The sequence below is a fragment of the Schistocerca serialis genome, chromosome 6 (genome assembly GCF_023864345.2).
Source record: "Schistocerca serialis cubense isolate TAMUIC-IGC-003099 chromosome 6, iqSchSeri2.2, whole genome shotgun sequence".
Lineage (NCBI taxonomy): Eukaryota > Metazoa > Arthropoda > Insecta > Orthoptera > Acrididae > Schistocerca > Schistocerca serialis.
This window is the reverse complement of record NC_064643.1, coordinates 639751567-639823655: the sequence shown is the minus strand read 5'-3', so window position 1 is coordinate 639823655 and position 72089 is coordinate 639751567.

The following is a 72089-nucleotide window of genomic DNA, read 5'->3' as shown; positions in this document are numbered from 1 at the left end:
CCAAATGTTACACTGAAAACGAACCCTGTCTTTTCCTATTGGTGTTATCCCACTATGTGTTTGTGTACCCTTGAGTATTTGTTTTCTTCCTGTCTCTGTGTAGTTTCATAGAATTTTCTCTTCTTTTAATATTAAGCTACATTCACTATGATGAGGAATACTGTTATCCTCAAATATAATTGGCATTAATAATATGTTATTTACTTTGTAAAGATGTTAGACATTATTCATTCTGTTTAAATGCTCATGTGTGAAGTTGATGTTTCAATAATTATTCTGATCTTCTATGTATGTACTCATGTCATAATTCCTGTAACACTGGCGTATATGTCTATTTCTATTCTTTTGTAAAGCCCCTATTACTACAAATGTTATCTATATTGTTATGTTTTTAATGATGTATTGTGTACCTTTGTTATTGTATTCTCATGTTATAAAATTGTAATTGTTACCAGTTCTTCAAATTAAGTAACATTTCACTGCACACGTTTCTGTTGGTCATAGTATGTGGACAATATGTGAGAAGTAGGGACTGTTAGTGTTTGCACGTGTGTTAATAACTCAGCAAGGGACTGGATAACAGCATTGCTGGTTCTAAGGACAATTTCAAAAACTTTGTGAGTGAACAAGTAGTGGTTTATGGACTTGCTATATTATCCGCAAGACTCTTCAATGGTGATTGTGCACCTGCACAGTCACAACAGATGGCTGCTGGCCATCTCTTCAAGGACTACAGTGGGTCTACATCTTTGATGATCCATCAATACCATTATTTCTACAAGGACTGCAGTGGGTCTGCACCTCTGGTGGCCCACCAATACCGTAATCTCTACCAGGACTACAGTGGGTCTGCTCTGTGATGACTTACCTACCAATACTCTTCAAAACTTCGAATGACTCTGCTGTGGGTTTGCTCCATTGTGGCCCATTACCTGTCAGCATGTCAAGAGCCAGCACTGTCTTTCCGTTGGAAGGACAACACTACTTCTTCAAGACTGCATGGAAATCCACTACTTCTGTGTGCAATTTCTTTTACTAATGAGACTTTGTGAAAAAAAACCTGTGATTACCGTAATGAATGATCAGGACTGTCTTTATGGACTGTGAGAAATTTTTAGCTTTTGACCAACATTGTATCAATAAGTGTGTGCATTTGATTTCTTTGTTATTGTAATTATGAAAAATTTTAGCAAATCATTATTGGCCACTGCCCAAAAAAAAATTTGTAAAATTTTTGTGGGGAGCATGGGGGCTATGTAAGTAGGCTGTTTATGTTTTCTTATTGGCAACGTTACGTAGCGCTCAATATGAAAATCACTGGCTGTGCTGTGTGCAGTCTGTGGCTAGTTTGCATTGTTGTCTGCCATTGTAGTGTTGGGCAGCGGCAGCCGGCTGTGAACAGCGCGTAGCGTTGCGCAGTTGGAGGTGAGCCGCCAGCAGTGGTGGATGTGGGGAGAGAGATGGCGGAGTTTTGTAATTTTTCATGAACTGGTATATTTATATATGATGATATCAAGGTAAATACATTGTTTGTTCTCTATTAATATCTTTCATTTGCTAACTATCCCTATCAGTAGTTAGTGCCTTCAGTAGTTTGAATCTTTTATTTAGCTGGCAGTAGTGGCGCTCGCTGTATTGCAGTAGCTTGAGCAGCGAAGATTTTGTGAGGTAAGTGATTTGTGAAAGGTATAGTTTAATGCTAGTCAGGGCCATTCTTTTGTAGGGAATTTTGAAAGTCAGATTGCGTTGCGCTAACAAAATATTGTGTGTCAGTTTAAGGTCAGTCGTGTATAATTGTTCAAAGGGGACGTTTCAACCGGTACGAACGAGAAGCAGATGAAATAAGTAGGAGGCAAGGATATGCTCTCTTTTCTTTTTGCAGCGGCCTGATGAGTCGATTTCCATCATCCCTAGATTACACGCATAGAAAACGCAGTTACTGTTGCTGCCCTTGCTGTAGGCACTGCGCTGGCAGTCAACTGCACTGTGCAACGATGCTGTCACTCATTTCGCCAGCGCTGACTAGTTGATGACGTCTCCTTTCTCGGCTGGTCTTTCAAGAAGTGAATGACGTTTGGATTCTTCGAGCATTCCCTCGTTCTTGCTCAGGGTACAGTTGCTCTGGCCAGTATCCAGTCTAGTTCTGTAGGGGTTGTTCAAACTTAGATAACAGTATACATTGACTTGCCTTGAGTTAGCACCTTCTATCATTCGAGAACGGATTCAAGGCTGAGTTACTACTTCGCCGCCAGGTCCCTTTTTCCGGAGGAAGATGGAAGACGTTGCCTTGGACCCCAAACCCGACGTGGTCGATACTTGCCTTCGTTACTAGCCTTAACACTGATTCAGATCGCTACGTAATAAGAACTCACTTGTTCTTAATACATCATTGGATGCGTTTCGAGAGTAAGCCATCAGCAGTTTATCTGGAAACGAACTCGCTACGAAGTATTAATTGTGTTTTTAGTAGTATTAATAAAACTAGTTGCTTTCTTAGTAGAGAGAGAAACTCGAGATCACTATTGTCAATTCTTTAAATAGTTCAACTGTTGTAACTGAGCTTAGGTAACGTAGACGTTAATTTTTTCAGTAACTGTTAAAATTTTACCACGAGTGAGAAGTGTAGTCTTTGTCTTAGGTTTGTGAATAGTGGTTTACGGTGTGAGATTTGTTCGAAGTATTTTCATTGCAGGAAGTGCAGTGGGGAAGCCAGTGAGCATTCTAGCGAGATTCTCTCCGGAAATGCAGAATTTGTAACAGAAATATGTTGACACAGGAGCAGATGCGTAACGTATATGCCCTTCAGGTGCAGTTAAAAGACGCTAAAGAGGAACTAGATAGGTTGAGGAACGTGAAGGGCTCTGGGGAATGGGAACTGGCAGTTGGTGAGACGGCAGCTAGGAGGAGGAGGTATTCAGAAAGTTGTACTTTGCGTGTAACAAATAGATCTGATCAACTATCAAAGTTGAGTGGAACTTCTTCGGGCTGTAGATGTGGGACACATGGAGCAGTCCTCAGCGATTAGGAAGCCTAACTGAGTTGCAGATTGTAACAGAAAGAAGAAGGTTCTGCTGCTAGGTAGTTCGCATGGTAAGGGTGTGGGCCAGCAGTTGCAGGAAATGTAGGGGAGTGAGTACCAGGTCACCAGCATTGTGAAACCTAGTGCAGGGTTGGCTCAGGTGACTGTTGACATAAGGGAACTGTGTAGGAATTTTACGAAAGAGGGTGGAGCTGGGAATAGTACTGATAGGGGCAGGGAGTATGATGTTGATGGTGACCTGGTAAAGACAGCTGCTCAAACTGGTGGCATTAATGTGCACATCGTGCAACTGTTTCAGCGTCATGATGGGCCTCATCTTAGTGCTGCTGTTAGGCGTGTTAACATGGAGCTGGAGAAGGTACTGATGGCGGAGGGCATGGCTCACATTGCAGTGGTGCCACTTGAGTCTATCAATAGATTGGGTTTCACTAGGCATGGTCTGCACCTCAACAGGCATGGGAAGGAGAGGCTGGCAAAGCTTACAAGTGACACTCTGGGGGCGGTGTCGGATCAGTCTTGCAAAAATTTCTGTAGTAGCTGGCGTTAGAGCTGCATCGTTTTTAGACTGAAGTCAGCTGACAGTTATCCCTGCTTAAAAGAAGTCCGTATAACAAAGGAATCACATGCAGAGGAGGTCAGGTATCCAAGTAGTGAAGGGATTAGCATATTTCATCGAAATATAAGGTATTAGAGATAAAGTTAGTGAACTGCTTATGGACGTTGCCTCTGGCATTATTGGTATATCGGAGCACTCTTAAGTAATTTGACAATTCAGAGGCTTCCTTTACCAGGATACAGATTAGCTGCCTGTTTTTCAATGAGTTCCTTGCAGGGTGGGGGAGTGGCCATTTATATAATAACAATATTCCATTTGAGTCCATAGACGTATCACGGCACTGCACTGAACAGATATTTTAATGTTGTGCAGGGGCAGCTAAATTCGGCGAAACCTAACTTCTAATTTTTGATGTTTATAGGTCCCCTAGCTCTGGCTTCAGAAGATTTCTGCTCAAGCTAGAGGGAATTGTTGGTTCACTTTATAGGAATTACTGAAAATTAGTTATATGTGGTGACTTCAATATTAATTTTGTATGTGTCTATGCAAGAAAAAGGATGTTGGAAGATCTCCTAAATTCGTATGATTTGATGAACGATGTGTTTTTTTTCCCAACCAGGGTACAGGGAAACAATAGCACAGCCATAGACAAAGTTTTTATTCATTAGTAGATGGGCGTTCTGTTACTAAAAGGTGTAATACCACTTCCTCGGACGAAAAATGAAAAAAGAAAAAATAGCAACCAATACCCCAAAAATTTCCCCAGAACAAGTTCCAAATTCCACGAAAAGTGAACAAGTAACCAAAGTTCCATTTAACACTATTATTTGGATAATAACCAGTAATTAAAACAAGAACTTTATACTTTGTAATTTATCAACTTACAAAATAAAGATAGAATCTCAGTAAACTCAAACTCAAAATCATTGTAAATCGCAAAATCATTATAATTAAAATTAGCAAAGTAGAACCAACGATCTCAAAGAATACATCGTGTGAGTACTCTTTGAGAATCGTGAATAATGGCTAAGGAAAATTTGATCCATTGTCACTACGCTATGAGCGTTAGCCGAAGCTGGTCAGACTTGTTTCAATACTCGTATATGTAGGCGGTTAGATTGTTTTTCGAGGATTGATCATTGCGATCTACTATGACGCAGTGAAACGAAACATTGACTAACACTATAACATCGTTTAGAATTAAAATAGAGAACTACCTTATATTAGACTGAAATGAACTCTTTAATTAGATAACTCGAACTCAGCTCTAGTTAGGCACTAAGCAGTGATAGACAATTAACTTCATTCGTAATTGCAAATGGACTCTGGAACTTAGCAATAGTATTAAAGCAGATGATCTCTAAAATCCCCCCCCCCCCCCCCGCACACCACCACCACCTGGGAAAACTTCTTTCTCACGGCCTCGTTAGGAAGTGATTGTTATTGTGAAATAAACCACCCTTTCGTGCCAATTTAGGCATTTGTGATTTCAAATTACAAAATTGTTTAGAGACATAATGTGATCTTTTGCATGCTACGATAGATAATATTTGACTGAAAGGCTCGGCGCATATATAGAAACTCTTTGAGGTTAGGAAGCAATCGCAGTGTTACAACTTATTAGAGATTTGAAATTACAACCAAACTATGGGGAAGTTGGTGTCGGTGGAACTGAATTGGATTTATCATAAATATTTTAATAGCAGCTGTTAAACCATAGAATATGAACGAGTTAATTACGATGAGTAGCGTCATATTGGTCACAATTGGTGAAATAAATATCATGCACACGTCGAGAGTTCAGTTCAGCACTGTTCTTTGTAACGTCGTCTCTGCCTAATAAGAGTATCATCGTTCTACCGACTATCGCCGAGTTTTAGACAGGGCCGATCAATACTAATCTATCAACTGCCAACTAGAAAAACCGGTGACGTTACAAAGAATGAATTACCTTTCAGACCACGATCCATAAATTCTAACACTGAAGGGTTTTTGTACTCAATTATAATTGTATAATTAAAAACTATGTAGGAAAGCTAATCCAGTGGTAACAGAGAATTTTTAAACCTCGTTAAGAAACAATAGTGGCAGGATGTTTATAGTGCCGATAACATAGATGACAAATACAATTCTTTTCTCAACACATTTCTCAAGCTCTTCAAAAGTTGCTTTCCATTAGAAAGTTTGAAACAGGGTACTAGTAGTAAAGGCAGCCTGGGTGACTGACTGGTGGGATAAGGATATCACGTAGAACGAAGAAGGAATTATTTAAAAATTTTAGAAGCAGACACAATCAGGCTACAGTAACCCATTACGAACAGTATTGTAAAGTGCTTAAAAAGTTATTAGGAAAGCGAAAGTATACGGTACGCAAATAGAACAGCTAATTAACAAGATAAAATTAAAATCATATGGTCAATTGTGAAGGAAGTGTCCGGTCAGCAACACAAAAGCGACGATATGAAGTCAGTTCGTATTAAAACTAATTCTGTTACTGATGACTCAGATATATGCACAGAACTCAACAATCATTTTGTGAGCATTGGTGGTAAACGAAATAAAAACTTAAATTCTGCACGGAATCACACAACTCTCCAGGGAAATGCCTTTCCGAGGTCAATGTCTGAAATACTCCTCTGTGATACTGACAAGGGGTGACTGAGTCAATAATTAAATCACTGAAAAGTCAGGGCTCCCAGGATATGATGGAGTTCCTAGCCGACTATTAAAGTACTGTTCTGCACATGTTAGCCTTGTACTTTGCCATATTTGTAATTTTTCCTTTAAGAATGGTCAGTTTCCTGAACGTTTAAAATACTCAGTAGTAAAGCCGCTTTGTAAAAAGGGAGGAAGGGATAATATAGAAAAATTTTAGCCCTATTTCTATGCCAATGTTTGCTAAAGTTATTGAAAAGGCTGTGTACATAAAGTTAATTGATCACTTTGTCAAATGTACAGTTCATTTTTAGAAATGGTTTAACAACTGAAAATGCTACATTCTCTTTTCTCTGTTAGGTACTGGATGGATTAAAAAAAGATTTCGAACGCTAGGCATCTTTCTTTATTTAACTAAGGTATTTGATTGTGTTGATCACAAGATATTGCCCCAGAAATTAGACCATTATGGAATAAGGGGAGTAGGTCACATTGGTTCACCTCTGCTTTAACAACAGACAGCAAAAGGTCACTAACTACAATGTTGAGAATGGCTATGAGAGGGGCATGGTCAAATTGAGGATGCCACAGGGATCAGTGCTGGGGCCACTCCCATTCTTATTTTTATAAATGATATGCCCTCTAGTATTACATGTGATTCTAAAATATTTCTATTTGCTAATGACAGTAGTTTGCTAATAAAGGAAGTTGTGCACAACATTGCCACTGTTCCAAATAATGCAGTTTATGACATAGGTTCATGGCTCGCAAAAAAGAAACTAACGCTAAATCACAGTAAGACACAGTTTTTACAGTTTCTAACGCACAATTCAACAAAACCCGACGTTGTAATTTCATAGAATGGGCATATGATTAGTGAAACTGAACAGTTCAAATTTTTAGGTGTTCAGGTGGACAGAAAACTGTCGTGGAAAGCCCACGTTCAGGATCATGTTGAAAGACTTAATGCTGACGTTTTTACTATTGGAACGGTATCTGAAGTAAGTGATCGTTCGAACGAAAAGTAGTCTACTTCGCTTTTTTTCATTCGCTTATAACGTATGGTATTGTATTTTGAGGTAACTCTTCCCATTCTCAAAGAATATTTTTGGTTCAGAAACGGGCGGCTCGGGCAACAAGTGGTGCAAGTTCACGAACCTCTTGTCGACCCCTTTTCATTGGTCTGGGTATTCTGACATTGGCCTCTCAATATCTATTTTCTCTACTGTCATTTCTTGTTAATAATATCAGCTTAGTCCCAAGAATTAGCAGCTTTCACTTCGTTAATACTAGGCAGAAATCCAGTCTGCATTTGGATAGCACTTCCTTGACTCTTGCGCAGAAAGGTGTGGAGTATAACGTTGCATTCATTTCAGTAAGCTACCGCAAGAATTCAAAAATCTTAGCAGTAATCCACGCGCTTTCAAATCGAAACTGAAGAGTTTCCTCATGGGGAATTCGTCTTCTGTCGAGGAGTTCACTGATAATTTAAGCGGAATCTTGTGTCATATTGTTGGCTGCGTTTACATAAAATTATGGATTGTCTTTTTTGGGTTCATAAACATTTTATTTTATTTGTAATTAGTTATATGTTGTAATTTCATGTACTGACAAGTTCCTTGACTTTGGAGATTTGATCCTCAGTTTGATCCTACGAAACTAGACGTGTAAAATAAAAAATAAAAGTATCACGTCAAGTGGTAGCTCTGTCGACATCGATGTTCAGCAGAAAGCAAAGACTCTAGTCAACCTGTGATGTTCAAAAAGTTTGCACGATTTAATATAACAGTGCGGACTCTCACTCCTATAGGGCGACTGACAAGTAATTTGCACACTCATTATGAAAAAATTTAATTGAAAACAGTCCTTTCAGCAAAAATATTTTATTTTTATTTTAAAGGGTGACTGGTAAGACCAGACCAGTTAATACATGGTGACTGTCACCACAGATTAATTTGTCTGAAGTTTATTTCTCACAGACCGAAACGGTTCGCCATTTACAATCCAAATAAGTTCTTACAGCGGACAAGACTGTTATTTCATTAAAACTTTTAGTAGCGCTTTTAGACCACTATTATTTCCACGAAGAATGTTTTAAAACAATTTAAATGCTCCTAATCCTCTACATTCCAGTAAACTATTAATGCATTCTCTAACTCATCCTCGTGATACTATATCCTTTCATCTGCTCATGTAAAACTTCAATCAGTGCCAATTAATTAACCTAACAGGCATTCTCTCAGTGGTTTTACGGAGATATGAACCCGTGTTCGTCCTATGCGATTCAAGCACTTGTCTTACAGCGACACCTGGCTCGGTTGTAAAATGTCGGCAGATGCTTGAACAATACTTCCGATTATCCTTGAGATTGATACCAGTGGAACTGGAAATTAGTACACACAATGTTCACACCATGTCATCTGAAGATCTGATCTCAATTTTTTCCGCACAATTCGACTGACGAGCAGAAGGCAACGGGGGTGGAGGTTGCTGTAAGTATTAGTCATACGTATGAGTGAGCTCCATGTTTTTGACAAAACATCATCATAGCAGGTGAGAGGAGTAATGGGAAGGATAGGAGGGCAGGAAAAGGGAGATGAGGGGGACTGGTGAATAAAGAGTGTGTTGTGGGTGTGTGTACTATAATTCCACCAACACTTCGCAGAAACAATGGAAAACATCGAAAATTTAGTAATTATTGCACAAATATTCCCAGACGAATTGTACGTTACATGACAAACAACAGGTGAAAACAAAATCATTCTTGATGCAAATTACGAATTCTTGATATACAACGAAAATTAACGCCAGATGTACTGTGGATTAATTTAAAATGTATCAAAGATCTAATTTGCGAGTATACTATGTCATAATTCTTTATCATTATTAATTATTACGTAATGTCACTTTTTAGGGGAGGGTTGAAAATATAGGCAATGAACACTTATGAAAGACACTTTATGAGGCAATTAGGCTGGATCATCATGGGTTTAGGGTATTTGCGTGCAGTGCCAAAGTTCTTTATTACCTGTCAATTTCATTTCCTGTATTTTCATTTTGAATTACATCTGATACAGCTTTTGTTTCTATAAATTTCTAATATCTCTAGCATATTTAGTTTCATGCTTTTTGGCTTTGTATGCAGGATGACCAGTGTTTCATGAAGCTCTTATATTCTGTGTCGCGATTCTTGGTGGTGTCTGTTCATAGCTGACTTACTCCAATCCTTCATTCCGAACCCAAAAATGTATTTACAGTACCTAATATCAAAGATTATCCATCTATCTGATACATACGCTTTCAGAAGTACATTGTATTTTATAGGAGTACAATCTAGTTTTCTTGTATTTATTGTGTTTGTTTATAGCGAGTGATCGAGTTAGCTGTAACTTGTTTCCTGCTGAGGAACTCATATTTATTTCATGGTATGGATTTTTAGTAAAGATACAAGTCACAAAATAGGAGACGTGTAAAAAGAACTGAACATTCGGTCCACGAAATCAACACCAGATTAACTACAAAGGATCAGTTATGAGTAACATACAGTCACGGAAGTGATTTATAAACGATACTGGTTCAGCCTAGTGACCGATTACATCTGTGATCTTCTAGTCTGCATCTCTGGATACTGATATGAAAGGGGTCTTGAATTCGATACTCGATGACTACCTCAGAGTTTTTTCTTTCTTTATTTATTTTACTTTATTTATTTATTTATTTTAGACGGAATAAGCTAAGAAATTTCATGCAAGTGGCTATAATGCGTCCAAATATTAAGGTCTGCACTTGTCCCTGAATGGGTACCACCATACACCTCTCCTCTGACGTAGCAGCCTTCAGCTGGATGGTATCCCTTCGAATGATGATTGTGTAAGAAGTTTTTATCGCTGGATTTAAAACGACATATGGACAAGAGCTGGTGGCACTAACTTGAGGATTGCGAGACTCGGTACCAAAATCTATACCAAATAACAAATCTCTCTGTGATCCCACAGACAGGCAGGACACATGACGCTCGATGGTGATCGGCCCGTTAGAGGGGGGCTTTAACTTCAGGAAACCATTTTGGCCCTTTTTACACGGATTGGGATTGTGCTGCCGCCTGGGTTCACTTCTCTGTCGTCATCGTCATTAGCATCGTCAGTAGTACACCAACACATTCACGTGTAATAAGTGCTCAATGAGAGCCGCCGGAATGACGTCGAATTACAAAAGTGTACGTCAGACTCTCGGGCACATACAAAAGTGTTGCCGCTACGTGAGAGATGTATAAATTGTAGATGCTTTCTTTGCTGAATCGTGTTTCGTAGTTAAATGATACACTAATGATAAAATTCAATTCTACATCACCATAAATCAAGAGAAAACGTGGTCTTTTGTAAGAAAGTGACAGTTTTTGATGCCGGTGTCCACTGGATATTGTCTTAATATAAGCGGTTCTGCCCTTCTGCATTGCAACCTCCACGAAATCTAAAATTTCTCGTACTTGTTCAGTTTTTGATAACACACTTTCTTTTTATCTGTTACCGGATTTTCAAACGAACCTATTTGTCGGAGTCGTACTTATAACTTTCAGTCTCAGATGGATGGCTGAATCGTTAATGACAACTTGACTCGTACACAGAGTTGTAACACGGCACATCATTTGTAGCGTCGTAACCAGAATCGACCGCTGTGGTCCGGCTTGGTGCAGACTGGTACGTCCAAACCGGAGATCCATACGATTCTATTAGTCTCTCGGATGCAGATCTGTCGATCTCCGCAACCGGATGGAGAACTGTAGAGCTCCCCTCAGTAAGCCAGGTGTTCATTATACACATCAACTGGCTCCTCGTATAGCCGAGTAGGTGTGGCTTCGCAATGTTATTCTGTTTTTTTTTGTTTTGTTTTTTTGTTACATTTTTTTATTTAAATTAGAGGAGCTCCTCCGTACGTTTAGTGGTGAATTGCCTCCTATAATCGGGAAAGATTAGCCACATTGCTCAGGGGAGAGCTTTTGTCCCTGCAAATCGGTAAGTGAAAACTCTTAATGTGGTGTTAGTAAACAACAAGAGACCCGTGGTAACGTCGCAGAGTAACTGTCACTGTTAAAAGTAATATTATTCGCCCACAGCATCAGGGACAGAAAGATGGCTGAAACCAGAAGTGAATAGCAGCGAAGTAGTGAATATCGCCACGGTAGGCTAGAAATCAAGGCGTATTTATTGCCGCCAAGAACTCGATAATACCTAGTGAGGTTACTACAGATTTTGAATCTGAGTGAAAGTAAGCATCATAGGTTGGTTCGAGCTTGGTAATCGGATGCTTTTGTAGACCAGCTGCCCCAGAAGCCGTAGTGACAGAGTGTTACAGAGAAAACGTGGAAAATATCGCGAGTATATTCTGTGGTAATGTCATTCTGATAGGAAGAGATTTCAATTTCGCAGCTATAGAATGGGAGAGACTTCAGTTGGTAGTTACAGCATGGAATAGTCACGAGATTAAAACTGGTTTCACAGACAATGATTCGAATGACATTGTTCTGAATTTCTCGTATCAATATTACTTCGAGCAGAGAGTTAGAAGACTGATTCATGAGGGCAGCGTCTTTGACCTCTTAGTAACTGGTGGAAACGTGCTTTTAGAATCAGTTAACGCAGAGAGGGACATCACTTATCGTAAGACTGTTATAACAGCAATTGTCATGGGTGTTTCAAGGAATGAGAAGAAAGGTAGGAAAACATTTTTGCTTAGGAAAAGCGACAGGAAACAATTTGCTGGATACCTAACCAGTCTCTGAGGATGAAAATGTCGAGCGCATACGAATAAAGTTCGCGAACACTGTACAACACGCCATAGACCAACATGCTCCGATCAAAGTTGTAAGAAGTGGGAAGATCCACCGTTGTTCAATTGCCATGATAGAAAGTTACTACTAATGCAAAGGTAGCTTAAGCATAGCTTTAAATGAAGTAAAAATCCTGTTGAAGTACAAAGAAAAACTGAACAAGCCTGAAGTGAGCGTTAAGCAGAGCAATGCTAGAAGCATTTAGTAAACTACAAAATAAAAACTGCGCCATTCGACCTGGCTAAACATACTAACAGGTTTATCGTAGGACACTGGGGCGACAAAGTGCATATAATTACCCTGTTCAAGGAGAGCTGTTAGACAGACCCACATAACCATAGGCCCACATCGCTGAAATCAGTTCGTTATATCTCTCACGTTACCTTCGCTAATTGTTCCTTTTCCTTTATGACGACCAGCTACTGGCCAAAAGCAGTGCTCATACTGTAGTTGTAGCTCTTTTATATGATTAGGTGATGTCCGTTATTTCGGACATGTTCCCGTTCATGTAACTGCTTCGTCTAGATGGGCAATGGATCCACCTTGTACGGTGTGGATGCACGAGACCGTCCGAACCTCCTGCGGAAATCTCAGAGCAGCGATCTTGGAGGAAACGGACAGGGACTGAGGACAGGTGCGTTAACATTGTGTCCTAGATGGCGTAGTGGTTACAGCATGTGACTAAAAAGCAGGAGATTTCCAGTTTCTAATCCCGCTCCGATATCCATTTTTCACTCGTCGCCGCTGATTCCGCGTAATGTTCCGCTGTGGCTGACAACAGTTATCCCCTTTAGTTTACATAAAGCACTGTAGCTGCAGTTCTCTTACGCGCATTTTCCAACTCTTACTCGCTGTGTCGTAAATATTATCTATTGCCCTTGCAAGACCACGCACACGAGAAAGACTTGTAGGGGGCAGACCACCTCCGACCTTTCGCAGCACACTAGATAACTTTCCAGCCAATTTACCACCCATGTTAACAGTCACCATAATTGTATACGAACGCCTTAACGCACTGATGGTAGCTGATCTTGGTACAACTCTCTTAGTATCTGTAATTTCCAGGGTTCCTTTCATACGGATTTCCTTTTCAAATCTCGATTGGTCGGAACTGAAAACAAATTCATTACTGATCGATGGGATAAGCTCGTACGAGGGTCACTCCAAAAGAAATGCACACTATTTTTTTTTAAATCCATCTTTTATTCTACATGTTTGAAAGTTTTACAGTGTGTAGGTAGATGCTTTAGGAACAATATTTTCATTTCTTCACATAATTTCCATACCTCTCAACTGCCTTACGCCATCTTGGAACCATTGCCTGTATATCCGCACCTAAAATTCTGGAACAACCTGTTGGAGCCACTGTTTGGCAGAGTGCACAAGGGAGTCATCATCTTCAAACCTTGTTCCACGAAGAGAGTCTGTCAGTTTCCCAAAGAGATGATAGTCACATGGAGCCAGGTCGGGACTGTAAGGCGGGTGTTTCAGTGTTGTCCATCCGAGTTTTGTGATCGCTTCCATGGTTTTTCGACTGACATGTGGCCGTGCATTGTCGTGCAGCAGCAAAATATCCTACTTTTGCCGATGTGGACGAACACGACTCTGTCGACCTTGAAGTTTCTTCAGTGTCGTCACATATGCATCAGAATTTATGGTCGTTCCACTTGGCATGATGTCCACAAGCAAGAGTCCTTCGAAATCAAATGGCTCTGAGCACTATGCGACTTAACTTCTGAGGTCATCAGTCGCCTAGAACTTAGAACTAATTAATTCTAACTAACCTAAGGACATCACACACATCCATGCCCGAGGTACGATTCGAACCTGCGACCGTAGCGGTCGCTCGGCTCCAGACTGTAGCGCCTAGAACCGCACGGCCACTCCGGCCGGCCTTTCGGAATCGAAAAACACCGTGGTCATAACTTTTCCAGCAGAAGGTATGGTTTTGAGGTTTTTTTTTTTTTTTCCTTGGGTGAATTTGCATGATGCCACTACATTGATTGCCTCTTCGTCTCTGGTGAGTGACCCTCTTATATCTCACCTACAAATTTTCGGGCTGATTCTGCAGTCTGCTGTGCATCGCCAAGTCGACGCTTTGTTTGAAATTTCGTTATCATACGTCTTCCAATTCTGTATCACTGCTTGAAGTTATGCAACCACCCACAGCTCCCCTTGAAATCGCTGCAATCTGTTTCACGTGTGATTTGATCTGCATAACGTAATAGGACACAGTCGTGCTCATCGTGTACATTATATCGAGCATCCTTGAATCGCGCGAACACCAGTTTTTGTAACAAATGTACTTTGTTCTTCCTTGAATGTTCGTAGTCTTTCTTATGCGCTATGCGGTCACATTACTGTGGACTGATTAGAAATTTGATCATAATTGTTTTTTCACTACGTTGCGGATGATCTTCCGTGTACGTAATAACATTCAGTACTCGCTCCCTAGACAACGATTGTCGTTTATTACTTTTCACTGCAAACGGGATTTGTGGTTCCCTGCCCGACAACGAGGATGAACTACATGGTTCAACACCGGTTTCAATATCACTCTCTCTTGTTAAGCACGTATCGTCATCCTTGTACTCCTTATGCGTATTGTCGGCACAGTCGACAGTATACGACACCACACATTCCACTGAATCATCTTGCACAAATGCTAATATGTCGTGGGCCACTTCTTTCTCATTCTGTGAAATTCCCTGGGTCTCTTTCTGATGAAAGGTCAACTTCATTCAACTGATGTAGATATAATGCAATGTTTGCTTTGTCGACGTCATTTCAAAAAAAATTGTCGTCCGCTGGATAAGGTTGACTTGAATTGCCTTCCTGAGAAAACTGACAGTACCGACCGAGGTCGTTTGACTTTCATCGTTACAGCTACTCCCTTCAACCACCAAACCTATAACTAATTTATTTATTCCTTTATTTTTTTGGAGCGTACGGTTAGTATGTGACCCTGTTCGAGTAACATCGAGTCTCTGGACAGGTACGGCAGATGACTTTGTCCTACACAGAAACTGGAGAATGACAATTTGATAAACTGTGCTGGCTGTGGAGATTTACAGAATTTTTACAAAATTATTTCTATTTGGATGTTTATCATCTTCATGCAATGTCCGCAGCTCGTGGTCTACTGGCTAGCACTGCTACCTTTGGATCACGGGGTTCCGGGTTCGATTAACGGCCGAGTCGGAGATTTTCTCCACCCGGATACTGGCTGTTTGTGTTGTCCGCATCATCTCGTCATCATTGGGGAAGTGCCGAGACTGGAAATGGAAAGGTTTGGAACTGGTACGGGCGCTGGTGACCACGATCTTGACCGCCCCACAAACCAACACCATCATCGTCATGAAAGCAACCTATATTCCTGGATCTGAGTTCACTATCTCAGATTGATACATTTACCCTTCTCTGTCAACTCTAGAAACCAATGTTATCACTGTCGAAACACTCTGTGATCACAGGTAAAACGATAAATAGGACTCTGCTTCCTTTTCTTTGTTTTCAGTTCTGAAGACGATCAATTCATACAGTGGAAGTCACTCTAAGTAATTAAATATTACTGTGATTTTACCTGGAGCAAAATTCGTTTCGGAATATAGTATTATTTAATATAGCTATAGCAAAAGAGTATGCTGAATGAGATTTTCACTCTGCAGCGGAGTGTGCGCTGATATGAAACTCCCTGGCATATTAAAACTGTGCGCCGGACCTTTGCCTTTCGCGGGGAAGTGCTCTACCATCTGAGCTACCCAAGCATGACTCACCCCCCCCCCCCTCCCGCCCCTCCTCACAGCTGTACTGACAGAAGTAAAGGGGGCGTGAGTCGTGATTGGGTAGCTCAGATGGTAGAGCACTTGCCCGCGAAAGGAAAAGGTCCCGAGTTCCAGTCTCGGTCCGGCACACAGTTCTAATCTGCCAGGAAGTTTCGTAAAGAGTATGCTGTTTGCAAAGGACATAGTGAGGGAAAAAAGTCCGCTCTTCCCTGGAGCTATCAACAGTCAGGCAGGGGGACAGGATGACGGAATCTTGGCAGGAGACTGCAGAGGTCCTTCTCCGGTCCCTGCTGCCTGACGACAAAGCGGATGGAGAAACCGTAAGCCAGCAGCAACTGCGAGATACAGACCTAGAAGAATACAACAACAACACGGCAGTCTACCCCTTCTCGGAAGACGAGGTAGCTGCATAAATAAGATCACTAAAAAGAGGGAAACCTCCAGGACCAGACGGAATTGTGGCTGAAGTGATGCAAAATCTGGCACCCCAGTTAATCGCGCCGCTAACTCACCTCTTTAACGAGTGCCTCAGACAAAGGAAGTTCCCCAAGAGGTGGAAAACCGCGAACGTGGTCATAATAAAAAAGGGACCAGAAAAAGACCCGGCCGAAGTCAAATCATACAGGCCAATTTGCCTATTGGACCTGTTCGGGAAGCTTTTAGAAAAACTGCTGGCTGACAGATTGACGGCTCACCGGGTGCTGTTCGGGATGAGCGACAGGCATTTCGGCTTCAGGCCGGGGCGGTCGGCATCTGATGCTATCGCTCTGGCGGCTGAGGTCTGTGGCTCAACCCCACATAAGTACGTAGTTGGCATCATGGTGGATATCAATGGCGCCTTCGACAACCTGTGGTGGCCTTCGCTCTTCTCCTGTCTGCGGGAGAAAGAGTGTCCAGGGCCGCTATATGGGTCTCTGAGGAGCTATTGTAAGGATCGGGAGGTATGGCTATCATCCCCTAGCGGGAGAATTGGGAAAGTAATTACCAAAGGGTGTCCCCAGGGCTCTGTTCTAGGACCCCTTTTCTGGGACATCCACATGGAAGCGTTGCTAGACAGACTACAGCAAAGTGAAGAAGTGCTAGAGGTGATAGCCTACGCAGATGTACTCCTCCTGCTGGTTGGCGGTCGCAGCCGAGAAGACATCGAACCAAAGATCGAAAGGGCCATAGAGAAACTGCACCAATGGTGCCAAAAAATACGAAGATGAAAATATATCCGAGTAAATCAACATACTTACGGCTAAAAGGTCAGCTAATCAGGAATACCACTGTTAGAATCGATGGCTCACCAGTTCTTCGGCGACGGGAGACGCGATACTTGGGAGTCATAATTGACGAGAGATGGAACTTCGGGAAACACATAGACACCGTAACTCAGAGAGCTCTCCAACTAATAAGCAATCTCACCTCCATTGCACATAAAAGATTTCATCTCCCTCCTCATCTCATAAAACTTTATCACAATAGTATTCTAACCTCAGTAGTGGGTTACGGCTCGGGAGTCTGGGCGGACAGGTTCACGCGGGTCGTGCCCGCCATGACAGTCAGAAGAGTCCAAAGAAGCATGATTTTGAGATCTGTGGGGGCCTACAGAACATCACCGGGGGGAGCTCTGTTAGTCATAATGGGGCTCTGCCCGGTAGATATGAAGATACGTGAGCAAGCGGCATGGTACTGGACCAAAAAGGGGAACAGGGAGAAAATAATAGAGATCATGGGTGTGAGGGTGGAGGATAAGAGAGAAACAAGAAACAGAGGGCAGGAACTTTGGCAGAGGGCTTGGGAGGAAGAAGAAACGGGGAGAAGAACCTTCCAGTTCTTACTTGACGTAAAAGAGCGTGGGGGTATGAAATACTTTGAACCTACACGAGGACTCATTCGCTTTCTCACTGGTCTTGAACCCTATCCGACATATCTACGTCGGTTTGGGAAAAAGGCAACCCCCGAGTGTGACTGTGGCGCGGCAGAGGGAAATCCCGACCATGTGGTTGTCGAGTGCCCTCTCTTCAATGATGTCGCGACAACACTCCGATACAGACTTCCGAACAGTGACACATACCACCTACTCAGACAAGAAGACACTTTTCACACTTTGAATGCTCTGGCAGATGAAGTATCACGGAAAGTGTTAACAGAATACCTGAGGGACCAAGAATGGGTACCAATTCATAGGCCAACCGATTGAGAACAGATCCCATTCCCATACCGCCTGTGCGTGGAATGGCCGACTTCCATCAGTTGGAAACCGCCACGTACGGGACTACGGGGGGTGGGGTCAATACCACCGATTATGACTAAAGCACCGATTATGACGTAGGTTAAGTTAGTATTTTGTAGGACTTAGACTTAGGACATTAATTTAGGAAACTGCAGCGAATACTAACTTTGGTCAGCCCAGTGCCAGGGGCATGCTCCTCGGGGTTAGCTCGTGGAGCCTGGCTATTCTAAGTAGGTTTGTACTTTACTGGCACACCTGTGACGCTACAGTTAGTAGTCATTCTAGCTTAGATAACTAAAAAATAGGTTAAATTAAACTGCCCATTGTTGTAGAAAACTAACACACTGTAGTAGTTCAAACTGTAGTTCACTAACACAACTATAATATTAAGCTGCATTATAACCCAATTTTATGTATCAATTTATGGCCCACTAATCATGTTAGAAGGTGGGTTAATATGTATAATTAGTATTGTTGTGGAAATAAAGAAAATTTTTTTTTAAAAAAAAGGACATAGCAGTACAATTACGTACTGACAGATTCGATACTTCGTGAGCCTATCAAGCGGTGTGAGCTCTGAAATTATAAGTAATTAGGTCTTAACAATTGTGCCTCCTTGCCCGGCTGTTTCTCCCAGCTGAGTTCCCAGTTCCCGTGCTGCTTCCTTTTAAACTAGCTTAACACGAACAGCGGTTGTCCTTCTATGAACATGAGACTGGGCTTCATAAACACGTGTAACTAGTTTCGGCAACGTTGTTTTCACCAGTTAAGGTTTCGCAAACAGGGAACGTCCCCACCGTGCGGGACATCGACCATTACCAAAAGCAGAGTGCAATACGGGCTGCAAATGTCGCATATGGGACGGGCCGGCGCGAATTATCGGCGCGTTGCGTCACCGCTATTCCAGCGCGCGAGGCCGCCGCGACTTGGACGGACTTCAATCAGCGGCCGTGCTACGCAGCGCCGTGCGCTCGCTCCATATGGGGCCCGCGCCCAGATAACAGGACAGGACGTCCCAAATCTAATTACCATATCGTCCGGCAGGGCGGCGCTGAGGGCCGGACGTCGAGAACGAGTGACGGCGAGATCTCGATAACGCGCAAGCGTCGAGGACGGCGGCACGGTGACCGATGGAAGAACGCGGGCTGGAGGTCACGCCGGCCGAGTGCACGCGAGCCATACCGGACTTCGTATCCCAGGTGCTCACAGCTATATCCAGACTTCGTTACAGGGTGCGTAGTTTACAAGAAAACTTCGCTTCATGCGGAATACGTCACCACTTTTTCGAGCAGAAAAAGCTTTCGACATAGTGCGGTTCACTGATTCAGTTTATCATGAATCAGGGCGTTTACTCCAGTACTCTCGGCGACCAAGAGTTACCCTTACTTTTACGTTTTCATGATGAAAACTCTGTGGATATTCCATTTTTCCAAGATGACGATAGCCGTGTTCACAGAACAGCACGGTAAAGTTACTGGTTGGTCCTAATGCACCTCGATTGACCTGTTAAACGATCCCATCTTAGCCTCACAGAAAATTTCTGGGACTATCTGGGACAGCGGGCAATACGTAGCAATCAACATCCCCGCACTGTTGTAGCTCTGCAGGATATAGTCATCAAAGAGTAACTTTAGCTGCATATATCATACATGAAGAAACTTGTGCAATCTCTTCCTCGACGAATTTAGCCCATTATCAAGTCTAGAGGCGCTGCTACACGACATTATCGTAATGTCTCTTGACAGTGACCAATTTCTTGTCTGGTGTGTCTGGAAAAGGCTGACGTTGCTATATTTTTGGAACCATAACTGTTTGATTGGTGATCATTTGGGGGGAGAATATCAAAGAACGAAAGCCTCCGTGACTGTTAAAAACGGTTCAAATTGCTCTGAGCTTTATGGGACTTAACTTCTGAGGTCATCAGTCCTCTAGAACTTAGAACTACTTAAACCTAACTAACCTAAGGACATCACACGCATCCATGCCCGAGGCAGGATTTGAACCTGCGACCGTAGCGGTCGTGCGATTCCACATTGTAGCGCCTAGAACCGCTCGGCCACTCCGGCCGGCTCCGTGGCTGTTACTAGATAGTAATACACAACTCCTGGGTTCGATCTTCAGTGTCTGTACTCTAGTGGGAGTCTTGGAATGTGGTTTACACAGACTTCTGAAACCAAATGAGAAGCTGCTTGAAGACAAAAACGGGAAAACCGACAATGCAGAAAAAAGAAGTCCAGGACGTGAGAGACATTTATTATTATTATTATTATTATTATCAGTGATATTTATATTCTCATTCATGGTCAAGTGGAACCAGCAGTTCGCTTCATTGCTTGTACTGCCTCTTGAGACATATTTATTCAATACACCAACTACTGAACTTAGAAATGGGAGAAGACTGGTTTTGTATTTGATAAACTGCACATTGTATCACACTTCCTAGTCCTTTCTGTTTCCCTTGTGTGCATGTGTGCATGAGAATGGATGAAATGGGCTATAGAATTGGGTAAGTTGGTCCAAAGATAGTAGGAAGCAGCAGTAGCCTTTTCACAGAAGAAACTAGCAAGGTTCAGAGCAGGGATGGCTGTAAAGACCCGGAAAAGATCAGATCGGTTGAGTGTTGAGGGCGCAGGATGGTCAATCAGCCAATGATTGCAGAGGATCTGAAACAAGGGAGTTGAGTCCGGCGGGGCGCCATTTTGGAGGGACTGCCGGCTGGGAGGCGCGGAAGCTGCTTTGACGCCGTGGTGCTCCTCGGTGAATACGGTAAGAAGCACCAAAGTTGGTAGGTATCAGTGTAAAATGTTTAGGAATATGGCAGGATAGGTGCAGGAGTATTCTACGTTGCTTAATGATCTTTTTAGGGAATTTTCTTGCGTGATCTACTGCCCAGCGCAGTTCTGGGGCACCTTGTTCACGTGGCACCATCAATGCATCCTATAAACTTTTTTGTGAAAGAGAGTAAAGAGAGTGCGTCAATGTCATGATTCACAGGCTTTTGTAATAATTTAGATGTAGTTATTTGCTTGATTCAAATATTTTCTGTTTTTTAATGTTTTATTCAAATGCTTCAAATGGCTCTGAGCACTATGAGACTTAACATCTGAGGCCATCAGTCCGGTGGAACTTAAAACTACGTAAACGCTCGGTACCAGACTGAAGCACCTAGAACCGCTCGGCTACTGCGGCCGGCAATGTGGTATTCGCGCCACGTGGTTGCTAGGAGAAGATGAGCGCGATAGTTACTGTAATATTTAAAAATAAAAAAAGGGTTTCCGTATCTCTGTAAATAACCATGGTAATTTCTTGGGTTGCTCTTTGGCAAGGCAGACAGTGTGGACGCGTACGTAAATTTTTTAATGTTCATTTGTATGAAAATGCACGGGACTGCTGTGGTAATGAGAGTAATTTTATACATACTGTTCTCCAATAGTATGACAAATGTGAACACAGAATAGGAGACCAATCAGGTATTTTAACCGGTATTATGAATGTAGCTGTAAACGAAAATAATCCATTTTTCAATGAATAAATGTCAATTACATAAAATTTTAAACTGATTTTGCCCCTTTGTTTCATCTTCCGGTAATGAAAAGTAAAATTTTGGTCTGAGATGCAAATAGACGCGGTTACGGCCTTCAGGCTACACATGTTGGTTTTGTGTGCATGGACAGCGTTATCCATCGCGCGTATTTACTTTATGTTATTATATTAATTAACTTCGTGCTTAATTATTATAAAAATGTAACAGAACGATACTGGTTTTGCACACTCAACCTCACCGTGTAGCAATATGAAGGTCATAAGTTGAAACAGTGCCAAATAAAGCTACTATAGAATTTCAATTAAAGGCGCAATATAAGTTGGTGTTTCCAGAATGAGATTTTCACTCTGCAGCGGAGTGTGCGCTGATATGAAACTTCCTGGCAGATTAAAACTGTGTGCCCGACCGAGACTCGAACTCGGGACCTTTGCCTTTCACGGGAAAGTTGGTGTATTCCATATTCAGAAAAATTAACAGGCATAATGGTGAACAGTAGGTAACCTAGCAATGGGTGGCTTCAAAATAAAAGAGTGATGCAGTTTGCTTAATTTCATTTCACTATGTCATATGGTGCCACATTATGGAGCAATTAGTCTGTGGGAAGAACGTCTTGTTGTTGGAAAATCTCAGAATACTAAATACTAATTCTCTGAATATTTATTACGTAGCGAAATTTTCTGTAAAAACTTACCCCTTTTTCCGCCCGATGGTTTGACTCTATAATTAGAGGATTAATCAGCAAAGAAAGTTGAAGGCACTTGATTTGTAATATCCAAAAACATCTAGAGGCCCTTTTATTGGTTCAATAGGGAGTACGTTATTCAGGAACACACATCGTCCTTAAGTTACAAGCAAATACAAAAAAAATTATAATGTTCATGAGGACTGGGTAATTACTGAGTTGAGTCATTCAGGATTTGACTGTGGATAATATCAATTATTGCGACCGCACTTTCGATACGCAGTCATTATAGTCTAATACTGAAACTCACTCCACAACATTAAGTTGTGATGTGCTTGAACATAGTTCCCAACAGTTTGAAACCAGATATGTGTGGTGTTATAAATCTATCCGCTTTTCCACCCACCACGTGAGGACACACCTTGTAGTTAACACAACAACAGAAACAACTAGCACGAAAGTCGGAAGATAGTGTTGTAGAGTGGATTTCAGTATCCCACAATACTTGACAGCGACTAAATGCGGACTGATTTCACTGACTAAAAAGCTTACCTACCACTAAATTATTGATTAAATGGAGCGCACAGCAGGTGATGAACTAGCCCCGAACTCTAGACGAATTTCTTAAACGAATCTACTCATTTACCCCATAATCGTCACCATTATCATCATCTACGTAACGCCGACTGCTAGACAAAGGCCTCCTCTAGACTCTTCAGTGCACTGTGGATTTCAGCTGCACGAAACGAGAGTGCTCTTATAAGTTTTCGAATTCCAACTATCCATCTTTAATTAGGTCGCCATATTGATCTTTTTTATGTCACTGAATCTAGCAAAAAGCTTCCTTGGTCGTTCTACCATCCATCCGCCTAGACGAATGCCCCACCCACTTCTATTTCACTTTAATTACAGTCATAATTACATAACGCGCATTTCTCTGTTGATAGCTGATCAACTCTCAGTTTAAAAAAGTTTTCCCATTAAAAGTCCACGCCTCAGTGCAATAATTTAAAACTGATTACACTCACTGACTGGAGACTTTCAGGTCCAGGTGCTTCTGAAGGTGTCTCGAAAAGTCCATTTGCTCTACAAAAACAGCTAGGTCAGTTCATCTCTTCATTGCACTCCTTTCCTTACCAGTCAGTTAATGTCTTCAGGTACTCCATACAAAAATTTTTCAACTGGTTCTTTATCATTAATCTACTCAATTTCCTCTTCAGTATATTGACTATACATTACTTTTATTATACTTTCGTACCTATTTTACAAGGTGGTTTATTAAGCTCTTCCAGCAACTGCAGTTTAACTCTACTGCACCCAGAGCAATATCATCGCTCATTTGTTATAGCATTGCTATTAAAATCAGTTAATGTGACAGCTATGTAATGTTCGAGTTCGCGACATCTAAGTACAGTAATATGGTGACCATACCTCAATAATTTTGTCTGTTTCTCTCTTACGTCATCTACGTACTTAAAGAGACCTTCTCTAACGATCTGTGGAAAGAACATTAAATCTGAGCATATTAATTTGAGTGTCCCGCATTGCCTTTTCTACTCTATATCGCGTTCCGTGACATTTCAAAGACGATTTTCTCACTGCGTAACTAATATAATCCAGAATAACCTCAGACAATTGGCAGTTGGTTACAGGTACAATTATGACTTCACAATACACCACAAAAAGCGGAGTGCTACGTACATTGATGCCATATTGATATGCTATAGGTTCCTAAGCTTGCGAATGCTTCCTGCATGGCCGGCCGCTGTGGCCGAGAGGTTCTAGGCGCTTCAGTCCAGAACCGCGATGCTGCTACGGTCGCAGGTTCGAATCCTGCCTCGGGAATGGATGTGTGTGATGTCCTTAGGTTAGTTAGGTTTAAGTAGTTCTAGGGGACTGATGACCTTAGATGTTAAGTCCCATAGTGCGTAGAGCCAAAAAATGGTCAAGTTGGATCTGAGCACTATGGGACTTAACATCTGAGGTCATCAGTCCCCTAGAACTACTTAAACCTATCTAACCTAAGGACATCACACACATCCACGCCCGAGGCAGGATTCGAAACTGCGACCGTATCGGTCGGGCGATTCCAGACTGAAGCGCCTAGAACTGCTCGGCCACACTGGCCGGCGAGTGGAACCATTTGAACCATTTGCTTCCTGCATGAACGGAAAGAACACTTCCTCGTGGTAGCAAATGTGGAGGTTAGATCTATCCCGTGGTACTGCTGGGAGATGGAGTGAGTCGAGTTGTCAAGGGATGCTGTTTTCAAATTATGCAGAATAGATCTGCTTCCCCACAAGCAGACAAGTTATTTTATAAGATAAATAGTATTCCCTTTGAACACGTTCTAAAATTTTTGTGAATCGCACCATTTGTGTTTAAATTCCCTATTTCAATCTCATTTTGCCCAAATATCTGTTCTCTCAACAGCATGAAAATTGTGCAGAATAAATCTGCTTCCCCACAATAAGACAAGTATATCATGAAACGTGTTTCACAACATGAAAGATCACACTCCCGTAAGTTTTTATTTTATTTTGTTGTGCCTCAGGCAATAAACCAAACTTGCTGTGCTTAATTGTGAGATGTACTGTACACCATGTGTTTTCATTGCATCATTTGTTTTCGTCTCTGCATGTTCGCAGTAGGTTTCAGCATCTGCTTAAAACAGTCTGATTATCGCGGTGTCAGCACATCTCCGAAAAATAAAGATAATTTCCATTTTTTCAGTAATTTTGGGCTAACATTCTTCAGACTAGACTAGAGAGCCTATGGCCGTATCCTAAAAACAGGATAGAAGAAGAAATAACAGAATCTGAAGAACAAAATAGATTCAGGTCTGGTCGCTCCTGTACTGATGGAGTATTTACCCTCAAAAACCTAGTGGAGAAAAGGACAGCAAGGGGCGTTACGACCTACCTTGTATTTGTAGACCTCCAGAAAGCTTATGACACAGTTCCACAGATCAAGCTATGGACAAGTCTAATTGATAATGGCGTGTCACCGAGCTATGTGAAAGCTGTCAGGCTTCTCTACCATGGTTGCACGGCAGTGGTAAAAATGAGAAATCAACTACCTCAAGAGTTTGAGGTGACAAAGGGACTACGCCAGGGATGAAAACTCGCCCCTACACGCTTTAAGATCTACCTACAGGAGCCAGTAAAATCCTGGAAAAGGAAATGCAGAGGAATGGGTATCCCCGTAGACGATGAGATCTTGTTCACTTTACTTTTTGCTGACGAGCAAGTGTTAATAGCTGGAGGTCTTCTTCTTCTGTAGTGGTCAATCCAAGGATTGGTTTGCAACAGCTACAATGGCAGCTTGTCTCCATTCTGTGCGTCTTTCAGCTTTTCTCTTCATTTCTTTATAGGTGTTACATCCCACATCTTTCACGATTTGATCCATGTACCTCAGTCGTGCTCTTCCTCTTGGTCTTTTTCCCTCGACATATCCCTCTGTGATTGTGTTCAGGAGTCCTTTATGTCTTAACAGATGGCCTGTAAATTTCACTCTTCTTTTAACAATGAAACTCCAGAAGCTTCTCTTCTCACCTGCTCTTTCCAGAACCACTTCGTTTGTGACCTTGTCGATCTATTTTATTTTGAGCATGCGTCTATAGCACCACATTTCAAAAGAATTTAGCTTCTGCTGTTCCTCTGTCCCGAGAGTCCATGTTTCACACCCATAGCATGCCACACTCCACACATATGATTTCAAAAATCTTTTCCTGGTTTCAAGGCTGATGCTCTTAGATGTTAATATGTTTTTCTTCTTGTCAAAAGCAGCCTTTGCTTGAGCTATTCTAATTCTCACTTCTGCCTTGCTCCTTCCATCCCTGGTAATATTACTGCCCAGATAAGTAAATTTATCAACTTGTTCAAGCAGTTCATTGCCTACATGAACTTGGACTTTCACTTGATCTTCTTTGTCGCATGCCATTACTTTTGTTTTTGCTTTATTAATTCTCATATTATAGTCTTCACCCATAACTTTATCTATTCTATTCAGTAGGACTACAAGATCTTCTTCACTTTCAGCCAGGACAGCTATATCATCGGCATATCTTATCATATCTATTCGTTGGCCATGAATTACTACACCTGTCTGTGAATTTTCCCTTACTTTTTTCAGCGCCTCTTTAATGTATACGTTAAAGATAACAGGGGATAGTGCGCAACCCTGTCGGACACCTTTCCGTATCTGCACCTCTTCTTGTTTTGTCCGTCCACGGATAACTGCTGTCTCGTTTTTGTACAGGTTCCATATCATTTTTCTATCTTTATGGTCTATTCCTACTTTTTTGAGTACCTCAAACATCTTATCCCATTTAACATTATCAAAGGCTTTCTCTACATCTACGAAAGCTGTGTATGTTTTCAGGTTCTTATCTAGCCGTTTCTCTATTATTAGTTTTAGAGCAAACATTGCTTCTCTGGTTCCTCTATCTTTCCGGAATCCAAACTGGTCTTCGGAGAGTGTAGCTTCGACTTTTTGTTCTATGCGTTTTTGGATAATTGAGGTTAATATTTTAGAGGCGTGAGTAACTAGGCTGAGTGTCCTATAATTTTCACATCGTGTAGCATTTGCCTTCTTTGGAATGGGGATCATAATGTTTTTCTCAAAGTCTGTAGGAATTTTACCCTGCTCCTACATGTTGAAAACAAGATTATACAACTCCTGATTCAGTTTTGCTCCTCCAGATTTCAGAAGTTCGGCTGGGATATTGTCTATACCAGGCGATTTGTTGTTTTTCAATTTTTTCAGAACTAATTCAAACTCTACCTTTAATATAGGTTCACCTATGTTGTGTGCATCTACTTCTGTTTCTTCTTCCATGATATTTTCAGACAGGTCTGGTCCGCTGTACAGTTTTCCTATATATTGTTTCCATCTTCTTGCAACTTCATCATCGTCATCCAACATATTGCCATTTTCATCCATCACAGCCCTACACTTGTTTCTTCTGTCTCCAAAGCAATGTCTCACATATTTATAGGCCTTGTCGATATTTCCCTTGCTCATGTTGTCCTCAACTGAAATACAGAGATCATCAAGGTATTTGGGCTCCACAAGCAGAGAACGAGAACTTCCCAAAAGAATAATTTTCTCAGATGAGGCGCACTTCCGCCTCAGTGGGTATGTCAGGAAGCAAGACTGCAGAATTTGGGGTAACATCTCCAAGTGACTGTGGAAAATGAGACGCATCCACAACGCACGGCTGTGTGGTGTGGGTTCTTGGCAGGAAGAGTGAACGGCCTGTACTTTTCTCGAAAATGATGGGCTACCTTCACTGTGAACGGCGAGCATCCTGCCTCGGGCATGGATATTTTTAGGTTGGTTAGGTTTAAGTAGTTCTAAGTTCTAGGGGACTGATGACCTCAAATGTTAAGTCCCATAGTGCTCAGAACCATTTTTTGAATAGCGAGCATTATCGAAACATGCTTTCTGATTGGTTTTTCCCTCTTATTAATAAAATGACGATTTCTGGTTTCAACAAGATGGTGCGACATGTCACACATCCCATGAAACGATTGCTCTACTGAATGAAACGTTTCCCCAAAACATTTTTTCTTTTCGTGGCAATCAGGAATGAGCTGCTGGATCATGCGATTTTACGCTTTGTGCTTATTTTGTGGTGATTTGTGAAATCATAAGTGTACATGAACCAACCACAAACCATACACCAGTTGAAGGATGAAATTAAAAGTGTTATTAACGACATATCACCAGATGTTTGTGAACGCGTCATGGAGACCTTTAATGAATGCATTGCTCTTTGCCGCCCGGTCTTGGGTGGTCATATGGAGATTATAAATTTTGATACATAAATGGGAGACATTACCTAATTTCTTTATAATAAAACATTACATTCTCAATAAATTTTGTATGTTCTGTAGTACTTTAATATTGGTCCCTACTTCCTGGACACGTTCTATTTTCCAGTTGCTCATATTTAAGTATTTCATTTCTTTATGCTTGTGAATTTTTCTTTGTCTTCAAGTAAGATTAATTACCAGGAAATGAAGGAATCTTTCAGAAAAGTGCGTATCAACTTTAAGTGAAGCTGCAGCAGGCTCCATTTTCGCGTAGCTGGAAAGGGAGTCAACAAATCTGAAATGATTGTCCGAGAGTAAAGGATAAACCACCAAAAACTAAGTGGTTGGCCGGTAACACTGCGCTGCCGATGCCGGACTTGCATCCAGTGGCTTCAGAAAGAAGTCTCTCAAGTTACAGGCAAGTATTTGGTATACCATCGACGCATCAACAAATCACGTTAAACTTCCGCACACGACATGCTTCTCATCTCAGTAACTGCAGATGAGATGAAGGGTGTAGACTGCAGTGTAGCGTCTCGTCGACGACGCAGACTAATCAGCTGAGTAAAATGCGAAGGACATTAAGCCACTAAAAGAATCTCCAATTGGAATCCAAGCGTACCAAGGAATTCTTCGTTAACCTAGTGGCATTCTACTGTTAACTGAGCATACGAGAGCCCAGTTATTTGCACTGAAAAACTTTTATATGCTATCATTTCTTTAAAGACTTAATTGATGTTTGCTGGTTATTTACGTGAAAAGAACATTAGATGCGTGACTGCACTGTTGTGAATTGACTGTGACTCCGACGTACTCCCATGCAGCACCCCAGTCAGTTCCCACAATACCGCACATTTATACTTAATGCATCATCAAATTTTGATGCAGTTAAGTAGAAACACCGAAGTGAATCGGCCAACAGAAGTAATTTCTTCAAACAGAATTCTACAGCTAGGCGGAGAACTAATCGTGGCTTAAGAGAAGTCCGGCGAAGAGAAATGGAGCTGCTTCTACAATAACCAGTGCATAGCTTAGCGATGCCATGGACGACCCCCGTCCCGACCTCTTCAGTCCGTGCAAACAGCCTAAATGTGAGAAGAATCCGTAAAGTTAATACCAAATAATAAGAGTACAAATAAAGTCGACAGAAATAAAGAAGACCTGCGTTTCGCCGCCACTGAAGTTGGCAAAACAACCGTAAGAAAAAAAGAAGAAAATTTGGAGGGCGACGAGAGCGCTTACGAGATTTGTAGACGTTGGACAAAAATAGGGAAACAAAACAAGAAATCCAATCTTTAGCATAGATACAGGTGCTAGCCTAGTCATCATGTTGCGACGTTGCTGCGAATACATTGAAAGAAATATCCTTTATCATTTAGCTAGAATATAGCAGGTCAGCAACTGGAGGCAGTTAATTCCATAAATTATCTGGGAGTAGGCATTAGGAGTGATTTAAAATCGAATGACCACATAAAATTAATCGTCGGTAAAGCAGATGCCAGACCCAGATTCATTGGAAGAAATCTAAGGAAATGCAGCCCAAAAATAAAGGAAGTAGGTTACAGTACATTTGTTCGCCCACTGCTTGAATACTGCTCAGCAGCGTGGGATCCGTACCAGATAGGGTTGATAGAAGAGATAGAGAAGATCCAACGGAGAGCAGCACCCTTCGTTACAGGATCATTTAGTAATCGCGAAAGCGTTACGGAGATGATAGATAAACTCCAGTGGAAGACTCTGCAGGAGAGACGCTCAGTAGCTCGGTACGGGCTTTTCTTGAAGTTTCGAGAACATACCTTCACCGAGGAGTCAAGCCGTATATTGCTCCCTCCTACGTATACCTCGCGAAGAGACCATGATAAAATCAGAGAGATTAGAGCCCACACAGAGGCATACCGACAGTATTTCTTTTCACGAACAATACGAGACTGGAAAAGAAGGAAGAACCGTAGAGGGAATGATGACTTCAGAAGTTAAGTCCCATAGTGCTCAGAGCCAAGAACCGTAGATGTACTCAAGGTACCCTCCGCCACACACTGTCAGGTGTCTTGCGGAGTATGGATGTAGATGTAGATGTATTTGACCACGAACGTCACCTATAAAATGTCCTCAAAATTTCGCAAATGTCAGTCGTGATACGAAAAGTATTCTGTGTAGCTGTGAGTGTATAATGTCGGAGCTAAGTGAATTCAAACGTGCGGAAAATGTTGGTGTTCGTATGATGGATGCTTTCGTCACCAAGATAACCGTGGTGTTTCAAGAACCACCATATCGAAGATTTAAACCACTTACAGGGAAAGCGTAAAAACATCACCCGCTAAGTCACGATACGGATGGAAGATTATGTTGACCGACCGTTACTGGCCAACTGCAGAACTGAATGTCGCACCAAAACAACACAAAGGGAGCTCCATAACCAGGGAACTGTAGTGGGAGCTGGAATTCTGTCCGTGACAGGAAAATGTGATGTCTCAGGATCCATATAGTGGTATTACATGGGCTGCATGGATTCTCTGCAAAGTTTCATTACCACCAAGTATTATGTGACCATTTTGGCTGATCAGATCGATTCCAGGATACAATGTTTGTTCCCAACGGTGACGCTGTATTCCAAGACAACAGGCCCCTCTTCACACAGGTCGCATCGTCCGGGACCGTTTCTGTGAGCACGAGAATGAACTGTAGCATTTCCTCTGGCGACCACAGTCACCTGATCACGATGTTGTCGGACCTTTGTGATCTACATTCTGCCTCATTCTTTGCGTGTAAATCGACTACTCTGAATACCGCAGACGTGGCGCTTGGTCTCTAGTGTCTTTGACAGAATGGATGTGTATGCACCTTTAAGACGCTAAAGAGTTACGCGGCTGTCTCAACGCCTATTATGCAGTGTCCAGCCGCTGCAGAAATACACGGCCGTCACCTGTTGCCAGCGCAATGCCCCACACAAGTCGACAGTGAGATGAACTTACCTGCAACACACATTAAGTCCTAAATCCACATTATTTATTTTATTTTGCAGCACCTCATATGTAAATTTCGTGCTAACGTATAGCTTGATGTTCCTCTTGTAATGTACTTAAGCGCATGACACATTCGGAATCCTACGATACTAGTGGGTACAGGTATCTTCGTTTATCAAAACAAAAGTTCATACGAAATCTGTGTCCAGAAAATTAACTGTTCCACGCGTAAATATTTATATTCCCTATTCTTAAAACCATGTTAAAGTTCTAGTATAAGGTTTTGTAAATTCAGCTCTTTAAAACTTTGCCAAAAATATACGAGCGATTGTCTCTGACAAAAAAGTACACTCTTTGCCTTTTACAGTATGTCTGTTCGTTTTAATCGAGTACAGACTTGACGAGACGTTGTGCTGAATGGCAGTCAAATCTTTTAGTGAGGGTGCAGAAAGAAGACATATTTTTTATTTTGTTAGTTCAAATTGTGTCACCATAAAGTGTAAGAAGTTTCAGAATACCAGAATTTAAAAATTTGAATACCGGTACTTTACTTCTTTTCGTAAGTCGAGAATTACTAGATTTTCAGTATCGTTCCATCAGTAAATTTTCTACGTACTAGACCAATCTGCAGACGTTATCATGTTTCTAAAGAAGACAATGAAGCCAACATCAAGACAATCAGCTAAGTAATAGCTTTGTGCCTCACTATGTGGATACGCTCTTCGTTGCATCTCACTTCAAAATAATGACTAACGTCGGATCCGACGACAAGTCACTGAATATGCAGGCATATTACACTATTCACAATAAATGTAAATAATGCAATCTAGTTCACCTAAGGTTCTGGCTCTACTTAACTTCAACAGCTCACTATAGCCCCAAAATGTAACATAGTTTTCTATTACAACTGCCAACAGCTTAAGGTGTTAATTAATAAGACCTAGATATCCTCCCTTCGAATGGTCAAATCATTTGCATTAAATTATCTATTAGGCATAAATGCTTCATTAAGTTCCTCATAGGGGCCTAAAGATAAACAATTCATCGGACTGCAAAGCTGAACATTCCATTATTGAAGTGCTGAAGTTTCAAAGCCATGTTGTCTAAAGTCATTGTCGTTTAGGTTAGTGAATGCCAGCATTGACCCACAACATAAAGATGTTGTGTCATATGACTTCATACATGTGCAAACAGAGACAGAATGGAACAATTGCAACAGTTATTTTTGGCAGGTAGATCACAGTGAAAGACTGACAGGTAGTTTAGCTCTAGGACTAGGTAGTGTTGGTAAGTAAAAGTTTGGTTGTGAGCTGGGGACGCCAACGAATGTAACACGTAACTTCTGACAGACTGAATTGTAACATGTTACGAGGTCTCGAAGTCTGTAGACTGCACGGACTGTCCTAGCACGTCTCACGTCAGACCCATATTCTCAACGTATCCACAAATTACTAATGTAGTGGCCCTTGCCGATTATCCTCATTACTCGCGGCATTTCGCCGATTCCCGTAAGAGTTAGAGCCTGGTGTGCATCCACACTGAAGAGATCATTGTCTGTCTCCGCCTTAATTATACAGAAGTGCCGTTTGTTCTTTTGGACGAGTCCGTATAATTCCGTCTGTCACAAGTGTGCATCCACACTGGAGAGATAATTCGCTGTCTCCGCCTTAATTATACAGAAGTGGTGTCTCTTCCTTCGGACGTGTCCATATAATTTCATACCGTCTGTCACAAGTTACAAGATCCCCCTCTGGAGTCAATATTTACATGCGCAATACAAATGAGTTTAAATGCCTGCTCTAGAACGACCAACTTACCGCTGATTGTAAGAATCCTCCCAACGGCCCCCACTGTAAGTAGCCATACTTCCTTAAGCAATGTCTCAACCTACGCTCCACCCCACCTGGAACACCTGCAGTGACGCAAACCCTACCTGCTGTGCCACGTGCATGATCAAACTTCCACTCATCAAAACTGAATTAACTATGCCTGTCTGTGAGATTGACCACCCCATCCATCCCAACAACTCCCTTCATCTGCCTGCCACTGCTGAAGACATCATCCGTTTCCTTACCATTGTCCTCCAAGATATCCACCCCTTCCAACAACCGCACACCTAGTAGCAAATATGTCTCACTGCCCAATAAGTAACCTCCACTTCCTCTTCACCCATCTTGACATACTCGTGTAAACCTCACCATCTCTAGCCCCCGTCCCCCACTATCTTGCATCACATCATGTCATGATAGAGCTATAGCATACTATATAGCAACATACACTCCTTACTCACAAAGAGGCCCCTTTTTATGCAAAGCCATTCCCAACACATCATCGATACCTTCGTCATAAATGAAATATTCCTCCAACCACACCACTCCATCCATACGTCTCCCTATATCCTACACTGCACTTACAACCCCCTCTCCCTAGCCAGAGATGGAGTAGCAGTTGGCTATCACAAGAACATCCGCCTTTATCCTATGCTCCAAAAATTCCAATGATCCCTTCAAATCCCTCTCAATCAGTTTACCTTCTTGCGTAAGCAATGGCTCCTTAACATCAGCCCCTCCAAAACCCTGGTACTTATTATAACACTCACCACCCGCACCTTCCCTCTCCATGACTTCTACCTCACCATTTACGATCGCCCCATCCAGCTAACAAACAAACTGAAATACCTTGGACTGACCTTCGACCGACACCTAACTTGGAAATTTCACCTACTATAGTCTGATCCAAGAGACACTTGCGGTACACGCATGCGCATGCTTTGCACTTGAAGAAAGCATATATCCTGAAAATTCAGTCCCTCGCTTGCTTATGTACAATTTGTCACTTACAACCACCATCATCGCTGACAACTCGCAACAAATGGAATAGGAATTTACTAAACAACTCGCTACGATCATGTTTAATGCTAGCATTAGCTACGGCATTCTCAACAGTGTGTGCCCACAACATTTCTGAACGCTCATTGGCTGTCGGAGAACACGTGACATAGATGCACTGAACTAGCCTGAACTTGACCGCCATCGTTCGTGACTCCAACTATAACCAACAGAAAGCCCACAATAGACTGCTAACCAGCCGAATATGGGGACTACCACTCCACTGTACCTCACATTTAAACATCCCTGATCCACCCCACCCTTTGCTATGCAAAAGCTACATAGATCTCCTCACCATCCTAAATTCTGTAAGTCCCAGCTCTTCGAACGCCATGCTCTCCGTCTCGCTTTCTGCATCCGCTTAACTTCCCCTATGAAGATCCTTTATCAACTCATCAAATTTCCGCCTCTCCTCGGTCACACTGAACACCTCGCAGTAAAATTTTAACTGTCTCCCTCTCCCGGACCATGAATTCCACCGCAACTTGCATCTGTCCTACGAACTTTAAACCCGTCTTATCCTATCCACTGCTGCAGGGCTCCCTCCACGTCTCCCCTTACCGCACTCATCCTTTTCCCATTTCCTGTCTTCCCTGGCCCCCTTTTACTCTCCAATCTACAGCTCCCAATACCAGTTGCCCCTCTCTGCTTGTCCCGCACAGCCACCCTTGTCTTTGTCGGCACCTCTTTCCAGTTCGCCGGTATCATCGCCTCCACTCCTCATCTCCCTTCATACCGCCTTCTTTACCTCTACAATCCACCGTCCCAGTTATTGTGAAAGAGCGCGTTGCTCCGTTTTTAGTTATCGGTTTCTCTTCTGTCGTGTTCATTATTTTTCTGGTGTTTTTTTTTCAATTTTTTTCGTGACCAAGTGTTTCTCAAGTGGTTTTAACTATGCTGCCTGTCCACATTTTTATCATTGTTTTAAGAACGATTCATGAAGGCAGCATTTTATTACTTACGTTTCTCCGATTCATCTCACATTTTCAGTTATTTTTAATTCGTAGTACATGTGTCTTCTTGTTTTTTCTCGTTCTAGCACCTATGCTAGTTTTACATTGAACTCGCTGAAGAGCGGATTTTCTGTACGCTGCTGCCAGCCGCTCCCCCTAGCCCCCCCCCCCCCCTCTTCTACACGGGGCGAATGCGGAATGAAATGACAATAAAGAAGAAGAAAAAAGAAACAGTTCCCCATTCCACATGATTTAGGAAATCATCGATGTAAACTCCCACTATCGAAGTTTCACGTCAATATTCGGTGAATACTGTACAGAAATTAGCGGAATTTGTACCTGAACAGGGGTGAGAGTCCTCTCCAAGTGTAGTGTTATGCTTGCTAGAATGGACACTGTATCAACAAGTATACTGTACCGACAACATTGAATTTTACGTTGAAATCAGCAAAGGTATTACAAAGTATTCAATTTTACGTATCTGTCGGAGAATTTTACTCATGAAATCAGTCTCCCTCCACGGTTGGATATATACATCGAAGAATCAGATATGATTACACACCCAGCAAACGACACATCACAGCAACCACGCACATACAGCAAGTCATCGAATTTTCATGTCAATTTTATGGTGAAATCTACGAACAATATATCGAAATCAATGAAATTACCACCTAAAAAAGTATTAACCCTCTTTCCAGTTGTAGTGTTATGCTCTTAAAACGAGTACAGTGCTGACAACACTAAATTTTGCGTTGAAAACAGAATATTAATTGAATTATTGCGTTAACGTGTATCCAGATGTTTTCTGCCATTCAGACACAATGCATAATAGTCCCGAAAAGTTTTAGTAGATGTTAGAGGAACGTTATCTACCGCATTTTGGGTGTGAGGGGACGAAAAGAGATAGCTGAGTTCTGTACACAATCGCTGATAATGCATGTACGATGTTACTCTGTCCTCAGAAAGGGTATAAGATGTGTTCAAAAATTGCGATAATGACCTTTAGTTTTCAGCTCGGTAATAATTCTTGAAAAATAGGAATTCCTACTGAATAACGTGTTGTTGCACCTCTTTTTGCACCCAATGCAATATCAAGATTCTTTATTTCATCGATTAGACAAACTCTTGATAAGTTGATGGTACTGAAATGTGCAATTTTTTAAAAGGTAGACCATTTATCGTCTTCCTTGAGTGGAATACATTCAGATGAAAACGTTCCCTACTTGATCAGACGTATGCGCACAAGGTGAAAGTGCTGAACACACAACGTGAACATGCTGATGATGATTTAGTCCCATCCAACAGTCCTTAGGTCCATATGTTAAAGTAAAGTCAATAGAGCAGTACTACTGTGGCGTATCTACTATCCTACGTAAATCAGAGAATTTACACGTCTAATCAACCCATTCTTCCATTTGACATACACGTCGAAGAATCGAATGTAGTTAGCCATTCAGCAAATGAAACATAACAGCAACCACGTAACTGAAGTTTCACTTAACAGTCCACGCTGCACACATGAGATCATACATCTCCATAGGATTTGCAAAGAGTGAGAGCTGACATTGACGCGTTACTACCATTAAATAGATTCAAAGACAGTAATTTCAATTATTTAATGTAAATCTGAAAAAAAGAAAAGGGTACGGACACCAGATGGTGGTTGCGCGTATTGTCGACCGCAATACGTACGTACGGTTCAGCGCAGCAGTACAGCCAATGCTTCGTACCGAGTTCGGTGTGAAGCTGAAAATGCAACATACAAGAGAAATTAACCACCATGAAAATTTTTTTATATGTTCGAATTTTCTCGTTTTGAGAGTACTGAAGGGCGATCTTTTTATTTTCAAAATCATTCAACAGCCAAAATCACATAAAATATTTCTTTATTTAAAACAACCGCTTTCAACTGACTTTGCTGTCATCAACGTGTCTTAAAATCTTTTCGTTGTGAAACATGTTCAGCGTGAAATGAATGTGTTCGTCGGGCCTGTATCCGACTGGCGTAGGCCGCACAGTGACGTCATTGTTAGTAGACGATTGACAGAATCATTCTCTGGATAGCTTGCGTGAAAATCCTAAGAAATACAAATAAACCGACAGGTCCAACTATCTCAGGACCAGATAACCTAAGACGCAATGAAAAGTAATGACTGAACACGAAAAGTGTTCGGTCATCAACGTGCACTAACAATATGCAAGTGACACCTCCGCTCCAGGCGTGATCCTCTGAAAACACATTATGCAAATAAAAATCAAATAAAAGCGACATGGTATTTTTTAAGAAATAAAAGGCAAAATTTATAATTTACACAATAATCTTTACTATGAGAACAGCATAATGGCATAAGTTCCTCACGAGAGCGAGACAACTAAAGACAAAACTCACAAGACACAACAAAACATACGAAGTGCAAAAATATCAGACAAACGAAACTAGTCCAGTGATTAGAAACGAGGGTTTAGGAGTCCATACACCCACGTAAATGCGTAAAGTTAGAGCACAGGAGTATCGTCTGCAGAGTTATATCACATACAGTTCACACATACGAAATAGCATGAAACAAAAAGTTCAAATGGCTCAAATGGCTCTGAGCACTATGGGACTTAACTTCTGAGGTCATCAGTCCCCTAAACTTAGAACCACTTAAACCTAACTAACCTAAAGACATCACACACATCCATGCCCGAGGCAGGATTGGAACCTGCGACCATGGCGGTCGCGCGGTTCTAGACCGTAGCGCCTAGAACCGCTCGGCCACCCCGGCCGGCAAACAAAACGTAATAATACAAAATGCATACAGAAAATCGTTGAATGTGCGTCGAATGACATGTGTCAGTACTATCCACTGAATTATCACGTTAAGGAGTTCCCATTTACGGTACTGATCAAAAACCCACGACAACTAGGCAACTGAGACTTCCCATAGATTTTGGGCGGATGCTGGTGTTAGTGATATAATGCTTTATTAATTTATACAAGAAATCTGTCTTTCAAGCGCTTCCCCAGTAGTTTACGAAGGCAAAGACCGACTCAGCTCTAACTGCGATAGGTTTTCGTGATCTTCAACACTACGATTTGACAAATTTTACGCGATATCACACGTTTAGCGCTACTACATCTCTCAAGCACATTATGTTTACGTATTTAGCTGTTGATGCACCTTTCAATTCCGTAGAAGTCTTGGCGTTTTACGACCGAAACAAACAGTATGCTGCACTAACGTTGTCAACAAGAATAGAATACCCAGAGATCATCACAATCCCTCTCTCTCACACATACACACACAATCGGTAGAGCAGTACTGCATTAGTCGGTAGGACACAAAAACTTCAGTCATCCCTCCTGTACAGTAAAATGTCCTATTATAGTTTACACAGACATGTGGGTCGTTCTAGCTCAGTTGGTGTGGCACTAGCGACTGTAATAGTAGTAGTCGTAGTAGTGGAAGATTCAATAGATCCAAACAGTAGGTCTCATGACGAATTCAGATTATAAAATGTTCCCGTCTAGCTATAGGATTCTCATCTAGCTATACCGCAGCGATCCACACACTCTTCTAATGGATAATAGTATTATTTTTTAACTAACACAAATTTTTCCTGTCGCTATTCCTTGGGGTGATGGAAATTTGATATCGATACTGACGAAACATAAACTCCAACCAACCTTCCTGTAAACAGAATGTGATCTAATGTCTGGGCTAACTCTCCATTTTTAAGTAATTCCTATGACAAATTTATTTTGCATTGTTCATAGAACAAATAACACTTACAGCAGATTTCTGTCCACCACTCAACTGTTGCTACCATGCTTACTATTCCTCCAGAATAAATTAGAGAGGAACGCACTGTTTCCAGACAAGCTCCCTAATACACACGGCTGTTTCCAGACTTCGATTTTCCACTACATCAATCACCGACACCATCGTCATCGCAAAGTGCTACAATGGCTGTGATGTCACTCTCTGCAGCGTTAAACGTGCTGCTGTGGGTCGTCATGAGATAGAGAGTTCAATTTAGTGTCCAGTCGTGAAAATACGTATCCTAATACGAAAGCAGTGCTGTCAGATTATGACTGATATCAGTCACGTGACGCATATGAGCAAAGCATGCAGCATGTTTTATCCTTACGTGTACAGATTTTATGAAATTGTCTGGAGAAGTTTTATGGAGTTCATCTACCAGAAAACTTCAGAAGAAATCTGTGCTATAGATTCCTAGCACATTATTCACATGTAACACACTAACACAGTAAACCACTAAATAAGGTAACAGTATTTCTGTGGTGTCAACCTTCAGGTACTAACCTGCATGGCTCTAAGTTTGGTATCCACGATGGCGGTCCATTACGTCTTTGATGACGTCAGAATAAAAGATCACTGACCTGGGGATCGGCGCAGTCGAAAATAATTGTCCCAGTTCCCCTGGCATTGTGTGTCGTGTACCCCTACCACTCGTCCTCAATGTCCAGGCTTACTGACGAACAAACAGACACACCACTTTCACCTCATACTCCATAATGAAAGCCTGATCATTATCAAGAGGTGTGATCAGAAGAGATCTACCACATCAGGTAGAAGAAACTGACTTGCACGCTCTATTGTAAGTATTACACCATTCCTCTCTTCCAGTATTTCCTGTTAGTTATGTGTGTATGTGTATATATGTGCTCTCATGGTTTTCTTGTATTCCTCCCTCAGTTCAACAGGTCCATGACGTAGACGATGCAGTGCCTGATATGTTTGAGCAGTAGTAGATACCAAGACAGCATGTAGACATGCACCTTCATGCAGCTCCTAACACTTTTGAATGGAAGTCAAGTACGTTCGAGCAGCAGCAAAAATCAAACCATTACGCAGACAAGCTCCCTGATGCAGATTCCAACACTCTGGAGTGCAAATCAAGTCAGCATGGGGAACAATTTCCAGACTTTTAATCTCCACTGTGTTGGGAGCTGCATTAAGAAACTTGTCTGCATGCTGTCTTGATAACTGCTGCTGCACAGCATCGTTTACATCATGGAGCTGTTGAACTGAGAGAGGAATAAAAGGAAACCAGAAAAACACACCCACACACATACACAGATAAATAATATTAAACTTTGAGAGAGAGGAATTATTTATTACTTACAATCGTATTGGCAAGCCAGTTTCTTCTGCCAGGAGGTGGTAGATCTCTGATAACACTTCATGATGATGATCAGCCTTTCATTATGGAGTATGAGGGGTCCACTTGATGTGTAGTAAGCCTGGACGCTCAGGATGAGTGGTGTGGGTAGATGACCACAGTGCCATGTGAAAATTGGAGCAACTATCCCCAGGTCAGCCATCCTGGATTTTGAATAATATGTTAGAAATCTATAGCACAGACTTCTTCTGAAGTTTTCTGGTCGATGAGCCCCATTAAATTTCTCCAGACAATTCCACAAAAGCTGTACACGTAAGGATAACACATGCTGTATGCTTTACTGACATGCGTCAGATGACTGACAGCACTGATTTCATGTCAGGATACGTATTTTCACGACTTGACCCTAATTGAACTCTCTATCTCATGACGATCCATAGCAGCACTTTTAACATTGCAGAGAGTAACACCAAAACCATTGCTGCACTTTGGGATGCTAGTGGTGTCGGTGATTAATGTAGTGGAAAATCGAAGTTTGGAAACAACTGTGTGTGTGTGTGTATCACGGAACTTGTCTGGAAACAGTGCGTGCCTCGTTAATTTATTCTGGATGGCTAATAAGCATGGACGGGAGTGATAGACATAAATTTACTGTAAATGTTATATGTTCTATGTAGAATGGAAAACAAGATGTTTGATAGGAACCACTTAAAAGTGGAGTGCTAGCCCAGACATTACATCACATTTTACTTATAGGAAGAAATGATTGCAGTTTAACTGCAAGGAATACCTACACAGAAAATTGGTGTTTGTTACAAATGGTACTGCCATCCATCAAAAGAGTGGTGGATATCTGCAGTATGGCTGTCTGAGAATCCTACAGCTAGCTGGTAACCTACTGCAATCTGAATTCATCCTAAAACCTACTGACCACTACTACCACTACCACTACTATAACAATCGCTAACAGTATACCAACGGGGCCTCAGCGAACCACACGTCTGTGTGCACTGTTTTGGGACTGTCACCTGTACGGAAGGGACCCTTGCCATTGTCGGTCTGAAATATTTGTGCCATATCATATGCATTGTTTAATTTCTAAACCATGTTTTTATTTCTGACTATTCACTTGGAACATTAGGATTAGCTGTGTTGCGAGAAAAACTGATATAGTTAGTAGTTTAAAGGGAATAGTCAACCAAATCAACATTCTCGCTTCTTTGGAGGACTTATTATTACATAACAGAGACTTTCTTTTCATCAAAATGTTCTAAGGGAGGTGGGGAACGAAGAAATCAATCATGTGAAACCGAAGCCACGTTCTTTACACGTGATATCCAAACAATCACACATGCTGGTACCAGTAGAATTTTCGACAAAATGTTTGGTCCATACAACACTGAGTACTACTAAGGAACACGTAATGAGAGATTTTATCCATGATTGTGACCGGATTGAAACTTTTCTGATAGGTAGAATACAGTAAGCTATCCTCATTGGAAAGTATAGAAATAGAAATGAACTTTAGTGTGCTCCAGAGAAGTGAATGATACACTTAGGACTTAAGCAACAGCATAGAGAGGGATATCTTACTATATGTAGATGATACAGCTTATCTGTGACTAAGTTTTTTCTGAGAATAACCAGTTAAAAGTTAACAAAATGTGGTGCAAATATGGTACGGTTAACTATCGTACAATCTAGACGTATATGAAGTAGCGTAACTCTCGAACCGTAAACATCTTGTAGGCTTGGATCTCACGATTAATGAGCCATACTAAGAGTGAATCAAATCATGTAAATTTATGAGACAGGTAGTATGTAAATATGCGAAGTGGAACAACAAGATAAGCTTTGTTTTGAAACAAATGACAGGTTTAGATTTATTGTATTTATGCAGGTGAAACTGCAGTTTACTGACTAAAGAGATTAGTTACAAGACAGTTCTTATTCACACAGTTATTTATCTAAGGTTGAATTTATTTGCTTGTCTATAAATCTGTGGTAAAGATGAAAGCATTTCAACATGAGATCTGATCTCGATGCTACAAGACGTTATTTTACTGCCAAAGGCAACGTAGCTAAGGTTTTATTAAACAGTTGTACGCGTACCTGTTTTGGCTTCTGGAAAATCTTGAAAATATTCTCCAACGTCCGCCACAACATCGTTATTGCACTCAAACCGTATACCTATAATTGATAGCTTTACATATAGGAACAGGTGGACAAGGGAATGGGGCAGACGTTCAGACAATTCGTACTTCAATCTCTCAGTCTAAACTTTGCTAAAACTCATTTGAGGGCAGTATTGACTAATTAAGGTGCTCATCGTGTGTAAAATGTTTTCTCATATTTGATTCCCCCACGTATAGTGTAGCGAAAGGAACTTTGGGAGTAATAAGTGGGTGGCGGTTGTCGGGGGTAAATGCTTGTCAGCTTCAACATCATTTACTTACAATACAACCCAGCTAATTTCAATGCACCAGCGTAATAACAAAATAACAAAATAAGGAAATATTACTTGCGCTCAACCCCAGCAAACGTCACATGAGCGGTGTATCTTACACTGAACGTGAACTCGACAAAAATCCTGATACTTTAAGTAAATGTTGATTTAACATCAAAAGGAGATCACAGTGTAAATAAACAAACCTACAACTAACTAACTACAAAAGCTGGAAAAGAAAAACAATGAAACAAGGTTGCTGGGCATACGCTTAGGACACTATTCACTAAATAAAATACAATGATGGATGACAAGACATCAAAAAGCTAAGGCTAATTCTGGAAAACAGAAAGCAGAGAGAAATAGTCAATTTAAACAGCACAGAAAAAGGATTACAAGACGTTGGATGCAGGTGGACAGGCTCAACATAATGCAAAAACAACAGACCAGCAGACTACAGTAAATGTAACAGAAGTTAACTAGCTAATAATACCTTAACAATAATACAAGAATATGACGCCAGGATCTAATTTCACACACAACCTTCCTCAATCACGACGTATTTCAGGCAAGCATAACTTGACCTTGCAGTGGGCATGCCGTTAAGAGAATATTAAACAGGGAAACACTGAAACCTATAACTGCTAGCACAGCTTAAATGTTAATCAGAACCAAACCACAAGCGACTGCACAACTGATTCTTCATCGTGCACCACCAACATGACACTATTCCTGTGCAGCACCGAGCAAGAGCACACACCGTGGGTAGCATCCTCTTGTGTGCAGCCAGCACGAGTCTTCACCAGAGCCAGAATGCCAGGAGCTGTCCGCCCACTGGAACCAGGAACTGACGTCTGCTTGTTGATAACAGGTTGCCGCTAGCTGCTAGCTCAGGTGTAGAGTCGTTTTTTAATATTTTCTTAAATTCTTGTTCCCACTTCCCTACCCTTTGAAAGGTGCCTCTTACGTGAGAAAGACATTTTTACCAGTTTCAATAAATTATTGTGTCTTATTGACGTATTCACGATAGTTTGGAAGTGCTGTAGTCCGTAGCCGGCCGTGAGTCGGAGAGCATTTCCCACCCTGGGTGGCTAGGTGACGATGCGACCATATGTCGCGCGTAGTGGGGTGGGTCTCGGCGCTTGACCGTTCAACAAGCGTCAGCCTGGGAAATATACATGACGGGAAGTACCGCCATCTTAGCGCCAAAGTCACCGATTTTGTTTATTTATTTTAATGATTAAAGTCATTGATGAATACTAGGAGGAGCCTCTGGATGTTTAGAACTATTCATCATAATTTTGTCTCGTTAAAATTCACACCCGTTCACTAACAAATACATATCTTAGTAAGTACGAACTTGATCGGAAATCCACGAACTGTGACGAAACTAGTAAGAGATACGGACTCCGCGCCAAAGTCGGCAGTCGGCGTTAAGAGCTCTTCCTGTCTTGCTCGATGGTAGCCATGCTCTCGGTTACGAGTAGTTTGTGACAAGAGTGTTTCATTATTGATCTATTAGGAATAAAAGTGATATTACGGCATTCTGAATGTTAATTTCGAGTAAACAGATACCCCAAAGTTAATACACAGCAATTACAGATAATTAGCTTCCACCGACAGAGACATCCAATGTGCCAATGAAGACTCGGCACGGGACGACATTTACGAGAGCTGCACAGCGCACAGGTAGGAGGAAATCCGAACAACACGACCCACCAAGGCGGATCAAGGAAGGTCCGACTTACACTCGCAAATTCCGGGTGGAAATGCTGACCAGTTATACTGTACATCACTTATACCACCGTCTACGGACTCTCGGACAAGCTGAGTAATAACAGTATCAGTTTAGATGTGGAGGGATCTTGCACCTTGCTTCCATTTTTCCTCCTTCTGTTTTGCGACCTCATCTCCGTGCTCACCTTCGCTAACGCCACGGTGGTGGATATCGCCCTCAACTTGAATTTGATTCCACTCAATCACGTGATCGAACCGCTCATCTGAGACTGGCTGCACCGCAGGAATGACCGCCCGATTTTCCCCGTGCTAGTGACTCTGTCAGCCTAACTGCCCTTTATATCTGCCATTGCGTCCCCTTGTAGTACAGTAATTTATTCCTCTTGCCTTTCTAAGTGTATTCATGCGCACAGAATCCTAAGGTATACGTTTACTAAAGACATGCCATTACACAATAGAATTGCCTAATAACTAATGCCCTAAAAGATACCTAATAACGATAATATCATCATCTCAGTGGCCTTCAAGCCCATACAGCGCCATTGTCAGCGCCGTCAAAAAGAGACTGACGTGGGGAAGAACCCACAGATCCACAGTACACGTAAAACACAAGTAATGAAGGAACAGACGCCAGGAAACTAATACTAATCTAATACGAACGCGGAGCTAGTAAATCTTGCCACAGATGGTGAAATTGGATGAACAAAATGAAAAGTACATTAGATCAACTAACTGGCTACGTAATAACAAAAGCAAAAGTTAGACTGTGCACAGAATCTCCCAAAGAACGAAGACTGATCAGCGGTGGCCAAATTATGTAATATAGCGCTGTGTGTGAGACAGTAAAACCTATCAGAGTGGTGGACCTACACAGACTGCATCTCATTCCCCATAAGACTCCATGTTAACTGTAAATCACGCAACTGTATCGCTATCTTGAAATGCCCTAACATCGAATCATGAGTTGGGAAATTGCAATAATCCTACTGTATAACTATCCACTCAGTCAATATAACAAATCAGTGACCTGAATTGAACCACGTGCTTCTTCAAATAAAAATGCAAATGAAACATAAACATTTTATTTATTATATTAATCAATTACAAAGTATCGGCATCAACATTCTATGAAAAAACTAAGTTAGTTGCCGACGACAACTAACAAGACAGGCAAGCAGAGGGATGGCTACCGTATCCTAGCCGCAAATTAATTCATTAATCCACTAAAATCCAACGTGTAACGCCGGAAATGCATATCCTCCTATTTCCATCTGCTGCACTATAATTTTTTTTTCCTTATTTTGTTACCTGAAGATATGACATTTCTGTGTCTTTATATATTGTAATTGTTTTCTGTTTGTATATATATATATTTATGCATTTATGTTGATTTGTTTTGTGAATATTATTTGTATTTATACGGTGGGTCCGGCCTAGGGAAAACTATGCTATCGAATGAATACATCGATAGGTCGTGTGGAGAACAAAAGTGTTTAGGATCTTTGGTAGTGTTAACTCTGTCGCGTGGAGCGCGAGAAGAAGGGGACTCTGGCTGGGGTGGTGCAGTGGAGCAGGTGTGTTGTGTGACGCTCCCGCGAGTTGCCGCGCTTTCGGGGTTGGGCAGCATGTAATTGCGCTCGACTTGCTATGATAGTTTCTGACACGGTGTCGCGGACGGGAAGTATTAGCTGGCGCACATCAAGAGCCCGTTTCGCCTGGTGACCGTGTCGAGAAGAAGGCGCCAACATCCAGCTTCTGCAACAGCGACGGCCGACAATGAGTGACTGTCGCCACCTCCTCGATCGACGACTTCAAACCTTCAATCAACCAACAAGGAAGACTAAAAGCACGTAAAGTTTCAGAACTGTATGGCAGACCTCAGCTTTTAAAATTGTTGTATCACAAAATTACAGCAACTTAGCATGATTCTTTGTTGCTCATTGTCCCAATTGCATTGCCAAGCAGGGTCCCTTCCTTTTCCGAAATGAGCCCGAGTGTCGTTGAAATTCAAACGCCAGCATTAAAGTAATACAATTCGATTTCACTGCTTTAATTTCAAAGTTCAGTTAAGGTATTCATAGCTGGCTACAATATTTAGATTACACAAACACAAATTAAGAGTGCGAGTTTTGTTAGCATATTTTAGCTTACCTGTGACTGCAGCTCAGCTTGGTACGTACTAAATTTTACTATTGTTAATTGTTCAGAATCATTTCATTCAAGTTTAAAGTTAAATCTCTTATTTCTAAATTGCGTAGATTCAAGTAAATGATTGTTGAGGTAGTCCAAGACTAACCGTGTTTTACTGAATTTCGATGTGCTTCAGAAAGAAAGCTCACTATTAATTTCAGTCACTAAATTAACTTTCAATTGAAAGTTTTATTAATTCTTTTGCTAAATTAAGTCAGAGTGTAGCGAAATTTATTACTTCTGACAAACATTCAGTTTTCACACAACACGTGTCAACCTTCAGTTGCCACACTTTTAATGCTAATTGTATGTGCAATAACCTTTCTTTTTCAGTTACTATAGTAATTGTCCTTAGGACTGGCGACCGTAATTTTCCCAAAATCTCAAATATCTAATTACCGCTAGTTAATTGTTAACGTAACGGCCGCACATTTACTTTCTTTTTTAACTTTACCCCTTTTCAAAATTAATTTCCACCAGTTTCATTTGCATTTTTCCTTTCATTTAGATGTAACCCTTTCCTCCCTCCTTACCGACAGATTAACTTCGGTGACGATTGCTTTTCCCAAAATTCCATTAGGTACATGCGGTTTAGTTTTTCACTGTCATTAAGGTCGATAAGTGAGGGGGAGGTTACAAACGATTAAGTTAGAAATTCCAGTGATCGATTGAATACGACGTGAAACGATACTAAGGCTTGAGTCGGGTTTAGCTGATCTGTGGCGACGGTGCGCTTCCTGTCTTAACATTAAACACCTCCTAGTGACCCGTGCTGCTGTATACTGTCACCTGTTTGCTGTGGTGGTAAGTCGGAGAACCGCGGTCTTAGTGAGGAATCAGAATCTCGCTCGTCAGGACTCTGACACCTCCAAGGGAAACGACGTCTCGAAGCAGCGACCTGTCTCCATCCACAGTCAAACCAAGAGTGTCCCTTTTTCTTCCACCAGCTCCCGACTCGACAATTTGCTACAATCTGCCCGCCAACGCCAAGCGGGAAAATCATTACTGTTTTGCTCCAGTAGCGTGTCAGCGTCATGTTTTATAAATTCTCACCACGGAATGTCGTCAGTCATGGGGCAATCATCCACATCTTCCTCGCTAGTTTGTCCCAGAAATTCCAGTCTGACGTAAGCCAGCCACGGGCGAATCGGAGAGTTGTTTAACACTTCTGAATTTCCTGAGGTCCCTGTGCGGCGGGGCACGCTACCTTTTACCGGCCTGCCAGTGTCCAGCAATGTTCATTTGTCTAGCTAGAAGCTGTAGTAGAAAATACTAGAACACTACTGTCTATTGCAGGTCGCAACATACGTAGAATTGTCCGGTAAACGGGATGTGGCTAGCTACTGAAATAAAAGTTTTAACTTGGCAATGTAAATTTTCAGGTGTATTTTTAAGATAAAGATCACAGTTAATACTGCCAAGTCCGTACTAAGTAGCAACACAATGTAAAGTTCACACACACACCACAATCACACACATAGCCAGTTTATGGTATTTACAGCCGTTACCGAAGTTAATAGAGTTCGCCGGATCGTTTAGATATGAAAATTCTCGCTCAAATGTTGTGTACTCTGCTCTCTACGTAATACCTGTTCCAGTCTTAGATCGCACAACACGCCACGCGGTTTTAACTAACAGTGAAAAGCAATAATTTTGATGTTCCGTCCGAAATTCCACACGACTTCCACTATACCGTTCGCTTAAATACACTTTGCACTACTTCGCGAACACGTAGTTAGCATTTTTCCGCGATTTTACAGTACTTTTGTCGGAGCTGCTTTCAATGAGATGTTACTAGTTCGAACCCTCAGCCCCGACCCCCCTAGATCACACCAAAGGCTTTGTTCCCAGCGTAGATTGGCGAGAGCCTGCATTTTTCTGATTGGCTGATATCACAAACAGCAAATCAGGTTGCAGTATTACACCGCGCTAACCGGCGCTTTACTTCAATGACCAATAATAGTAAAACATTTCTTTCTGTGGCAATTGCTAAATAAATAAATTTAGAAAAGTATCAAATATAAAATTACTCCTTCTGAAATTACCGATTAATTTGTGTTCTACTCACGATTTATTAGTACGAGATAAACTGACTGCACATTTAATTATAGTAAATCCCCTGTATAGTTTAACTGGTACTTCGTGAATAAACAAAACAATTTTCATTTACTTCTGTTCTTCTTCACTCATACAACACTCACACAGCTAATTACTACACATATAAAACAATTATAATTATGCAAATACATTAAATATTAATCAAACATAACTTTACAACATTGTTTTGACTACGACTGCTAGCATTGGCCCTCAACTGATGACCTCTTCCGCTTACTAGTACAACTACGTGCAGCTCTGTATCTCAGGTCCATGTCAGCTGGTGACAACTGTCGATGACTCATGCCTATAACGATATCGCCCTAACAAGTGACGGGAGCGATGCGAAGGCGCTACGCCTCACCTGTTCTCAAATGTTTCTAATATGTGTGACTTCCTAAGGGACCAAACTGATGAGGTCATCGGCCCTTAGACTTACAGACCACTTCAACTAACTTAGACTAGCTTATGCTAAGAACAACACAAACACTCATGCCCGAGGGAGGACTCGAAGCTCCGTCGGGAGGGGCTGCAAAATCCGTGACACGGCGCCTCAAACCGCGCGGCCCCTGTTGTCTGGTGTCCCAGCAAGCACTTGAAACACTTATCCTCGGCCATCTCAAGATGCGAGTAGTGAAACAGGCCACTAACGCCAACTTAGTGAAAAGGACCGGTAGGTTCTGTAAGCTTCCATCGGTTGCCATTTACACTCGCAAGCCAACAAAAAGCCCTGGGTGCCCATGACACACCTGCTGCGTCCAGGGGAGTGTGCGAGCAGTGCATTTCTCACGTATTCGCAGACTGAAACTATTAATCCCTTTGCCGACGACCACTGAAATTTTTATAAAATACATCAACTCAGTGTAATGAGACTTCAATTAGATGAAACTAAGTGTTCTGCCTCTCGTGGCAAGATGCAGATAAATTTAGTAGGAAGGGATGGAGGCAAGACAGAGGGCTTGTAACCTCACAGCTCCACACCAGGCTGTCCCATTACTGGCCACGAAAACTTGCGGTTCAGCCCACACCGCCCACACTGATCTTCCTGTTGCTCCCTCATCAAGACCTTCCTTGTTGGCTCTCCACAGACTCACTCCACTTTCCAAGCCCAAAGATAGCAACGGCCGCCCCACCCTCCGTACCTTTTCGGCCTCTATCACAGATTGCCAGCGGCCAACCGCTATTCTTCCACCCACGTGCACGCAGTCAGACTCGGCGGCTCCGCTACTGCCTCACCGACTGTCCTACTACCAGACAACAGCGTCCGGCCGATACTGCCTGCACATAGGGCCGCTCGCTAGTGTCATCAGCTCGCTGACCGGTACTTGCTTCCACGAGATCGTGCAGTGCCATCACTCGCCGACCGACTCGAGGAACGAGCCTGTTTGCGATCAAGTCAACACCGGCCAGTGCGCCCTCCAAAGGACCAAGCCGCTCTCGAGGTGTTGTCCTGAAGCTTCTGCCCTCGGAGATCGGGACTGGCTCCAAGTTGTGGCCGTCTCGCTGTAGCACACCCGACTTCCTTCGCCTGTCACGGCAGCTCGTCGTCTCGGGATGGAGCTGTACACGATTTCTATGAAGTTTCACACACTCTCTGCTGCATTGGGACCACTTGACGAGCCCTGGCACCAAATGTCGAGAATTAAGGTACTTTCACTGTCGCGTGTGCTGCTCCACCAAAGCAGTATAGGGTACCATTATTTTCCTTCATACATATACACGACGTCAACTGTTTCACACACCATTTATTTGCTAATCTTTCAGTAGACAATCTAAATCTGGGTAGTCGGAAGCAAAGCTGAACCATCGTCCTTCCAAATGCATGTGTAATGTCCTGACCATTGTGAAATCACGATTGACTTCCAAGAAAGTACGAATGGTGGAGAAAAAGTTTTAACCATGTGGGGCGTTCAATCAGTACTGGAACATTTTTTTTTCTGAAAGCAGGTCGGTTTCACTCACGGTTCCAGTACAACATATTATTACCCACACTTGTGGCTGCGAAACCCCATTTTCAACATCATCTCCGTTCAACGGCTTGCTGCATCAATAACCTCCCCAGCATCCATGTACTGCTTTCCTGCAGAATGAATCCTTCATTGGTCCAGACGTCTGAAACTGAGGAGGCACGAGATCCAGGCTTTTCCAGGGAGAACAGTCCAATGAAGCTTCCTGACCTCCTCTCTGGTGCACAGACTTCTGTGGGGCTTCGGATTGCGTGGAGATGAAGAACTTCGGTTGCATTTTTGTGGCAACGAACACGCTGAAGTCGTTTATTCAGTGTCCTGAGGGTAGCACAATACACTACAGAGTTGATCGTTGCATCATGTGGGAGGACATCAAACAGAATAAGCCCTTGAGAGTCCCAGAAGACCATCGCCATGACTTTATCAGCTGAGAATGCGGCTCGGAACTTCTTATTCGAAAAAGAGGTGGTGTGGCGCCTCTCCATGGACTCCCGTTTTGTTTCTGGTTCGAAGTGTCGAACCCAGGTTCCATAACCTGTGGCGATGTTCGACAAAAAAATGTCTCCATCAACCTGAGCAAGCAAGCAATTCAGCACAGATTGTCGTCCGTTTCTTTTTATGGTCTTTTGTTAGGCTGCAAGGAACCCATCGGTCACACACCTTTCAGTACACCAAATGGTGGACGAGTGTGTCAGCACTACCAACAGAGATGTCCAACTCAGCAGCGAGGTGTCTGATTGGGATCCGTAGATCACCTCGAATGAGAGTGTCTGCACGTTCCAACAATGTGTAGGTAGGCTGTTTAGGTTTTTATGTTGGTAACGCCACGTAGCGCTCTGTATGAAAATCACTGACTGTGCTGTGTGCAGTCTGTGGCTGGTTGGAAGTGTTGCAATATTCGCTTTTGTAGTGTTGGGCAGTAGGAAGTGAACAGCGCGTGTGGCGTTGCGCAGTTGGAGGTGAGCCGCGAGCATTGGTGGATATGGGAACAGAGATGTGTCCGTCAGAAAAAGGAAACTTGCCAAGCTGGATGTCACAAATTATATATATATATATATATATATATATATATATATATATATATATATATATATATATATATATATATATATAATGACATTTGAACCCTATTAAGCTAAATACACTGTTTGTTCTCCATCAAAATCTTTCATTTGCTAACTATGCCTATCAGTCAGTAGTTAGTGCCTTCAGTAATTAGAATCTTTTATTTACCTATGAAATGCGATGGTCTGGTTTTCCGTCGATAGAAACTAAATGACAGCTCTCTGCTTCGACCGCACATCCGTTACAGACGCCATTTGGAAAGCTACGTTAAGCGCCGCCACCAATCGGAACTTCTTGCAATTATACGGGGTAAGGCGGGAATATTCCTCAACGTCCCATAAGAAATTCACAGTTTTTTCAAGTGAAATTGGCCGAGAAAAAATGTGTTGCAACGCTTATTGAACACCCGTTGTACAATCTCGAAAAAATAAAGTTACGTAATTAATTTTGGACGTACATCGCACACCCAACGCTAGATGACTTACAACAAACCTACGCAACCCAGTTATACTTTATCTAATTGGATGCATCATTTTTTTTATGTCCTCTAGTTGCGTGCTGCCTATTGTCGCGTGGGATTACCATGTAAACCACGACTGAAGAAATGAATCCACAAACAAACAAAACATTAATTATGTAACAATATTCTTTCGAGGTGGTCGTTAAACTTCGACGACTTACCACTCGCACAGAGCGTTTTGACTCGGGTGCACATTTCTTACAAGTGCCAAACGAAGAAGAAGCTCGTATACACTACTGGTCATTAAAATTGCTACACCACGATGGCAAAAGGCTCCACTCACAACCGCAAGTGCGCGTTTGAAGACAGAGCTGCAGAAACGCCATATAGCATCATGCAGAGACGGGTCATGTGGATCACGTTTGCGCGTCCGCAGAGAATTAGACTTGTAGAACGATGGTTGTGCTGACTGGAAAGCTGGGTGATCCTATAACATTTGTTAAAACCGACCTAAATTCACAAAAACTATCGTAAGTGTGAATTTTTTTCGTAGAAAAGCAGCACACTCATGGTTATAGAAAGGTTCAAACACAGTAGACGGTAAAACTTCTAAACTATGTCATACAGCATTAATTTATGCATCAGCCACGACCTAGACAAGCTTAATGTGCTTTACAGGGATAGTGGTCAGTTTAAAATGTAATGCAGGGATGAAAACTCACATGATGAGGTCATCATATTTTTATAAAATACACTGCTGGCCATTAAAATTGCTACACCACGAAGATGACGTGCTGCAGACGCGAAATTTAACCGACAGGAAGAAGATGCTGTGATATGCAAATGATTAGCTTTTCAGAGCATTCACACAAGGTTGGCGCCGGTGGCGACACCTACAACGTGCTGATATGAGGAACGTTTTCAACCGATTTCTCATACACAAACAGCAGTTTACCGGCATTGCCTGGTGAAACGTTGTTGTGATGCCTCGTGTAAGGAGGAGAAATGCGTACCATCACGTTTCCGACTTTGATAAAGGTCGGATTGTAGCCTATCGCGATTGCGGTTTATCGTATCGCGACATTGCTGCTCTCGTTGGTCGAGATCCAATGACTGTTAGCAGAATATGGAACCGGTGGTTTCAGGAGGGTAATCGGATCGCCGTGCTGGATCCCAATGGCTTCGTATCACAAGCAGTCGAGAAGACAGGCATCTTATCCGCATGGCTGCAACGGATCGTGCAGCCACGTCTCGATCCCTTAGTCAACAGATGGGGACGTTTGCAAGGCAACAACCATCTGCACAAACAGTTCGACGACGTTTGCAGCAGCATGGACTATCAGCTCGGAGACCATGCCTCCGGTTACCCTTGACGCTACATCACAGACAGGAGCGCCTGCCATGGTATTCTCAACGACGAACCTGGGGGCAGGAATGGCAAAACGTCATTTTTTCGGATGAATCTAGGTTCTGTTTACAGCGTCATGATGGTCGCATCCGTGATTCGCGACATCGCGGTGAACGCACATTGGAAGCGTGTATTCGTCATCGCGATACTGGCGTATCACCCGGCGTGATGGTATGGGGTGCCATTGGTTACACGTCTCGGTCACCTCTTGCTCGCATTGACGGCACTTTGAACAGTGGACGCTACATTTCAGATGTGTTACGACCCGTGTCTCTATCCTTCATTCGATCCCTGCGAGCCGGCCGGTTCAAATGGTTCAAATGGCTCTGAGCACTATGGGACTTAACATCTATGGTCGTCAGTCCCCTAGAACTTAGAACTACTTAAACCTAACTAACCTAAGGACATCACACACATCCATGCCCGAGGCAGGATTCGAACCTGCGACCGTATCAGCAGCGCGCTTCCAGACTGAAGCGCCTAGAATCGCTCTGCCACCCAGTCATCACGAGGCAGAGAAAATCCCTGACCCCGCCTGGAATCGAACCCGGGACCCGCACGACCACGAGATGCGGACTCGGTTCTAGGCGCTTCAGCCCGGACCCGCGTGACCGCTACGGTCGCAGGTTCGAATCCTGCCTCGGGCATGGATGTGTGTGATGTCCTTATGATAGCTGGGTTTAAGTAGTTCTAAGTACTAGGGGACTGATGACCTCCGCTGTTCTGTCCCATAGTGCTCATAGCCATTTTTTTTTTATCCCTGCAAACCCTACATTTCAGCAGGATAATGCACGACCGCTTGTTGAAGGTCCTGTGCGGGCCTTTCTGGATACAGAAAATGTTTCACTGCTGCCCTGGCCAGCACATTCTCCAGATATCTCACCAACTGAAAACGTCTGATCTATGGTGGCCGAGCAACTGGCTCGTCACAATACGCCAGTCACTACTCTTGATGAACTGTGGTATGGTGTTGAAGTTGCATGGACAGCTGTACCTGTACACGCCATCAAAGCTCTGTTTGACTCAATGTCCAGGCGTATCAAGGCCGTTATTACGGCCAGAGGCGGTTGTTCTGGGTACTGATTTCCCAGGATCTATGTACCCAAATTGCGTGAAAATGCAATCACATGTCAGTTCTAGTATAATGTATTTGTCCAATGAATACCCGTTTATCATCTGCATTTCTTCTTGGTGTAGGAATTCTAATGGCCAGTAGTGTAAAATTTCACCAACTTCGAATAAATGTCCATTGGTGATTAGGTTCACAAAATATATTTCTGATATCATGATACTGCTCTCCGTCCGTTTGAACTAAGTACACACAACAGACTAGTGTAACAAACAATACAAACAAAACTATTGATCGAAGCACGTTGAAGCTTTGTTTGCGTTATTCTACTACGTGTACCAAAACGACAAAAATAAAATTTAATCGATTTTTCCGGTTTATTTGAGTACGGGTGCTGATTGGCTCGCTGTTGAGCGCACTATACATAGCACCACCACCAGAATTTCATGGATATCGACACGATAGTTGCGTCAGGCCTAGAAAATTTATCCTTGGCCTAATATCTCGCTGTACGTGACACACGGATGCGATTCGAATCAGTTCTTCGTACGCTCGTGATGTCACTGCGCGTTGTGGATCACCCTAATGGACCGTATAATTGCACCCCCGCTCCGGTCCGCCTGTCCGCATTTGGCGCCGGTACCGTTCCCCGCGATAGTGTCTGCGCACGTACACACCTGTCAGGGCGCTGGCCGCTCCGTAATCTCCGGCGCGGCCATTTCCGAGGACAATTATCGCGCCAAGGCTGCCGGCCGCCGCGGCTGACCTTCCGCGCCGCAGTGGCCTGCAGCGGCGCGCCTTTTACCCGCGGACGAGCAGCGAGCCGGCCAGCTCCGCGAGGCTAATTTATCGTTGCGGAGCGCCGCAGCTGAAGGAATTTATAGGAGCGCTGATTGACTGGCGCTCGTAATGAAGCGTGCCACTTCTTGCGCGACGTCTCCATCAGCAGCCGCGCCCGTCACCTGGTGCCCAGCAGCCGGCGACGTTTCCAGGAACTCGTGCAGTGCTGGCTGGTCGAGGATTTAGCCCCGTTTCTTTTTCCCTTATAAATCGTGCTTAATGGCTGTGCAACCACTCACCTGAACGAAGGCTGTAAGACCACTACGCTTTATCGACATAAATGACAAAATAGGCCAAGACAAATTTCCAGAAAAAATTAAAATAACTCTAATACCCCTTGAAACATACCCTTAGAAAAATTTAGTGAATTACTGTACTGATAAACCTCTTACGTTATTTGATTTTCAAACAGCTGAGCAGAACTGAACGTACTCAGACATTTCGCTCTTTACCTATTCTGATCAACATTAAACTGACACACAATATTTTTAGGGCAACGCAATCTGAATTTCAATAATCACTACAAAAGAATGACCCAGACTAACAATAACGTATACCTTTCATGAATCACTTACCTCACAAAAATCTTCGTTACTCAAACTACTGCAACAGAGCGAGTGCCAATACTGCCAGCTAAATAAAAGTTTCTAACTACTGAAGACACTAACTACTGATAGGTATAGTTATCAAATAAAAGATTTTGGCGCGACCGCTACTGTCGCAGGTTCGAATCCTGCCTCGGGCATGGATGGGTGTGATGTCCTTGTGACCTGAGCTGTTAAGTCCTATAGTACTCAGAGCCACTTGAACCATTTTTTGAAAGACTTTGATAGGGAACAAACAATGTATTTACCTTAATAATATTCAAAAGTCATATATATCAGTTCATTATATCCAGTATTACAAATTTAGTCTTTCTGATTGACACACGTCCAGATCGTTCTCTCTCAAAATTCTGCCACCTCTCTCCCCACATCCACCACTGCTGGAGGCTCACCTCCAACTGCGCAACGCTACGCGCTGTTCATATCGAACTGCCAAACGCTACAATAGCAAATATTGCAACAATGCAAACCAGCTACAGACTTCACACAGCACAGTCAGTGATTTTCATATAGAGCACTACGTGGCGTTACCAACATAAAAACCTAAACAGCCTACTTACACCCAGTTTCGACCAAGGTTTGAGAGAGGTTGCCCTCGATTATCAGTTGATCGTCGGAAGTGTGTGGCGTTGCACATCGCCTGGCCGCCGCTTCTGCTGACAATTAGAAGTCATACCATAGGCGCAAGGACGCATCTCACTTGTCCCTTCTCGCAGGTATGAATTTAGCAGTCTCTTAGAACACTGATTAACCGAAACTAACTGTAGGGACGTAGGTGAACAGGATTGGCAGTATCGGAATAATAAGAATGGTAAGAGCCAGAGTGCGACTCCTTAACTACACTGTCTTCTGCGTTCACCATTTACAAAGGAAGAGAAAACGAATTTTAAGCCCTCACATCTGGAGGAAAGAATGTACTAGTATCAAAATCAAGTTCACGGGGTATCAATCAACAATTAAAATAAAAGTTAGAAGAATGTAATCAATGAAGCCCATATGAGGTTGAGACGGGCAATGGACAGAAATGCTAGCAGTGAGGAGCACCAGTGGAGTATGGTGGAGCAATACCTAGCCTGCAGCCCGCAGTGTCTTGTCATGTATAGACGGTTGCTAGTGGTTGTTCACGAGGCCCTCCGTCATATACAAGGACACTAAGTATTGTGTGCTCTAGGACAGTCACAAAAATAAGGCTGAGTCATCTTTCTGGGTCCTATTCCAAAACTCGATCCCAGGAAGAACGAGGCAGCGTAGACACCCTTTCGTTATTGCCACCCTAAAGGGCCTTTCTACAAAAATCTATGTCTGTCTTACCAGCCAGTTCTAAGGAAATTCTCCTGATCTGTCAGGATGCCATAACCTGGGTGGTCCTAACCACCAACTTCCTCCCATGAATGATCCATACACTTCCGCCGCGCGGGATTAGCCGAACGGTCTCAGGCGCTGCAGTCATGAACTGTGCGGCTGGCCCCGGCGGAGGTTCGAGTCCTCCTTCGGGCATGGGTGTGTGTGTTTGTCCTAAGGATAATTTAGGTTAAGTAGTGTGTAAGCTTAGGGACTAATGACCTTGGCAGTTAAGTCCCATAAGGTTTCACACACATTTGAACATTTGAACATACACTTCCGGTGCCGTCCAAACCAAGGGACTTCACTATCAGTGACAACCAATTTTGTGGCTATCGATAACTACAGTTAACCTACCCAAAATTATTGCTATACAGAAGGAATGATGATAAGTAAATTACGACTCAGTGCCCTCTCGGTGTCACACAGAAAATCGGGAGCCAAGAATTATCAATGTTTTTGTTTAAATTATATCTCAGTTTCCTAACGAAATAAATTTTTTATCACAAGTGCAAGTTCCCTCCTAAATATCCACAATCGGCACATGTTCTGCCCACTTCCAGATTGCTGGGACATTTGGGAGGAAAGGACAGCGACTTTTTAACGAGCCAAATCTCAGTGTGCACTGAGGCTTGAAGCAGACAAACAAAAACAGTTTCGCTAAAAAGGTAAGATTTGACACTTTTACACCTTTCACTTTGCCTGCCATCCATAGCGACATAGATTCACTGTATATGTTGAGCAAGTCATCGACGCTGCTCTGTAGACTTGATACGTGGCATAGTCCTGTCATAACACTGCACACGCTCAAACTGACAAATCAAATTTAAGCAATTAAAATAATAATTCAGAAATATAATTAGTTGGAAACCCTGTGAATTGAAGCAGGATGTCATAACAATAACAATAGTATAACTAGCATAAAAACAGGAGCAGGTAGAGTAGATATATTTATGTTTAAATTAAAAGAGCTTATCAGAATTGGCCCAGACATGGTTGGAGCACGGGATGCTACGAAGTGCCATCGCAGGAAGATACGGTCGGCGGATCCCTACATCGACAGTCATCGTGGTGACATCATCCAGTAACCAGTGCAGGCATACAACAAGGGACCATTTGCAAAAGTTAAGACGCAGTTCTCAGGGCTGGACACTCTTCACTTCAGTCCCGGTGGACGAGTCCATCAGGGGATCTAGCCGAAAAGAAAAGCTGCCAAACGGGCCACCGTACATTGTATTGGGGCGGTCAAGAGCGAAATCGCTGTTTTTATAAAAGCATTATGTAACGTTTGTCTCCATGTACGTAAACCGAAGAGAATGATGTAATTGCAGTCAGAGGTAATGTTTGGCAAACGCTGGTGTTTGACGTCACTTCCATCAAGAATCACGAGCAGTAAGGAGACACACCATTGCCAAAAGTGACGCGGTTCGCCGGTATAACTGGGCGGACGTGCAGCGAATGACACTCTGTCTTAATGTCAAACAAGCTTTGTGCTAGTATCGTCGTCTATGGTAAAGTCACGAAGGTAGTGAACTTCAGTAATATGTCTGACGTACGTTTCTGCTGCTGAAAAACTGGTAAGACTTAGACATGAACAGTTCATGAACAAAGTTTACGGATGTGCGACGCTTCATTCCTGTGTGTGAACGTAGATAACAGTGGCATAATGTGTAAGTAGGCTGTTTAGGTTTTTTTATTGCTAAAGCCACCTCTGTATAAAAATCACTGGCTGTGCTGTGTGCAGTCTCTGGCTAGTTTGCATTGTTGTCTGCCATTGTAGTGTTGGCCAGCGGCAGCTGGATGTGAACAGCGCGTAGCGTTGCGCAGTTGGAGGTGAGCCGCCAGCAGTGGTGGATGTGGGGAGAGAGATGGCGGAGTTTTGTAATTTGTCATGAACTGCTATATATATTATGACTATTAAGGTAAATACATTTTTTGTTCTCTATTAAAATCTTTCATTTGCTAACTATTCCTATCAGTAGTTAGTGCCTTCCGTAGTTTGAATCTTTTATTTAGCTGGCAGTAGTGGCGCTCGCTGTATTGCAGTAGTTCGAGTAACCAAGATTTTTGTGAGGTAAGCGATTTGTGAAACGCATAGGTTAATGTTAGTCAGGGCCATTCTTTTGTAGGGATTTTTGAAAGTCAGATTGCGTTGCGCTAAAAATATTGTGTGTCAGGTTAAGGACAGTCATGTATAATTTTTCAAAGGGGACGTTTCAAATGGTGAGCTGTGAATGACTCAAGTGATGTCATATTGTCGTCGCCAGTGCTCCTATAGCCAAGAACCGCAATTTGTGAGATTTATTGTATTCGAGAATATGAGATTATGTGTTTGTAGCTTTCCTATCTATCCTGGATAGTTGTGAGTTTTCCTGCGTGTTAAAGAGCATTAATTACATCTTCCCAACATAGATTAGCTGTGTTGGGCTATTTACTGGGCTATTTATAAAACATCAACACTTACCTTAGTGGAGACTGGTGTGTGACCTTTGTACCACTTGTAATGGTACACTTGTTTTTGAGCGATTCTAGGAATTGTGATACGCACCATCTTTGAATTTGTGTTAATGTATTAAGCAAAATATAAAAATTTAATATGACACAGTACAGTGCAGTTCTATCACAATAGTTTCCCTTTGCTGGTAGTGATACTCAAAATCCCGAAGTGTGATTATGTTGAAAGACTCAGAAGACAGAATTCACAAGTTGAGACAGCGTGCAGGCAGCTGCTCTAGAAGTAGGGGCAGGTGAGTCTCAAGGGCTGGAGCTCCGTGAATGGCCAGAAAGGTCACAACACTGGCAGGTAGGTCAGTAATAGCATTTATGCATAGTGCCACCTACCGTAACAGTGAGCTACGTCCGACTGTACATTGTCAAGTATCGCTGACCACTCTGTATTCTCTCAGAGTCGGCCGATATAATTTCATTGTATTCTGCACCATAACGCACCGGTCGTTGTGGCCGAGCGGTTCTAGGCGCTTCTGTCCGGAACCGCGCTGCTGCTACGGCCGTAGGTTCGAATCCTGCCTCGGGCATGGATGTGTGCGATGTCGTTAGGTTAGTTAGGTTTAAGTAGTTCAAAGTCTATGGGACTTATGACCTCAGATGTCAAGTCCCATAGTGCTTAGAGCCATTTGAACCATTTTTGCATCAAAACAACAGTTCCATTCACAGATAAAAGTAATATAAGAGCGAGAGGATACCGGAAGTGTTATACATGCGTAAACAGGCACTCTTTACAAACATTAGGCTTTCTTTTTGGTTGGTTGGTTGGTTGATTTGAGGTAGGGGACTAGACAGCGAGGTCATCGGTCTCATCTGTTGAGGGAAAGATGAGGGAGGAAACAGGCCGTGTCCTTCCAAAGGAATCATCCCGTCATTTTCCTGAAGCCATTTAAGAAACTCATGGAAAACCTACATTAGGATAGCCGGACGTCGATCTGAACCGTTGTCTTCCAGAATGCGAGTCCAGTGTGCTAAACATTGCGCCGACTCGCTCAGTTCATTTTTTGTCTAGGCCGTATTGTCCAAGAATTAAAATAAACACAACTTCCATCGCCCCGTTCCGTTTGTACCACAAATTCCGAAACTGAAAACCTCCTCTCAAGTGTTCCAAATTTAGACTCCTTCAGCCCCATTACAACTGACCTGATATCTGGATGGAAAGTGCCAAATTTATGTGGATTGTTAGTCGAACATCCTGCTCTACCTAGAGAATTAAAAGTCTAAATAAAAATGGGGAAAAAAAGTAAGGACAAGTTAATGCACACGGGTATCTCAGTCTCTTACACGTGCGGCCCCGATCTTTTCCGAGTCAACTTAACATGTGACGACTGGATGTTTGAATTACCAAATTTTTGAAAACTGAACCGAGTTATGATTCGATTGCATAGTGAGCAATGGGAAACAATGAAACGAATAAAAGAGAATTACTGGTCTCTCCGATGCAGACCAGTCCACAGCACCCAGCAGTTTTGAGTGTTGACTGCTGTCCATCACACCAAAATCCTAAAACCTACTGGCAAAGCTCACACGCCAGCTTAACCAATCCGATAATGACCAGAAATTCAGCTACCAATGATCACTACACAGTCAATTTCGACTCTCACATCACGACAGTGAAGCAATGACCAGGTTGAGCGGCAGAAATTCATTGAGTCACAGTTCGTGCTTCATGGCAAGCTATGACAGATGAAGAAAGGAGGGAAGATGATGAAGACAGTTTTCTACTGTGCGTATCAAGCAAGCTGGGTCCACTATGAAGCATTGCACTTGCATTCGGAGAGATCAGGGTGTCATTGCGCCATCCGGCCACCAGGGTGAAAATAGCCCTTAGTTTTATTCAGTTATAAATCAATATTTTAACGTAAAAATAATCCAAAAGAATTAAATTAGTCATTGTAAGCAACACGATCTTTTCAATGATAATAATACAGCCGATATCTTCTAACAGCCATTTCCAGTCTGAGCTAGCGCTGCATCTCTAATGAGCTCGACTTCGACGAGACTCCGCACCCTTAACTTCCTTTCTTGCACGGTTTACACAACAATCTGTTCTCACCTTTATGTCAGATAGGATTGCGATTATGATCCGGAATCTTTCAAAACCTCTATCTGTTGACACTGCGATTTTCAGTTGATAGTGTTTCAGCAGACTCAGTCAACGTGGTATCTGTCAAAAATAACGAACGAAGAATATTTACAGATGCCAGATTTATCTCCTCTTTCTCTTCAACCTCAACCGTATGTTTCTTAAATTATTATTAATCTTGCATTTTCTTAAATTGATTTCGCTACTCTGTCTGCTTGTCTTCAGTCATACACTGACATCGACAGTAAACTGAGCAGAGTTTACAAAACTAAGTTTCGGATCACAGTTTAGAGCAAGTGCCAATCAGAGACGTACTTTAAATACAACAGCCATTCGGATAACGAGAATAATTCAGCGGACAATGAAAGAATGAAATACTAGGAGAGAGAAAAAAGAAACAAATGGATGAAGGATCATAATGTAATGGAATATGCTATTACGTACGTAATCGTAAAGAAACTGATGTAGGTTTGGGAATGATGGGATGATAAATAGAAGCTTTTGCTAAATTGCAAGAGATACGGTAAGATCGAGAAGACTATCTGCCCTTAAAAATTATGCAGGAGAAGCATGAGTAGGTACTACCTCTGTAGCTCATAGAACAGTTGGGAAAGTAGACTTATCCATTAATTAATTTGGAATGGTTGATGACGCTAATAAATGTGAAATCCATCACGTGTAGAGTACAATCACCTCAGTTGCTTGTACTTTTATACCATGTTGTTTATACATCCATCAGAATGAAATTCAAATTTATAGAATCGAAATAATTGATTACTTCTTATGGGGTGTGTCAAAATGAAGGGTCGTATAAGGTGTCTTGAAGAAGAAACTGATGATAGGAAACTATGGACTGAAACGCCATCCATCGATGTTAGAGAGCACCTAACTTGTAGCGGAGAACGCTTGACGCTAAGCTAGCCCTTCATCATACAGCGTGGGTTTGTACGCTTTAGAGTGCTGTATTGAGGCATTCGACGCCACTCCCTTTGCAAGGAGTTCCACTTCCGCTCCACCACCGTTGTAGTAGCGCCAGGAGTTCGCCCCTATACCTCCGATGATCTATAGAGTCGTTGGATGAGGTTGCCAGACATAGATTCGTATCTTCGAGTTGTTTCTCAAAACGCTGCCGATAACCCTTGTGATATGTCAGTGCATTTTTGTTACGCCTTGTATAATGACTCACGGTCGGGGAGTTCTCTGCGACAGGTAAAACGGCCACCAGAGTGGTAGGGTATATGAGGGGTGTGAACAGCGCCATATGTTGAGCGATCTCTGTGGAGCAGATGGAGGTGTGACACCGTTATCAGCACTGGATTGACTTTGAAAGTGGCATTATTGTGCGTCTCCAATTTGCCCTCTGGTCTAACCGCGGAATATCCAAAATGGTGGGGCATTTGGACAGAACTGTATTTCGATGTCGGACTGCCTGGGAACTTGAGAGCATGCTCACTCTTCGTCAAATTTATGGCCGACCACGTCTGACTACCACACGGAAGCATCGCCGCATTGTGCGCCAAGCACATCGTAACCCCTTCACATCTTTAACTGCCAACCGTAAACACGTAATAGACTTCTTGCAATTCGCTGTCTGCTCGCATCGTTAGTCGGAGATCAACAGCGGCAGAAATATGGTGTTACCGTCCCATGCGTTGGCTGCCGTCAACACCACAACACAAACGGCTGCGTTTGGGGTGGTGCCATGACCGGAAACATGTACTGATGATGAATGGCGTCACGTTGTATTCAGTGATGAATCGCTTTTCTGCGCTACCTCGGATGAACGTCATAGACAAGAATGGCAGCGACACGGGGAGAGGTCCTGTTCTTCCAGTATTCTGAAGAGGTACAGCGGAGTTGCTCCAGATGTCATGGTGTGGGGAGCCACCGTTTATGACTTCAGCTCACTGATGGTACAGACTGAGGGAGCTCTGACAGTATAGCGGTACACCACGGATATTCTGCACCCTCATGTGTTACCTCTCATGATAGTGTATCATGTTGACATTTCTCAGCAGGACAACACTCGTCCATACATGGCAAGTGTCTGCGTGAACTGCAAGCGTAATTTTGAGATACACCCGTGGCCAGTAATATCCGCCGGTCTGTTCCCGGCATCTTTTACATTGGACAAGATGTGTCGTTGGCGAACGCAATTTGTGGAAACTATTAATGTCGAATTTAACTATGGTGGTAAAACAGATCGTGTGGAAGGGAAGTTCGATACATATGCTGTTCAATTTCCCTCTTTTAGGCATTATAGTATTAAGGATGAAATCAATTTTTTTTGCTAATAAATATCAGAATGTGATAATTAACAAGGTGAAGACGTATATCTATCCTATAAATGTTAGATTAGAAAGACTAGCCTTGGATAGTAGTGCTAACAAGATTTTTTGAAGAACAAGGTAATATGGAGCTTCATCCCGCTGCCAGGACCCACAATACCGAGAACCAGCTACAGCATTTGTGGGTCAGCTCGCCTCAGAATCAGGCACAACGGCTATAGGACAACCGCACCATCCGGACAGTGCATGCATACAGGCCAGATGTGGTGCAACGTCATACTGCTAAGTGGCCCAAACTGCAAAGTCGTTTGTAAATTTGATTCCATTTCATAAATCGTACAACCTCTCAAACTGCGAACTTTCATTTCGTTTTCTCGTCTCCTTCTGGACGCTTCTTAATTACAATCAGACTGCAGCAAAATTTAGTGGTGTTCGAACCATTTTCGGATAGTTCCGATCATAATTCGCAACACTGTCCGGTTCGTGCCACTTTGCCACTACGTTTTGCACAGCAGACTTGCTCTTAAAGTCTTGCACAGACGGTTCCGCACACGTTTTCAACGGTGTGTGCTTCGCATTACTCTCGACAGCAGTCACGTCCTGTTTCACCTTGAGCAAATTTTGTGTTCCATTCAACTCCTCACTATACAAGTCCGCTCACAATCACTCAAACGTAGTGACACAGCAAAGTACTTCGGGCACAATATGCGGGAGATGCGCTTGCACAGTCGTGCAGACACGTAAAATTCAACCGCTTGGTGCATCGAAAACACAGTTTCCAGAATGTTCTGTGTGATTGACAATCCTCCAGTTCGTTAACAAGGGTCATCGACAAATCAATTTTACAAATAGTTTCCAGGCTAGTTCTATTTTGCCCACCCTGCGCAATTAAATTTTCACAATTAAATTAGGAATCGAGTTACATGGGGTGTTCAATAACTAAGGAAACACTTTGTTTTTCTGAAAGCGCGTTGGTTTAATTCAGACTTACAATACACCACTTATTCGCCACACTTTTGCCTATAAAATACTATACATCAACATATTCTCTGTTCAATGCAACGGCCTTATGCCAGCCCACTGGGAGGGCCTGTGTACCCGCATGGAACCACTGAAAGGTCGACGTCGGAGCCAGCGTCTTCCTGCATCAGTAGCCTCCACTTCACCCGCGTACTGCTTCCTGCGGACTGCATCCTTCATTGGGTTTAACAAATGGAAGTCGAAAGGTGCGAGGTCTGGTCCGTAGGGTGGATGAGGAAGAACAGTCCAGTAAAGTTTTGTGGTGCGCAGACTTGTGTGAGTCCAGTCGTGCAGCGAGTTGTCTGATTGTGATCCGTCGATCGCCTCGTATGAGAGTGTCCGCACGTTCCAGCACTGCAGCAGTCACAGCTGTGTGCGGCCAACCGCCGCGCGGGAGATCGGAAAGGTTTGAGCATCCTTGTTGCGATGATGACGGACGTCTCGCCCAACTACATCTACATCTACATACATACTCCGCAATCCACCATACGGTGCTTGGCGGAGGGTACCTTGTACCACAACTAGCATCTTCTCTCCCTGTTCCACTCCCGAACAGAACGAGGGAAAAATGAGTGCCTATATGCCTCTGTACGAACCCTAATCTCTCTTGTCTTATCTTTGTGGTCTTTCCGTGAAATATAAGTTGGCGGCAGTAAAATTGTACTGCAGTCAGCCTCAAATGCTGGTTCTCTAAATTTCCTCAGTAGCGATTCACGAAAAGAACTACTCCTTACCTCTAGAGACTCCCACCCGAGTTCCTGAAGCATTTCCGTAACACTCGCGTGATGATCAAATCTACCAGTAACAAATCTAGCAGCCCGCCTCTGAATTGCTTCTATGTCCTCCCTCAATCAGATCTGATAGGGATCCCAAACGCTCGAGCAGTACTCAAGGATAGGTCGTATTAGTGTTTTATGAGCGGTCTCCTTTAAGGATGAACCACATCTTCCCAAACTGAACCGAAACCGACTATCCGTCTTCCCCACAACTGCCATTACATGCTTGTCCCACTTCTTATCGCTCTGCAATGTTACGCCCAGATATTTAATCGACGTGACCGTGTCAAGCGCTACACTACTAATGGAGTATTCAAACATTACGGGATTCTTTTTACTATTCATCTGCATTAATTTACATTTATCTACATTTAGAGTTAGCTGCCATTCTTTACACCAATCACAAATCCTGTCCCAGTCATCTTGTATTCCCCTACAGTCACTCAACGACGACACCTTCCCGTACACCACAGCATCATCAGCAAACAGCCGCACATTGTTATCCATCCTATCCAAAAGATCATTTATGTAGATAGAAAACAACAGCGGACCTACCTAACTTCCCTGGGACACTCCAGATGATACCCTCACCTCCGACGAACACTCACCATCGAGGACAACGTACTGGGTTCTATTACTTAAGAAATCTTCGAGCCACTCACATATTTGGGAACCAATCCCATATGCTCGTACCTTAGTTAGGACTCTGCAGTGGGGCACCGAGTCAAACGCTTTCCGGAAGTCAAGGAATATGGCATCCGTCTGATACCCTTCATCCATGGTTCGCAAGATATCATGTGAAAAAAGGGCTTTTGTTCACAGCTGGGTTTCCATAGATATTCTGCATGTGTCTGTGAGTATCTGCGATCCTCTGGTTTTGCGCCACAAGAACCTCTGTTACAAACGCTATTTTGAAGACTACGTACGGCGCCGCCACACATGGGAACTTCATGAAACTATAGGGGCTGAAGCGGGAATACTTCACGATGTCCCACAACAAATTACATACTTTTTCGAACGAATTTGGCCGAGAAAAAAATGTGCTGGTTTCCCTATTGAACGCCCCTCGTATGAAAGCACACACGTAGGACGGCAGCATTAGACCCGAGCTCTACCGCAGAGCATTCCCGGTCGATGCAGCTGGCAGGCTACCGGGGTGCGGGAACAGGCAGTCAGTCCCGCCCCGCTCCGCGACTGACGCCGTCAGCTGAGCGCAGCCGCCCGCCTACGCAACCCGCCGTGACGTCACGGGGCGCTCATTACGGTCCGCTTAGTTGCGGCTCCAGCCTTTGATCAGCGCCGCTCTGACGCGGCCCGCCGCTCAAACCCGCGGCGCTATTTTCGGATTCTCTTGTGTCTGGAGGGTTCCACACGTAACTGTGGGCGCGGCCGTTGCAACTTTGGCGGCTTTTAGGGGCAGTGTTACACGGGAGAGCCAGGTGGTGCTGCCCGCAGAGAACCTGCATGTCTCCCAACACTAGCGTCCTTCCTCTTTCCTTCCTGTGAAAAAAATCATTGATTAGCTAAACCACTAAATCTCCACCCCGGATTCTTTAAAGAATCGAACTCCCATTCATGAAACACAAATGGGTGATTACTTTGCAGACGGGTTAATGTATTAAATATTTGACGGTAAATATGTAAGCGAGAAAAAAGTTTAGAAAGGGATTAATATTATGTTTTGAAGTTTGTAGTAAACCGCAAGTTATTCTCACTAACAAACACTCCATGAGTGTGGTGTTGATTATATGCGCTCCGTTTTTAAAGCATCTGAATCTCTAGCTTTTCAAGCTAGTTTTTCAAGCATCTCAATGTTTATGACGTTATGTCTCCTGAACTACGAGTCGCATAATTTTGCTGATACATTCAGTGGTATATGTGGATGCTGTCTGCATAATGTGTTGCGAATAGAGTTAGTCTCTCTCTCTCTCTCTCTGTCTCTCTCTCTTTCTCTTTCTATTCGTTTAGTCGGTTACGTCTCTCCCTGACCCCATGAACCAAAACACGCCAATTTCTTCTGTCCTACACTTTCTCCCGTAGGCTTTCCAGGTTGGAACACATTGCTTCTGTGGTATCGTCGATCCATCTCATCCTCTGACGTCCTATTCTTCTAGTGCCTTCGATCTTCGCCAGCATTAGTGTCTTTTCCCGTGAAACATGTGTAGTCATGAAGTGTCCAAAGTTGATCAGTTTTTGTTTTAGTATCAGACCTTCCAGGCAGTACTCTGCTTTTATATGCTCTAATATTGTCCTATTCGTTCTCTTTGCAGTCCATAGGACTTCTAAAAAGTTTCCTCTAACACCACAATACAAAGGACTCTCTATTCTTCGACGCTTCGACTTCCTAGTTGTCCAGGTTTCACATCAAAACGTCACAACTGGAAAGACCATAGCCCTTACAATACGGATCTTTGTTGCTACAGTTATATCTCTACTCCTTAAAACCTTGTTAAGGTTTCTCATTCCCCTTCTACCAAGCAGAAAGCCTATCCTGACTTCGTGGCTGCAGTTACTATCACCAGAAATCTGGGAACAGAGATAATCGAACGTAGGCACTACCTCCATTTTTTCTCCTCGTATATGCAATGAAATGGTAGGTGCACTTGCCAAAATTTTCGTTTCCTTACCTTTCACCCTAACACCAGCTTTTTCACTTTCTACTTTCACCTTCAGCAAAAAAGTCCTTAACTCTTCATCACTTTCTGCCAACATCTGCGTAACTAAGGTTGTTTATATTTATCCCAGCAATTTTCATTCCTGTTTCGTCTTATCTAACCAGGTATTCCTCTCACAACATGTTCTGCATACTGACTGAATAAGTGAGGTCATAATATGCACCCTTGCCGTACCCCTTTCTGAATCTTGATCCATTTAGTTGTTCCATACTTAATTCTCACCGTGGCTTCTTAGAGTATAAACTCCGTATGAGACGAATGAGGTGATTTCGTACTCTCATATTTTTGAACATTTCCGAGTATTTATTTGATGGATACAGTCAAAGGTTTTTGGATAATCAATAGAGATACACGTCTTTCTGGACTTCTCTTGCATTTCCATAATCCCTCGAATGTTGGCGATTTGATCTCTGGTTCATCTTCCCTTATGAAACGTTCAAATGTGTGTGAAATCTTATGAGACTTAACTGTCATCAGCCCCTAAGCTTACACACTACTTAACCTAAATTATCCTAAGGACAAACACACACACCCATGCCCGAGGGAGGACTCGAGTCTCTGCCGGGGCCAGCCGCACAGTCCATGACTGCAGCGCCTGAGACCGCTCGGCTAATCCCGCGGGACTTCCCTTATGAAATCCATCTCGTTCTTCCGGTAGTTCTCGCTATAGATAACGGCGTAGACAAATATTTCAACATAACTTTGCTAGCATGTGAGATAGTAGTGAAGAAGTCACAAATTAAAGTTACGCCTGATGCTGAAGTTATCCTGCAAGAACTGTGAAAATGTAGAAAGGAAAAAAAAGTCCTTTCTTCCCTTTGGAGGGGGGGGGGGGGGGGAGGTGTCAGCGAAGTTTATCGGAAGTGATCAAGTGCTCTAATTTCCAAATACATAATGACAATACTATTTGCGTACCGTAAGTTGTGCTCCCTTGCTCCCTCAACACATACAGGACGGACCAGAACTACACTGAAAAACTTTCAGTTATTGTTCAGAGACGCTTTCTGAGTATATTGGTAGAAAGGACCAACGGTTTCCAATGGCTGGTAGTGGAGTTACCCATTTCGTTTGGTTTATTGCCCTGGTTAGCTTTGTACCTTCAGTTCGCTGAAAATAGTGCACAATATGACCGGCTTGATCACCGGACGTGACACCAGTGGAATTCTTCATATGTTAAGCACCTCGTGGAACTATGGTTAGCACGGATAACTCTCGATCACGGGGTCCTGGGTTTGATTTCCGGACTGTCGGGGATTTCCTCCACTCCACGCTCTCTCTCTCTCTCTCTCTCTCTCTCTCTCTCTCTGTGTGTGTGTGTGTGTGTGTGTGTGTGTGTGTGTGTGTGCGTGTATTATCCTCGTCGTCATTTCGACGAGACACAAATCGGCGAAGTAGTGTCAAATACACAACCAGCCATTAAAATTGCTACACCAAGAAGAAATGTAGATGGTAAACGGGTATTCATTATACAAGTATATTATACTAGAACTGACGTGTGATTACATTTTCACGCAATTTGGGTGCATAGATGCCGAGAAATCAGTACCCAGAACAACCACCTCTGGCCGTAATAACGGCCTTGATACGCCTGGGCATTGAGTCAAACAGAGCAAGGATAGCGTGTACAGGTACAGCTGCCAATGCAGCTTCAACACGATACCACAGTTCATCAAGAGTAGTGACTGGCGTCTTGTGACGAGCCAGTTGCTCGGCCACCATTGACCAGACGTTTTCAGTTCGTGAGAGATCTGAAGAATGTGCTGGCCAGGGCAGCAGTCGAACATTTTCTGTATGCAGAAAGGTCCGTACAGGACCTGCAACATGCGATCGTGCATTATCCTGCTGAAATGTAGGGTTTCGCAGGGATCGAATGAAGGATAGAGACACGGGTCGTAACACATCTGAAATATAACGTCCACTGTTCAAAGTGCGGTCAGTGCGAACAAGAGGTGACTGAGACGCGTAAGCAATGGCACCCCATACCATCACGCCGGGTGATGCGCCAGTATGGCGATGACGAATACACGGTTACAATGTGCGTTAACCGCGGTGTCGCCAAACACGGATGCGACCATCATGACGCTGTAAACAGAACCTGGATTCATCCAAAAAATGACGTTTTGCCATTCGTGCACCCAGGTTCTTCGTTGAGTACACCATCGTAGGCGCTCCTGTCTGTGATGCAGCGTCGAGGGTAACCGCAGCCATGGTCTCCGAACTGATAGTCCATGCTGCTGCAAACGTCGTCGAACTGTTCGTGCAGATGGTTGTTGTCTTGGAAACGTCCGCATCTCTTGACTCAGGGATCGAGACATGGCTGCACGATCCGTTACAGCCATGCGTATAAGATACCTCTCATCTCGACTGCTAGTGATACGAGGCCGTTGGGATCCAGCACTGCGTTCCGTATTTCCCCCCTGAACCCACCGATTCCATATTCTGGTAACAGTCATTAGATCTCGACCAGCGAGAGCAGCAATGTCGCGATTCGATAAACCGCAATCGCGATAGGCTACAATCCGACCTTGATCAAAGTCGGAAACGTGATGGTACGCATTTCTCCTCCTTACACGAGGCATCACAAAAAGGTTTCACCAGGCAACGCCGGTAAACTGCTGTTTGTGTATGAGAAATCGGTTGAAAACGTTCCTCATGTCAGCACATTGTAGGTATCGCCACCGGCGCCAACCTTGTGTGAATGGTCTGAAAAGCCAATAATTTGCATATCACAGCATCTTCTTCCTGTCGGTTAAATTTCGCGTCTGTAGCACGTCATCTTCGTGGTGTAGCAATTTTAATGGCCAGTTGTGTAAAAAGACTTGCACCACACAGCCGAACTTCCCAGAAGGGGTCCCCGGCCACGAATGCCACACGCATATTTTCCATTGTGTGACCGATGGTACTTCCCTGTTGTACAACCGATGTGGGAAGTTTCCAGTAAATTATACACGTCTACATCGACAGAAAAGCTTCAGACGAGACGAATACGTAGTTGTCGTATAGCGTATACCAAACGTGCAGTAAGCGTTAAACTCAGGGAGGGAAAGAAATTCGTTGACAGAGCCCCATTCTGTCACTCTTAGTACATTGGCTGCGACCAGAGAAACAGGTGCCCTTACCCCCACCACATTGTCTCCGTCACCTCCGCCCTACAAACAGGTGCTACAACCGCGTCGTGATATTTGCACAAGAAATTACCCGCCAGTCGTATGCAGGAGCGCAAGCCAGGAGCGATAAGGTGTCGGCGGGGCGCGGAAATTAAAATGTCACGCGCGCAGCACACGCCTCACATAATTCGATCGTAAACTTGTCAGCGCAGCAGAGATGCCTTGCCGATGACCTCATAGTCATTCAGGTGCGCCCATTTCCTTAACTTTGCCCACAAATCTGACGTATCTCGCCGCCAGCTGGTTTACGTCCCAAGGTGTCTATTTGCATGCGCGAGTGATGG